Consider the following 70,467-nt stretch of genomic DNA (forward strand, 5'->3'; position numbering starts at 1 on the left):
CCCAGGCTGACTCCATGCAGGGGTTCAGCACCTCCGACAGGGAGCACACAGGCCTGCAAAAGCACAGGTCAGTAGCTAGGACGGCAGCAGCCTGGAGAGGGGCAGTGCAGTCCCACAGTCTCCCAACTATGACGCCCACCCTCGCCAGGCACCCAGCGCCCCTCAGAACCCCCCCCTCCTGCCCCAAGTGCTGAGCTCCCTTCTCAGCAGGGTCCTGATGCCCTGGCCTGGTGGGGCTCCCATGGAGATGCGCAGCCTCCTGCCACCCCTAAGAGGACGGGCACCAGGACAGCCTGGGACTCTAGGCTGAGAAGCTGAGAACTACAGAAAAGCTGGGGCTCTGCAGACACACACGTCCGCAGCTAGAGCAGGCTTTCTGTGACCTGTGTGCCCACTGAGGGGAGGGTGGGGGGGGGATTGACTAGGGCTAGTCCCACCTCCCCAGGCCATGAGACCCCGTTCCCAGGCCAACCTATGCATTCTACACTCTTCTATCTCATACATGGGCTCCTTTCACCTACAGCTGCCTAATGTGAAGTGATAAACGGACTCAAAAAGGAAAGTAAGGGCAGAAGACCACCATGTGATCCCATGTCCTCAGGTTGGCAGGACAGCCTCCACCAGCAGCGCCACCACCCGCCCTGCCCACGTCGTGGTGCCCACGTCGAGGTGCTGACCCTGCCCCCCTCCCCAGCCCGGGGCATCAGCCTCTCCTGGTTCAGACAGGAAGCCCAGTGGGGAGGTGGTGATGACCTCCAGGGCCCCACCCTCAGAAGCAGGTGAAGCAGGAGCCAGAGGGAGAGGGAGAGGGGCAGGCCCACCCTGGGCGGGGGGTGTAGAGCAACTCCGAGGGGAAGTGTGGGTGGGCACTGCGGGTCCCGAGCAGGCTCGTGTCACCGCAGGAACTGAGCAGGTGGAGGTCCGTGCCCGGCAGGCACCCAGGGTCTTCATTGGGCCTGGCTGGGCTGGGCCGTGCCGGGGCGGGGGGGGGGGGGAGTGCCGCGGGGGGGCCAATGGCGGGGCCCCGACTCCTCAACCTGTGCAGGGCACAGCCGGTCCTCAAAGCGCCCATGAGGCGGCTCCTGGAAAAGCACCTGGAGCGGAAACACGCCAATCACAGGTCACCACAGAGGCACGCGCGCCCCCTCACGCTCCCGGCGAAGAGCCAGCATCAGAGTCGGGTTCCCGAGTCTGGTGGAGTCGCCTGCCTTCCCGCGTCTGCAGAACCGTGTGGCCTCGACGTCGCGCCGGCTTCCCCCCCGCGGCCCACGGTACAGGCGCGGCTGGCAGCACGGGCTGCTCGGGGAGAGGGCACCGCGGGCCGAGCACAGGACTGGGGAGAGCAGCTTTCTGAAGCAGACACCGCGCCAGGGGGCCTCTGCCACCGCCTGGTGCAACCAGCCCTTGGGTTCTTGTAGCATTACATAAGATTCAACAAGGAAAAATACAACGCAGACTAGGGGGAAAATAGAGAACTTTATTTTTAACATAGTAATTAAACTCCACCAAAGAGTAAGGACATGAGATTCTTTGTTTCCATTTAATAAATACAAGTGAATAAAAATACTTTGTTTGCAAAGAGACTGCCTCTCTTCCTCCTCCAGATTTCATGGAAGCCCTGCGGACCCCGCACGCCACATCCCCCCACAAGCCACTCCTTCCCTCTGGGTGGAGAGGCCTGCAAATACTATGCGGGTACGACACCTCTCCTTTCCGGACGCCATTCCAAACACAAGTTCTTGTACTGAATGTCAACTTCAAAATGGTTCCCTTGAGAGAGAAAGAATCTGGTTTCCTAACAGAAGTCCAGCATGGATGGAGCCCCTTCCACCAACACTTGTCAACACCACGAAAGTACACGTCAGCTTTCAGCAAGACGGACTCCTGCGTCCGAAACAGGGAAAGGGCAGTGGAGAGTAGAGCCTCCTGTACGTCTTACAGACGGTCCCTCATTTCAAAAATAGAAAGTCCTACTTAAATTTAACCTGTCTGAAACAGGCCAGATACTAGATTCTGCGCGCAACAGATCTGTTATTGCTGACAACGGAGACCCTGGTGCTGTGCTGCCGAGCCACCCAGGCTGGCGAGCTTCGGGACTACGGCAAAACCACAGACTGCAACTAAGTGCCCTGCGTCCCCCGCTGCCTCGGTGGCCACGCAAGGTCAGGGATAAGGCACGCCTGTGCGCTCTGCACTCACGAGGGTGAACTCTGTCTCAGTGGTTCACGCTCCGGCTGCGGCCACACGCACAGCAGCTCAGAGCTCCCAGTGTTTAGCTGGATCCACGTGTTCCTGCCCTAGGGATGCGCAAGTCAACGAGGACACAAGTATAAATCTTGGCTAAATATGACCGGAAGAAAGTGTCAGTCTTTACAACCAGCAGTAAACCTCTCTTTCACACACCCCATTTCTCATTAATCCATATTTTTAAAAAGTATTTATTTCCTGAAAGTATCTCTAAGTATGATAGTCTGTAATACACAACAAAAAAGATGTAACGAGATATAAGGAAACACGTCTGAAGTACTACAAAGCACAGAAACAAAGTTATGTCCCTGTCCTGGGGCCCACAGAGCCGTCCCACCCAGCCTCTGCTCCTGCTGCGAGGCCCTGTTTCTTCAGAAGGAGCATGACTGGTTCTGGCCCCCGGGAGTGTGGCATACACACGCCCCCACCGACCGCGACAGAGGGAAGCCGCTGGCGGTGTGGTGTGTGGGCGCTCTGGCCGGGAGAGGTGGTGGGGACAGCTCTCACCATCTCCCTGAACCGCCCTGCCAGGAACACCATAAAACTGCATCCGGCTGTCATTATCCTACATACATCATAATTTCAGAAGAGAAGCCTGTTTGGAGCGGGAAAGATAGGGGAAAAAACAGATCTGTGGTTCTGCAAGCTTGCCTTTTTTGGTACCAGCACAGAGTGTCCCTGTCACTACGCCTTCAGCAGAGAAACCCCGGCCGCGACTGAGCGCCGTGTCCTCGTGCGTGCAAGGGCGGGCCTCAGAGCCCTAGGGACTTCTGCGCCAGCTGCCTGGCCACCCTGCAGAACTGCTCCCGGTCATCCCGCCACATTTTGGAAGCATCCACGTTAGCGCCACTCTCATCATTGGGCTCTGAAAGAGAAGGAGACGCACTCCCTGTGAAAGGGCCCCTGGAAAGCAAGGGCCTTGTGAGGTCTTCCATTGCACCTGAAACCCTCTTTCCGGAGCTGTGTCCCAGAAACAAACAGGAGACACTGGTGTCTGTGAAACGCTAGGGAAGGAAGTCAGCTCTCCGAGAGACAGACCGAGAGGCAGCGTCAAGTCAGGGACGTCACGCACATGTGGCACAAAGACCCATGCTCGTGATCCCTACCTGCCAAGTGTCTTGAAGACATTCTACCTCGCTCTGGAAACCATGGGCCCCCACTGGACAGTGAGCTACAGACAACCCACTGGCTCCCCCTATGGCCCCACTCCTCCCTCCAGCTGCCCACCCAGCTCCTGCCAGAGGACAAGGTGAGGTCAGTGTCTGGCTCCGGGGCACACCTGATACCAGCAGGTGCTCCAGACCAATCAGGATACACACACACACAGAGGCAGCTGGGGCCTGCGGGGCAGGGAGCCAGAACACCGGGAAGTGGTGGGTCAGAGCAGGACAGGCAGCCAAGAGGCCAGCACGGCCACAAGCAGGACCCTGGCCGTTCCCTCATGCCCCAGCCTCGCTTCCTCAAGGCCACCACGTACGTCTCTGCTCCTCCAACCAAAATGACTTCTGCCCTCCCATTTATTCAACAAACCCTTCCCTGGCAGGTCGGTGCGTGAGGCCTAGTGCAGGGCACTGGTGTGCAGAGGGCACACCATCTAGCGCGCCTACAGACCAGAAGCATCCACACGTGCATCCTTTCAAACTCAGTGCTACAAAGTGGGCAACCGCAGAGCAGGAGGCAGCGGACTGGGGGTCCTGCAGGCCTCAAGGAGGGTGTGTGCTCAGACCCCTGAGCAGGCCCGACTGCAGGGAGCACACGAGCACGGACAGAGCCAGTCCTGCTCCCTACCCAGCACCTGTGACAGCAGAAACCCCCAGGCCCAGACGGCTCACAGAGGACTAAGGGCTGCAGCCTCTTAAAGCAGGCCAGGATGGAGGGTGCCGAGCAGGGAGGCTGGCTGCAGCTGAGCTTGGGGGGCGGGGGGGGGGGGGGGAGACAGAGCTGGAAAAACAGAGGGCACGTACTTTGAGAGCAGTTTGTAAGGAACACATTAAAACCTTCTTCTTCTTTTTTTTTTTTTTAAAGCAAACTCCACACCCAGAGTGGAGCCCAATCCCGGCTCGAACTCACAACCCTGAGATCAAGACCCGAGATGACAGGGCGCCTGGGTAGCGCAGTCGTTAAGTGTCTGCCTTCGGCTCAGGGCGTGATCCTGGCGTTCCGGGATCGGGATCGAGTCCCACATCGGGCTCCTCCGCTGGGAGCCTGCTTCTTCCTCTCCCACTCCCCCTGCTGTGTTCCCTCTCTCGCTGGCTGTCTCTCTGTCACATAAATAAATAAAATCTTTAAAAAAAAAAAAAGACCTGAGATGAGATTAGGAGTCGGATGCTCAACCGACTGAGCCACCCAGGCACCCCTACATTAAAACCTTTTAAGAGTCAACTTGGGACTCTCTCTCCCTCTGCCTCTCCTCACTCTCTAAAATAAATAAATCTTTAAAGATAAATAAATAAATAAAACCCTTTAAGAAAACAATTTATAGCAAAACTGTTTGTCATGGTACAATTTACAGCTGACATCTGAAGACAGCCAACCCACCACCTCTCGAACCTGATGCGTTCCCCAAGCATGTGACGAAGAGGTGAGCGCCTCTGCCCTCAGGCACACGCACGCACGGACATCCTTGCCTTCTCGGTACCCGAGGGCCCAGTAGGCCTCCCCTTCCGGGCCTCCCACAGCACTTTCCACCCTCCTCCAACTCTCCTCCATTTCTTTCCTTCCTGGTCGTCTAGATCATTCCTCCCTACGTTCCCTTGAGGACCCCTCTCCTTCCTCGTGCCCTTTCTCATCCCCTTTGTCCTGCCCCTCACCCACCGTCTTATCCGGACATGAGCTCACAGCCTCACTTCCACACCTGGCCTCGGCTGAGAAGCCACCAAGGATAGACACTCCTGCACCAGACTCTTCTCCCAACCTGGCCCCTCTGGATTCCTGCCCCCAGAGACAGCAGCCCTCTACCCCAGCACCGAGGTCAGAAACACAGGAGTCACCGTGCACATCAGCGAGCCGCAGTCTCCCAAATGCACCCGTCCTCGTGGCCCCGAAGCCATCCCTGGCCTGCTGGACGTCCTTTTCTCCCAGGCCACCATGACACCTGCCCAACAGGCACGCTGCCGCCAAGGACGGTCCTGCTAAGGCACGGCTGCATGGCCTAACATCCCCAGGAGGCTCGGGCTCCCCTGCCCCCAGCTCGAGCCATAACTAGTGCTGGCAGTGCCCCCAGGAGAGCCAGAGGCCTCAGCCCAAACACCTCTGCCGCCCCCTTACCTCGCTACCTCCTACACATTCTAAACTCATCGCAACAGCCCGGTGGGTCTCTCCATCAGGACGTACCAGTGACTGGCAACCACAGGTGGATCTGGAAAGTCCCCACAGAAAGCGGGCCTTAAAGTTGGGGTCTAGGACACACTAAGCTTGACACCCCAGGACCAGCATCTGCAACACAGCAGGTGCCCCAATAAACACACACTCCATGGACGCAATGCCTGAGGACTAGAGTATGGCTCATTCTGGTCAACATACAATATACACAACCCAGAGTCATCTTTAAAACACATAATTATGAAAAGTCTGCTTACACGTGGAAAATCGTATACAAATAATTCAATGAAAAAGCAGAAAACAGCATATGCAAATCAACCACAAACAGAAATGACTTATAAAGGAAAGACCGTATGAGGATAGAGAAGCAGCCCCGTGCGGTCTGGCTCCCTCCACCAGGGCCAGGGCGGCCACGGGCCATTACCTGCCAGCATGCTCACCACCGAGAGCAGGATCTTCTCCACGCTCTGCACAGGGCTCCACCTCTCGGCGCTGCTCTCATAGCCCATGGGGTCGTCGCCCGGAGCGTGAAGGATGGAAATGCAGACTCGGCCATCAGGGTAGACTGCAGGGGTCAGAACACGGCAGGTAAGCCGAGAGAATGGGTCCAGGGGACACCACACTGAGCCGGGCCCCACCGCGGGAAGGGGGTAAGCGGTACACAGAAAGCCAGCTGTTTGCACGGCTGGAGCAGAGCCCGAGGTGCCAAGCGCCAGGCTCAGGTCCACATGGCCAGGTGGGCCCCTCACTCACTGACTGGGCTCTAGGCCCGTCTGTCCGGTCCCACGGTCCCAGGCACCCGGATGGCTCCACCTTCACAGGGATTTTTTTTTTTTTTTTTTTTTTTTTTTTTTACTGCTATATCTAAAAGCACTAAATAAATGAAAGATTGGTTACCTGGCAGTGAAATATTTCAGCAAAGTAGCTCTTGTAACCAGGATTACTCACAATAATTTTCAGAGCTGATTTCTGAGATTTTCTTAATTCCACCATGAAATCCTGGAACTGGACTATGAAAATCTATATCCACAGCGCCAGGATGAAGGCCACTGGGATTACTGAGACATCAAGAAGGAAGATGGTGCCCTGACTTCCCTGGGGACTCACTCGAACAGAGACCAATGGTCATCTGTGCCTCTGGAGGTCAGGTGTGTCCATCCTAAGCCACCCCCGCCACGCAGACTCAGGAACCAGATGCCTGCGATCTGGGTAAAGAAAGATGCATTTCTATTCATAGTGTGTGACCAGTCCTATCGAGGACACTGCAGGCGTCTGTCACTTCTCTCTTTTACACGTGGGAGATTCTCAGGGGGTTCAGTGTATACTCAGGATAGACTCGACTACAAAACTGTAAGGCCAGTAAGTTATAATAATAGAAACCAGACAATTCAGAATAAATTTAGGTAATTCCCCTTCGCTCGTGAGCTCAGAACCCCCTGACCACTGAGAATCCTGAGTGGCTCTAAGGGCCTCCCTCTGGTACCTCGTTCCTTGTTCCCCTGACCACCCCCACCCCAGGGTCTCTGCTCTCTGGCCACCCAGAATCTGTGCAACTTCTCGCAGAAGGAAAGCATGTGCGAATCTGTCACGGACGTCAGTATGCCCATCTGTAGCACCCTACATGGGACCTGGACACCCACAGCTCTGGACAATCCGTCTGCCATGAGGTTTCCGACTCTGGTGGCACCCCCACATGGTGACAGGGCATACCCCGAAACACAGAGAAGCAGCTGTGACCCCGCCCCCTCCTCTCTCATGGGGTGCCTCAGTTTCCCGCCCCAAGCCTCCCTCTAATCCCTCCCAGCCCCCATCCCTCCCTTGTCTTGGTTCCACGGTGCTGGCCTCTCTTTCCCCCAGCCTCCACGCTGATGTCCCAGCCCTGCAATCTGTCCTCTACCCTTCAAAGACCACGTTGCACAAACATCAAAATCCTTCTTACTGACCGACCCGAACTGGTCTGGCCCCTCCACCCCCCACACAGGGCCTCAGCATATGCTAGTGCCTCCCGGCCTCTCACAGATCCCCGGATACCCCTACTGCTCTTGCGGCAGACGGCGGGCTCGGCCACCGCCTCCACAGGGCACCCTCCCGGGCCTCCCGGTGTGACTTTACATTTATCCGTATTCTTCCATCCATGTCTACCCCTGCCCTCAGAAGGGGAGCTCTTGATGGTCAGGGCCCTGCCTTTTACTATCTGTTCACCCCTGTATGCCAGCAAGTCTCAGCAAATGTGCTGAGTTATTCTTTTAAAGTATTTATGAGCTGACCGATTTTTATGATACTGGTAAACCTACTAAGTAGTTCTCAAAAGTAGTTTTTACAAAATAAAAATCACACACATCCACACACTAAGGACAAACTTAAAAGCTACTTGTATTGATTATCCGGACATCAGACGATTCTGGTCCATGATCGAGTCATCAGTTTGCGGCCACATCACTCTCTGACACGACGTCACAGGAGCTCTTCTGAGGAATGTGTTCATCTCCGACACAACCTCATTATTTCGTAATTGCCCACAATCCTCTTTGTAGCTGCATATTACAGCCAATCGATCTGAAATTGTTGACTTCTTCAATCAACTCTATCCACCATAACATTTTCAAACTCGGCATGACAAAATCCTAAACCCATGCCAAAGTCGACAGCGATATGATGGGCACCCATCCAAGTCCAACAGGAGCAATCCTGAGACCCTTCTCGGTGGGAGTGGGGGCGGGGGCGGGGGGCTCTGGGCAAGCCTCCCCCACGTGGCGGTACTCAGGCAGGTGCAAGCGAGGGGAGAACTGCGAGGTGGCTTCATCTGTAAGCCAAGGGGTGTCAAAGGCTCAGAAAGTTCTGTAAATGCTCTCATGGATTAAATTAGCCTCGAGCTATTTTATATGCAGAAAAGCGGAGGAAAAGAATCCAATTCGAATAAGAAAATATTTCATTTCTACAGAACAGTGTAACTTACTTGCTTTCCTTCTCCACAACTATTAAGATCATGATTTTAGTAGCAATCATCATTTATAAAAAGGAACATTCCTAGGGGCGCCTGGGTGGCTCAGTCGGTTGGGTATCTGCCTTCAGCTCAGGTCATGATCCCAGGGTCCTGGGATCGAGTTCCGCATTGGGCTACCTGCTCAACGGGGAACATGCTTCTCCCTCTCCCTCTGCTCCTCCCCCCAACTCATGCTCCCTCTCCCTCTGCTCCCCCTGTTTGTTCTCTCTATCTGCCAAATAATTAAGTAAAATCTTTTCAAAAATTTTTTAAAAAGGAACATTATCCTAAATATGATTAAAGATATAACATATTTTCTTACTAATTCTCATATCTATAATCCCCTCTTGTAAAAGGAAGAAATAAAAACCACAGCCATTCAGGAATTCCAATTCCTACTACTAGACACTTTTCCAACTTACGTCCAGTAAATTTATTCGATGATATAATTTCCCCCTCTTTAAAATACATGTTTATTTTAGAAAAAAAGATTTACAAAAGAAAAAAAGATCCTATTACTGAAAGAGAATCACTTCCAACATTTCTGTGCTGCATTTCCAGTTATATACATTTACATGTGAATTTTTTTTCAAAAAAATTATAACAAGCGTGTTTAAACATAACCTGCTCTTCTCATTCAACACAGGACTATCTTTCTATATTACTAAATATTACTCTAGATCACCTAAAATACCTATATAGTACCCTAACATATGGTCTAGTGCAGCTTAGCGATCAGCTCTCTGTTGTTGAAACCCAGACTGCTCTGACTGGTCCCCACTGTCGGAAACCACAACGGGCCGGGGCTGGCGTCACCCTCTGCACACACCCGCGCTCGTGCTTCTGTGCGACCCGCCCGAAGAAGGAGCAGACAGGTCAGACGGCGTGCGGCGTCAGGTCCGCCTTTTCCCTCGTCGACGTTACGCTCTCTTTCAACTGATGTCAACATAACCATGACTAAGTGCTGCAGTTCAACACTCAGGTAACACCTTCCATGCGCCGCATCACCGACAGCAGCTGACCCGCGCACAACCCCCGCCTCCCGCTCGAAACCACGCCCACAGCACTTACTGTTGGGATGGAACATCTCGCAGGTAAATCTCATCTTGGGGGGACTTAATGGGTAATCCAGCGGGAAGCTCAGGATGGCAGGAAAGACACCAAACTCAAAGCAGGTGTCTTCTGGGCCCCTAGGAGACAGACAGTAGAGAAGTTCAAGGGGGTTCTTCAATGTCCACCACACTGTAGCAAGGAGCTAGGAAATTTCTACTGCTTTATAAACACACATGAAAAGATTATATAAATAATAAGGATGAACTGGTACTTCTTTCTGAATGAGAAAGTAATGTCTCACCGTCCCACTGCAACCTGGTTTAAGACTCAGGGACAAGCACAAACACCGCATTACAGGCACGGCGTTCACATTAACAAAGGTGAGCGTGGGGCGGCAGAGCCTCCCTAGAATATGGGATCAGGGGAAAGAACTACTAGCAACATTGTAAGGCCCACGGGATCTTGTCTTCTGTATGCATGCTGTACGTTCACTTGAAAATAAAGATACACATATGGACACGTTACAGCACTACTGTATTAAATGAGGGTTAAGAGTGGTTATTTCAAAGGCTATTTTAAATTTTTAATGTGCCTAAGAAATGATTTTGTAACCTTCAAGACACATGAAGAGCACCCGTGTGACCACGGACTTAGGCTCCCGCGGAAGGCCAGGCACGTGCACGAGCATCAGAGCCGTGCCAGCACGTTCCTGGAGCACGCCGTCACCAGGCACCCGCGTGCCTGTCTGCCTGGGCTGCCGTCCCCATCACATGGAGAGTGGCAGAAACACACCAAACCACTTCTACGTCCTGTCAAACATGAACACTACACCTGTAAATTAACACTATCCCGACCCACGTGCGAGACACAACGGCAGCAGAGGAAGAGCCCCCAGCTCAAGAGAGAAAGACTCCTCGCCAACCAATGTGCATTAGAGTCTCTGCCTACGTACGTCTTCGGGAAACGACAGACACCCAGACAGCAGCAGCTACGACCGTCTGTGCGTGAGCGGAGCCACCCCTTTGGAAGGGCCTGTCTCTCGAAGCCATGACGTGCACTAGGAGCTCGAACACCTGCAGCAGGAGACCGAGACCCAGGCCACTGCAGAAGCAGCTCAGCAGTGGAGACAGGCCGCCTTTCAAAATGAAAACCAGATACGGCACAGGAAAAAAACAGCTGACAAAGATTTATTCCAAGACAACCTTCATTTTTAAAAAATCATTTTTTCAAAGTATAAATTTGTTTCAAATCAATAAAATTACTTTGATTCAACAAAATAATATAAACTTGCAAACAGTATAAACAATGTTTATCTCCACAATTAAAGGAGAAAGACAAAAATTTCAAAAGGAAACTGAACAGAGAGCTTTCCTACAACTTGGTGAAGCCGATCAGGGCTTTCAATGGCACCCACAGTGGATGCCAGGACTGCGTCCCTGGAGAAAGGGGGCTGGGCTGCAGTAAAACAGTCAAAATGAGAACAAGACGAGAAGTGTTTTGGGGAGCCAATTTTTTTTTTCCTATTTAAGAGACCGACCTTCATTTTGAAAACTGCACCCTTGCTACTTTGGGGGGAAACCATAGTGAATAGCTACTTTGTGCTGGAGAGGTAAGCATCCCAACAGCACCCAGAGCCTTGGCAGAAAACCAGGATAGGGAAAACCACATGAAGAGGGACAAGTGTGGGGCCCGGGCGTCCGTGCCAGAGAAGGGGCTGCAGGCGGCACAGGGAGCCAGTGCCACCACCACCAGCTGGCTGCCGGACGAGGTGGTCTGAGGCCTGCTCTGCACTTCCTGAACGGCCATCCTGGACACCTCTTCCTCTGCACGCAGACCCAGCACAGACCGAGAATGAGAGACTTATAATCATCCCATGCCTCTTCCAGTAGAAGAGCTCCTGGCAGATGACAAATGCCACCCATCAGTCATCCACAGGCCCCCTGATGAAAGGTGTCTGCAAGTACCACTTTCCCGCCACTGTTAGCAAAGCTGGGAAGGCCAACGATTACAGGGCGCAGCCGAGGTCCTGAGCGGTCTGGTGCAGGAGTGAGGGGTACAGCACGGTTCAAACTTCTCGCTCAGAAGGCTGGGCAAACAAAGTCACTCTCTCTGAAAGCAACACTGTCGTAGGTCAGGAATGCTTGCCAATAATGCCTCAGTATTTCTGGCACGTTGGAGTCAGAAGAGAAAAAAAAAGTTTGTGCAGTGTTTTGGAATGAGCCAAATGGTATTTGCTCAACACTCTGATAACAGTTCTTTGTTTCTCATAATAGGGCTTTCTTTAACATTAAAAAAAAAATCCACTGGGTCAACCGTAGCCTCAGAAGCATGATCAAACATTTCCTAAAGTGCTCCCACATCTTAACTATCAAAGCTGTTTTCGAATGCCCTAGTTTGCTACTGGTCTGAAATGAGGGTTTCCTTCTCCTCCAGGACGCCCTGCTGCCCGGGACAAGCACGCAGGGGGCCCATGCATGCAGCGGCGTGCCTGCTGACTCTGGAAAATGCTATCATGTCAACTCCTGAACCGAGACTGAGAGATATAATCAGTGTTATTTTTGGACGAACTTTGGTGCCACACTCTAGACAGCCTCACTTCTCTCTCACTAAAGGCCGCATCTCAAAAATCTTCAGGTAAAATAAAGTACAAGAAGAAGAAAGGAAAATTTATCTAAATCAAATATAAATTCTTCAAAGCCAGCAAATTAATGGTCTACAAAATTTCAGGGCTCTGAGGTATGTACCCTCACTCTCTGAGACGAGTATCCACGGGAACAGTAACAACCGTGCTCTACTCTGTAAAGGCAACCACGTTTCAAGCCGCTCCTCCGACTGGCTGACTGCTGGCGAATGACAGGCCGAGCAGACACCGAGAGGACAACACCCACGGTCTAAAGCTGGCCACTGATGAGCCGTGCTCTCCCTTCGAGAAGGTCCACTGCCTAGCTCACCCTGTGCCCAGAGTTGCAGGACGCCTGCAATCACACGCCACCAAAACCACTTGCTCACTTGCAGAGTCCCTGAAACCTGGAGAAACACTGGAACTAAATTCAAGTGAGAAACCGTTCTTCCTCACTTCTCCCTTCTAAAGCTGCGTCTACGTAACAGAAGAAGCCTCCAGGCCTGCATACCTGAGGCCTCAAGGAGGCCACAGCACTTACTGTGCACCCTGGGTGTGTCTGCGTGTGAGCAAGCCATCTGCCCGCCAGGCATGTTCCCGGCCCACAGCCCGCACGTCATTCCAGCTGCAGCAGCGCAGAAGCTGGCTGTCCCCCTTCCGAGTCTGTCACAGCACATGCACAAAATGTCTCAGACACACATACGACAAGGTTTTAAGACATGGAGGCTGTAAACCATTCATTAGTACTTCAACTCGAACTGGATTACTAAGGGGGAATGAACTCTCCAAAGTCATAAAAGAGAAAGGAACACTGCTCAGAGAGCGCCTCCACTTGCAGGGAATGGGTCCCCGTGACCCTGGCACTGCTGAGTCCACAGAGCACCCAGCAGGCGGGCCAGGAGAGGGGCCTGGTGTCAGCACGGGCATCACCGGCCTCCTGCGATCACCGCTCCACAGCGGAGCGCCCCAGCTCACCACGCAGGTGGTGGCCCACACAAGCCCCCGTGCTGCGCTGCTCGGGAAGGCTGAGCACGCCAGCTCTGCCATGAGCTCCTGGCCTGTAATCCCTCCAGCCCCTGGGCTTCAACCCACGCCAGGACGGACGGAGCGCCAGCTGCTCGAGGGCCCCAGGCGCTCCCTGGGCAGCAGGAACCCACAGCCTGGCAGGAGAGACAGCACAGGGCCCGGGGGACGGGGACTGAGGGGAGCGCCCAGGGAGAGGAGCAGGCGGGCTCGGCCAGGACAGAGCCAGCCCCACGGCAGGGTCTCTGGGGAGCTGTTCTGTTGCACTTTTCTTCTTTTGTTGTGCTCTGTGCACCCTGACCGTCCTCATATACAGAACCAAGGCTGCGAACCGTGGGCAGAGGAGGACAGCACAGGCGTCCTCCGCTTCGGGGGAGCACGGCAGCAGCAGACACAGGTTTTCTTCCATATAATTTCCTCAGATTGAATCTGTCCAAAAGGAGGCTGCAGGCATACTCTAATTTTGGGTTTTCTGTGATACAGGCATCTCTGAAAACTTTAAATCAAACATATTTGACCTGTATTTAACGCGTACTAAATAAGTCCGTCATTCCAAGAACTCCACAGTCCGTTCTGACAGACAACTTTTACAACACAAACTTGAACTAGGAAAATATGTGTTGCGAAATACTCAAATACATGCGGTACATAAAAGAAAACCGAAGTGCTCCCCTCTCTGCCCCCTGCGGAATCGCCTCCCCAAGGCAGACACAGGGAAGCACTGTCGCTCTCCAAGCTAGTCTCTATGCTCATAAACTCACACACCTTCATCCACAAAACTGGATTTCTTCAAATTAAAAATCTATCGTGGCACTGCTGACAGGAATTTGAAAAGACCTAACGACGTGGAGAGAGAAGCCGCGCGAGGCGGCAGCAGTCCTCAAACCGACCCGAGGCTCCGCACCATCCCGCGGAAATGCCCGCCGGCTTCTCTGCAGACACTGACGCGCCGATCCTAAAACTCAGACGGAAATGCAAGGGACCAGGGAGAGGCAAAATAATCTTGAGAAAGGAGAACAAGATGAGAGGGCTCACACTTTCCAATTCCAAACTGCCTATAAAGCCACGGGAACCAAGACTGTGTGGTGGTGGGGGAAGGACAGGCCCAAATCGATGGGACATAACTCAGAGCCAGACAGAAACCCCTACATGTGTGGTCAGTTGATTTCTGACAAAGGTGCCAATGAATGAAGCTGGACCCCTACCGCATGCATACCCAAAATGAATCCGAAATGGATCAAAAATGTAAAAAGTAAATGTAAGAGCTACAAATATAAAACATAAAAGAAAACTTTTGTAACCTTGGGTTGTATGACACCAAAAGCATGATCCATAAAAGAAAAAAACTGCTCAACTGCACTTCATCAAAATTAAAAAACTTTGAGCTTCAAAAGACTCCATTAAGGAAGCGAAAAAGGAAAGCCACAGCCTGCAAGAAAGCATCTGAAAATCACATGTCTGATAAAGGACTTGTATCCAAAATATATGAAGAACTCTTGTGACTCAATAAGACGATGACAATCCAATTAAAAAATGGGCAAAAATTCTGAAGTTCACCAGAGATACATGGATGGCTAACAAGCCCATAAAAAGACACTCAACACCATTAGTCATCAGGAAAACCCAAATCAGGTCCACGAAGAGATGCCACCGCACACCCACAGGGCAGCTGTGATCACACCTCAGGCACGGGGGAGGGAGTGGAGAAAGAGAACTTGCATGCGTGCTGGTGGGAAGGTAAAACGGTGAGCTACGTGGGAAAGCAGTGTGGCAGCTTCTTAAGACATTAAACATGAATTTACTCCGTGTAAGAGCATCTCCAGTGCTGTGCATCTGGCGGTACGCAGAAACGCGATGAAGACAGAAGTCCACACAGCTGCGCGCAGGGGGGTGGCAGCGGCCCCCGTCACAACAGCCCGGGGCCCCTCGTGCAGTGAGCGGATGAAGCAGGTGGAGCCCATCCCCCAGGGGACCGGGTTCGGTGGGAAAAAGGAAGAAACAACGACACGCACACGCAGCAAGGGAAGGAATCATGAACACTGAAGAGCGCTGAAGAGTGAAAGAAGCCAGACACACAAGATGGGCAATTTCATAACTTCATTTGCAGGAAAAGTCCAGAAAAGGCAAATCTATAGAGTCGGAAAGTAGAAGACAGGCTGCCTCCAGCTGAGGGTGGGAATGCGGGCTGACGAGGGGCACAGACCTTTTTGGAAATGCTGTAAAAGTGCTATGGGATGGCTTCAAAACTATAAATTTACTAAGAGCTCTGACTTACACACTTAGACACACAGAAACCTGGGCCCAACAGGCCTGGGGCTGCTGTCAGGGGCTGTCCAGGCAGTGAGGCGTTCGGCAGCCTCCCACCAGATGCTGGGAGTGGAGCACCCCAACTCCCCAGTTGTAACGACAAGAAATGTCTCCAGATACCACCCAGTGTCGGGAAGGGGGCGGGCAACAGAATCATCCCGGTGACAACACGGGTCCAGGCCCACGGTTCCCTGGCTGGCTTCCTGCACTCAGCGACACACTGGATAGCTTTCCACAGCAGCAGGCAGAGTCCGCCTGGACCATTCTGGGGCCACATGGCGTTCCAGCGCTGGACGACACATGTGTTCCCCGCAGCATGTCGGACAATGATGTCCCCACTCTAACTGCAGGGAGCGCTGCAGGAACCCTCCTCACCGAGGGCTGCTGACCGAGTCCCAGGCCGCGACTCCCGGGCCAGAGAGCCCACAGCACAGATGAGGACGGCTATCTCAGTGCCACAGGCCTGTCAGGAGGCGAGGCATGGACAAGCGACATGCCGGGACGGTCTTCCGCACACGAACGGGCCTAACGTAGAGGGTGGCAGCCGCGACCCTGACCTCTGTGCATAGGCCCCCAGGCTGAGCACAGACAGCGGAGGAGCACCACCTGGGGAACCTCACACCCGCGGCTGTGACATGTCGGGGAGCTGGCGAAGGGTCGGAGGGAAGGAGGTCCTTCTCATTTTACCGGAGCTTCTGGGCTGGAGGGGAGTTAGGTGGGGAAGGACAGAACAGGGCAGCAAGATCCCAAAGGCCTTCACACCTTTTCTAGCCAATGAGGACAAACAGCCGGCCTGCACCAGGGCTCCTCCTGTCCTCACTGAAGCCCCCACATCCACCCTTGCGGTCAAGGACCTCGGATAAGCCCAGGGCGACAAGGCCACACAGGGCAGAGACTCTGGACCTGGAAGAGGCAGAACGTGATGCCACCTAAGAGGACGATGAGCCTCTTTGTTCTGACCCACATGAGACAAGAGTGGCTGGCCTGAGAGCACGAAGCCATGCCAGCCACACAGCCCTCGGGTCCCACATCTCCCCATCTGACGGGAAGCCCCGGCCCTCTTCCTGGCCGTAAGCTCAAACCCCACCAAGTGTTCAGCCGAGAGCCGTCCAAGTTACCTTCCACCTTTTTTTTTAAACTATTTTTTTTGAGGTTTTATTTAAGTCATCTCTACACCCACGTGGGGCTCGAACTCACGACCCCAGCATGAACGGTCCGCACACTCTTCTGACGGAGCCGGCCGGGTAACCCAGAGCTGCCTTCTACTTTTCATCAGAGAAGAGGCTGTGGCAATTTGACTCTTTCGTTCTCCTCCTGTTCCTTAATTTGCTGCATTGCCATCGTACGCCCTCCACCTCGTTCTCTCGGGGGGACATCTGGGGTCACCTGTGCTACACCTGCGGCCGAGCGCCTGGGAAGCTGTTTTCCTCACAGCACAGCCGAGGACAGACGGCGGCCCCACGGGGGGCAGGGCTACCGACCCGGCAGCACCCTGCCCCCCCAGAAAATGGGGCAAGCGTGGTTTCAGAGACAACGGGACGTGGCAGAAACTCTGGGGACAAAGAATGAAAAGAGAGAAAAGCAAAGCTACTACGGAGTGAAACTCAGCCAGCTGTCTGCCAAACAGCAGCGTGAGGCCAATCAATGGGAGGACAGCTAATTCCTTAATAGATGCTTCAAGTACATCTGTAAACGCCTCTTGTTTGTAAAAGGGTCTGGAACAGGACCAAGACCCACAGGCTCCCCAAGTCCTGAAGCAGGGGAATTCCAAACTAATGCAAGAGCCTTCCTCACATAGAAAGGCGCTGAACACACCTGAAAAAGCTCTCATGACTTTTAAGTGGAGGCATAACTGACACGCGACACTGTTTCAGGAGCACGGCATAAGGACTCACCATCGGCAGACACCACAACACCAGCACCACTGTCAATCTAGTGAACAGCCAGCACCGTACAGTTACAACCTTTCGCTTCTTGTGAGGAGCACCTGCAGATTTCCTGTCTTGAGGACTTTCAAATACCTACTGCAATGTCACCGACCCTGGTCGCCATGCTGTCCCCCTTTCACTCCCGACACACATTCACTTTATAACTGCAAGTTTGTACCTTTCGTCCTCTGTCGCCCATTTCACCCCCAGCACCTCTGGCACCTATGTGCTCTCTGCACGAGTCTGGGGGGTCATGGGATTTTAGGTTCCACCTGTAAGTGACATCGTATGGCATTTATCTTTCTCGGACTTATTTCACTTAGCATAATAGCCTCAAGGTCCATCACCTTTTCACAAACGGCAAGACTTCATTCTTTTCTGTGGGCATTATCCACGCGTGTGTGTGCATGTGTATACACACCCACCGTGTTTATCCTCTCATCCATCGCTGGAGAGCAACTCAGGCTGCTTCCTTGTCTTGGCTGTTGTAAATGACGCTGCAGTGAACAGGGAGTGCAGACAGCTTTCCGGATTGGTGTTTTCATTTTCTTTGGGTAAATACCCAGAAGAGCGATTGCTGGGCCGTAGGGTAGCTCTATTTTTAACTTTTTGAGGACCCTCCATACTGTTTTCCAGAGTGGCTGCACCGCTTGCGTTCCCACCAGCAGTGTAAGGGGCTCCCCTCCTCCGCATCCTCGCCAACACCTGTCGTTTCCTGTCTGTCTGTGTAACGTCCGTTCTGACTGGTGTCAGGTGCGTGATGAGTGATGGTGAGCACGTTTCCATGCACCTGCTGGCCATCTGGAGGTCTTCTTTAGAAAAACGTCTGTTCAGATCCTCTGCCCATTGTTTAATCAGATTACTTATTTGTTTGCTGTTGAGTTGTGCATATATATTTTGGAGGTATCGGAGATGTGGAATCGCAAATATTTTCTCCCATTTTGTCGGTGGGCTTCTCGTTCTGTCCACGGTTTCCTGTGCTAAGTGGAAGCTTTTCAGTTTGACATTGTCCTACTTGTTGATTTCTCCTTTTGTTGCCCTGGCATCTATTACTGTGTGTTTTCAAAATACTCATTTAATTTTATAGTGTTTATCTAAAATTAGTAATAGTTACCCTAACAGGTTTAGTTACCCCAACACTTTTTTAGAAACCATATTGGAGGGCTCACATGTCCCTTAAAGGGCTTCTAAGTAAGTCTGCTGATGGGCACAAGCCAATATCTTGCAAGCTGGGAGACCTGCCAGGGGCCCGCTAACCTCTGCACTCAAGCCTTCCAGTACCCTGTGTCCCCTACCACCAGGCTTGCTGCCCAGGTGGCACACACAGGTGCCTGCATTAACACAGAGACAATGCACAGGATACAGTATATGGAAAAAGGGCGTTACAAATCAAGTTCATATGATATAATCTCCTGTGTCCTTAAAAATGACAGGAACTATGGCTGACCCAGTGGCCAATGCCATGTGCCATTAGACGTAGGACACTGCTGAGCAGAGACTCCCCACCCCACTGTGATTGCTCTAGGGGACAAAAGACACAACAGCAGATGAGACAGAAATACAGACTGTAAAGATATCCTCATGCCAGAAACATTTAAACACAGGAAAAACAATGGGCATCACAGGCCCAAGCAATGAGAGTATTACAAATTATCAGAGGTCGTGCCTGGTCTGTTTTCTCTGGATAGCGTCTACTGATGATTTTTTTAAATATTTTGCTTATCAAAAACCCCGTCATTTTCGCATCAATTTCCACGTATTAATCTAACCTCCACAGACAACAATGATCAGCAATCTGTTTCTAAAGCACGTAAAGCATGAAGAACTAATGTGATGTGGGCACTGGGCAGACTCAGAAGGTGTGATGATGTCTGAAGTGCACACCTGCCCCTACCCCTCCCACGGAGCACTTCTCCACCTGACGCAATCCAACCCCAACACTTGCCGACCGACTGAAGCATCTCATTTTACTAATGAGAAAACAGAGACACTGAAATCAATCTCAACCTCACACATTGTACTTAACCACATTTTGTTGAAAATACAGTAAGTCTACGAATGGCCAAAAACTATACATGTAAAGTAGGAGTGGGCTGGGTCATAGGGCTATAGAACACTCTAGAATTGGGGGTCCATTTGTGACCCCTTAAAGTAACATCACTAAGTGAAACAGGAAATCCACTCATGGTTTTTCTACAACAGGGCTAGGAACCACACTGCTGGCCTCAAAACTAAGCCACGTCCTGGGCTCAGGGACAATGGAAGGCCAGATGAAGTGCATGGAGAAAGAAGCCGTGGCAGAGAATGGGCTCCATGGGGAGGAGAGGAAAAGGGAAGTGTGGGCGCACAGGGGGGCAGGGCCAGAGGCTCGCCTGCACCCCAAGGGGCCTTCCGCCCCCAAAGCTGCGGGATCTTAGGGACTTCCTGAAGCCAAAAGCACCGGCGCTGCCTGAGGCTAACCCAGCACAGCCGCACACCATTCAATTATTGTGGGGCGCCTGGGGGCTCAGGCTGTGAGGCGTCTGCCTTTGGCTCAGGTCATGATCCCAGGGTCCTGGGATCCAGCCCATCGTGGGGCTCTCTGCTCAGCGGGAAGCCTGCTTCCCACTCTCCCTCTGCTGCTCCCCCTGCTTATTCTCTTGCTCTGTCAAATAAATAAATAGGATCTTAAATAAAAAAAAAACTTATTGTAAAACTCTAGAAATATAAAATCAATTAAACTTTTACTGGCTCTAAGGAAATATTTTCATTTCTCAGGATACACACCTGTACACGTTTCTGCTCTCAGACTAGCAGACTAGAAAAGAGCTAAATTCAAGAGATGCGCAAAGCCTTTTTTCCAAATGGACATTTCTAAGCACAGCCCCAGTGCTAAACGGATTCAAAGGTCTAATGTCAAGGAAAGTCTTGAAAACTACAAACACATATAACTAACTTACATGATCAGTGCCTCCCACTCAAAAAAGTTCTCTTCATTCATGGGGCCTGCAGGGAAAAAAAATTTCCATAATTAACTTGGAGGGCAATGTTGGCAATTAGAAGTAGATTATAAAGAGGGTAACGTCAGTACCTTACCTGCCACAATTCCTTCTGGAGGATTCAGTGTTAATTCTACAAAATGAAAAAGTAAAACATTATGAAATAGAATGCATATTAGGTTGGCATTTTAACAGAACAACGTTTAAAAGTATGTAAGACTAAAACTTGTAGAGTATATGTATTAACTGATTAAAATTCTGTTTGCCCAAAGTGGATGCCTGTTCGTTCCATTTCTGACAAAGACTACGTAAGAACGTTGTATAGCAGCAAAAAGCAGAATTTTAGAGCGATAAACCCTTTCATTTTACAAATGAAAAGACAAAAGGGGTTAATTATCTTTCAAAAATACTCCTGCTATTTTGATTAAATTTCATAAATCAAACATAGTATATTATTTTCCAATGGAATGGTATTTCCTGTCACTTTGAGAGGTGGCACAAGCTAGAGACTGAGCCGGCGCGTGTGAAGCAGGACAGGCGGCACAGACAGGCTCGCTGTTGGCTCCCCGCCACCCCGCCCCGTGCCCCTCTACCAAATCCATGAGCCCCCACGTGAGGCTCCACCGTGTCAGAACCGAGCGCTCAGTGAAAGCAAGTAGGCGGCAGCGGTCCGCAGCAATTTCCAAGGGTCAGTAGCTGTTGAAAGATGAGGCCCAGCCCTGCCACTAAGAAATGCCATTTCACGGGGCGCCTGGGTGGCTCAGTCGGTGAAGCAACTGCCTTCAGCTCAGGTCATGATCCTGGAGTCCTGGGATCGAGCCCCACGTCGGGCTCCCTGCTCAGCGACGAGTCTGCTTTTCCTTCTCACCCTCCGCCCCCATGCTCTCTCTCTCTCTCTCAAATAAATTCTTAAAAAAAAAAGAGAGAGATGCCATTTTAAGTCCTGGCCTCCTCATCTTTTATATGGAAAGCTCCAAAATGAAACCAAAGTTGCATACAAATGTGGAAAGGTAAAGAGCACAAGGTGAAAACAGTCATGGGCAGGAAGGGGGGCCACCGAGAGTAAGGACTCAGGCCACAAACGCACCCCCTGCTGGACCCAGGTGCCGAAGACATCACTGGTCTAGGAAGAACCACACAAACAGAAGATAAACTGAACCAAAAACCGGATCATAAAATTAACAAATCCCTGGGGCGCCTGGGTGGTGCAATCGTTAAGCGTCTGCCTTCAGCTCAGGGCGTGATCCCGGCATTCTGGGATCGAGCCCCAAGTCGGGCTCCTCCACTGGGAGCCTGCTTCTTCCTCTCCCACTCCCCCTGCTTGTGTTCCCTCTCTCGCTGGCTGTCTCTCTCTGTCAAATAAATAAATAAAATCTTTTAAAAAATAAATAAAATAAAATAAACAAATCCTTGCCAAATAAAAGGCTCGGAAAAGAGGAAGTCAAACGGTCATCACTTACAGGTGCTATGCGTACATACGTACAAGTCCAAAAAAAATCAAGATGTGTTATTAGAAAGAATGAGTTTGCCAGCATTGCTGACTATGAGGTCCGTACATACAACCAAACTGCGTTTCTATGCATGAGCAAGCTAGAAGAATCTTACAAAGATAGCAATTATAATGGGAAACGCACAGAAGTACGTTTTTAGAAGATGTGAAGATCTGAAACGTGCCAGAACCGTCACAGCATTAAAGACCTTGATAAATAGAGATCAGAGCAAGTTCTCAAGTCGAACCGTCAGCATCCGGAAGTTCTCAATCCTCCTCAAACTCAGTCTACGGATTCCATGCAACCGCAGCCAACACCCCAACGGGCCTTCTTCTCTGAACGCAACGAGACAATTCTAAAAGATACATGAAAATGCAAACAACCAAGTACAGGAATTCTCAAAACACCTTACAAATAAATAAAAATATATAAACAACCGAGAAGAAAATGAAGCACACGACGTGAACAGACACGTCACCAAAAAAAAGACAGCGAAGTGGCCAGCAGGACACACGACAAGATGTCCACCTCATGAACAGTGGGGGGACTTCAACTACCGTGGGACAGCACTAACCTCCCACGGGAACCACCCAGGAGCCCGAGGTGAGCAAAGTGGGAGAAGCTTCGGCCCAGCCGGGGGGCCGCACATGTGCCCCGCGGGGAGGAGGGTCAACTGGTACAACCACTTTGGAGACGAGGCTGCCGTCAGCTACTGCCCTGAGCCAGCACTTCCTCTCAAGAGTGAAACCACACAGAAAAGTGCGCACACGTGTGCACCAAGAGACACGGCCACGAATGTTTTTAGCCATTCTGGGGAGCAAGCAACATGCTGCTAACACCCGCCTCGGGACCCACCTGTGGCAGAATAAGGAAGCGTGAAATGTCCCTGTATGTGATTCAGCAGCTTGATACTGTAACACCTCACACTCTCCCTGAAGACACAGAGAAAGCAGACTTACACCAGGGATAACAGCTTGAAGCAAGACTGAGAATTCATCAAGGTCACTGCTGAAGGGCCACAACAAATCTAAACCTTATAAACACGGGACAATTTAAATATTTCACTACTATCAGGAAAATATTGTTCCAGCTATTGGTTTGAAAGCTTGTCATGTGTCTCTATTTTGCTACCTAATTTTATGTACTGAAAAGTACATAGTTAAAATTCTAATTGCGAAACCATTCAAATGCAGATGTCATTTTTTATCCTTACATTTGCTTCTTGGTCCCCTTTGAAGCTTTGAGGAGCAATCCAAAGCCACGGCACAGTGGTCTGAGCAGCCCCGCTTGGCCAATGTGACCAGAAGGGCCAACCACTAATCATCAATTATACCCCTCTCTGCCAAGCACTATCTAGCCAGTGGACACGCCGTGGCAAAGGACAGACAAGGCCCCTGCCTTCCGTGAGCTTAGGTACTAACGAAGGAAGACAGGCAGCAAAGACACATCTGTGAAAACAGAGCACAGAGCACGGTGAAAAACACGATGAAGTGATAGACACAGCCCGTGGTCGCAAGAAAGCCTTGCTGTGAGGGTGACACTGGAGAGGGTTCCTTGTTCCTTTCTTTTAAATGGAGATAAAATTGACTTATCACATTCTATTAGCTTCAGGTGTGCGACGCAGGGAGCCGCTATTCGTACGTGTTCTGAAACGAGCACGGTAAGTCTAGTTAGCTAACACGCACCGACACGCAGTCACAAACTGTTTTTTCTCAGGATGAGAACTTTTCAGATCTATTCTCTTGGCAACTTTCAAATGTACAATACGGCCTTATTAACTACAGTCGCCCTGCTGTACATTACATCCCCAGGACTTGTTTTATAACTGGAAGTCTCTACCTTCTGACCACTTTCACCCATTCTGTCCACCCGCTAATCCCCCGTGGCTACCACCAACCTGGACTTGTATCTGTGAGTTGTTTTTTTAAGACTGCACATGGGAGAGAGATCATCTGATATTTGTCTTTCTCTTACACCACTTAGTGTGATGCTCTCCAGGTCCGTCCACGTGGCTGCCAGCGGCAAGGCCTCATTCCTCGTTACCGCGGAGTGCTACCCTCTGCGCACACGCTTTGTGAAGCAGCACTACCCGTAACAGCCGGGGAAAATGACAACACCCAAATACTATCAACAGTAGCAGCGATCAGGAGACTGTGGTACAGTCATACAATGGAACAAAACCGAAAATAAATGATGCATACAGTGCTGTGAGGAAGCCAGGTCTACACATGTCCGCGCAATATACGTCACACCACACAGGCACACACAACACAGAACACACCACACAAAACTACATTCATCTACAGACTATATTCATTAAACCAGGCAAGCTAAACGACAATGTTTAAGAACGCATGCTTTGGTGGAAAAACAAAGCAAGGTGATTATCCTGTGAAGAAAGAGCTGCTTTGGGGGTGGGGGTCCCACACTCTGGGGTTCTGGTGAGCTGGCAGACTTCTTGCTTACCCTGGGTACTGATGCTCTGAGAGCTCACCGAGGGGAACATGTCTTTCCCTGCACCTGTCCTTATGCCAGCTGTATTTCAAACTAATAAACTTTTTTAAAAGATTTTATTTATTTATTTAAGAGAAGAGAGCATTGGGAGGGAAAGAGGGAGAGGGACAAGCGGACCCCTCCCTGAGTAGGAAACCCGACGTGCCTGCACTGGGCTCAGTCCCAGGCCCTGAGATCATGACCTGAGCCAAAGGCAGACACTTAACTGACTGAGCCATCTGGTGCCCCTCAAATTAATAAACAATTTTAAGAGTTGCTACTGTGACAGTCTGAGCAGGGAAGCTGATGGCTTGAGTCAGAGTGAAATAAATCTTTAAAAAAGAAGAAAAAGTAGAGAGGACACGCAGGTGGTTGGAGAAACAAGTGTGAACTCCAGGGAGAGACGACACTAGCAGTATAAATTTGGGAGCTGCGTGCACAGGGAACAGACGGAGCCACCAGGGCAGTTCTCCCAGGGAACACTTGGAAATTCAGGGGCCACTGTCAGGTCTCCACAATGACAAGGGAATGCTACCGCCATGTAGGGAGAAAGAACCAGGAAGACTCTGCCATAGTCGGGCCCTACACAAGCAAAATGATCTGATTCAAAGTGCCCGTAACAGCTGCTAAGACAGCCTGACCCAGTGACAAGTGCGGGCACAGCGGAGAGCCACCTCTGTCACAAGGGCGTGCCAGTCTGGGAGGCTGCAGGAAGGGAAGGAGCAGTGGGGGCGCCAAGAGGAGGCCAGGGAAGCAGGACAAACGTCAAGGGCAGCAGACACTCCAAGGAGGGAGGATCACGTGCGAATGAGGAGGAGAACCTGGAAGGCTGAGCCCCTCGGGTGTGGCACACATGCTCTGTCTCAGTCCCTCTCTGCCTCCCTGCGTGAGAACAGACCAGGGGAAGGGGCCCCAGGGACCCCAGAACCCAGCTCACCAGGCTCTACACACCCAATCATCTGAAATCCAGTCTAGTTTTCATGTCTAAAGTCAAATCACGTTATTGTAAGGGAAAAAACCCAACAAATTAAAGCAGATGAGTTATAAAGTGCTGGCGGGGGGGGGGGGGGGGCCTGAGAGGACGACAGAGGAAGGACGACACCTGTGCACCTGGAACCTTGAAGGGCAGCTTCCCCCAGAAAGAGCCGTCTTGGTTCCTCATCTGTGGCCCGCTGGAACCTCCCTCTGCGACAGCCCCCTGCTAGGCAGACGTGGAGGATGGTCTACAGGGCCCAGCGCTGCAGAGACCTCCACCCAGCGGCGGGCCCACCTGCATCCTGATTCAACAGTGGCACCTACTGGTCAGAGAAGAACTACAGCGCCCGAGCTCCCCGGAGGCGATGTTTCCTGACCACTCTCCTTTCTTGGTTTTGTTTCCAAAACACACATACACACACACACACACACACACACACACACACACACACACACACAGCTTCGTGTTTATTGATGAAAGCAACTTTAGAAAGAAAAACTCTTAACAGTATCAGAGAAATCTGCATAAACCATGCCACTGAATCCCTGAGAATGTTAATTTGTTAATAACATTTTTTTAATAGTGGCTTAAGAAACAGCCACCACACAAAATGCAATATAAACTCAACCTTTGACCCAGAAATCCCACATCTCAGAATCTTCCCTAGAGACAGATACACCGGTAAAAAGAGGAAAATATGCGTGCATTAGGCTATTCATTTCAGGATTATTTGTAATAGCAAAACACTGGAAATTTGACCCAAGTATCTATAAATAGGGGACCAGTCAGTCAAATTATGATCCATCTACCAACGGAGTATTTTGCAGCTAGGAAAAGGAGAGATACGTACCTCCATGTACTAGTGTGCAATGAACTCCAGTACGTACTAAGTGCAAAACCAAAATGGAGAAAAGCTTGTAACTAGGGCCTGTAAAGAGGTGATTAAATAAAAATGAGGTTGCTAAGGGCCCCGATCCAACATGACCGGTGCTCTTAGAAGATCAGGATGCAGGCATACACAGAGGGTCGACCATGTGAGGACCGGGGGAAGATGGCGTCCACACGCCCGGGAGAGAGGCCTCCGGAGGAGCCAGGCCTGCCCACAGTTTGATGTCAGACCGTCAGAAAATATTCCTGTTGTTGCAGCCCCTAGTCTCAGGTATTTTGTTACAGCAGCCCTAGAAAACGAACACGGTCCTTGAATAGCTGGATGGCCATTTGTAAGTAATCTGCAAATGAACCCTGACCTTTACCTCATGGTGCCAACAAAGCTTCACCTGGATATGGATCACAGATTTAAACATAAGCTGAAACTACACATCGTCGAGCAGGACACATGGTGTCCATCATACGAGGAAACGGCAGCGATCTCATGGTAGGCCAGGATTTCTTAAACATAAAACACACGAAACATTTCAGAAGTAAACACACTGGACTTCAGTGAAGTGAAAACACCCTCTGCTCTTTAAAAGGCAGCGTTATGGGAATTAAGAGGCAAGCCTCAGAGGTGCTGTTCAAGGGGTGCACAAAACCAAGGAGTTCTAAAGCTCTGCTACACGACAATATGCATGTTATTAACAATACCATAATATACACTTAAGAATTGGTAAAAAAATAAAATTACGTGTTTTTTTACCACAACTTGAAAAAAGGCAAGCCTCAGTTTAAGGGAAAATATTTACAAAATATCCAACGAAAGACTAGTAGCTACATTATATAAAGAACTGTTACAACTTACTAAGAAAACAATATATAGGATTAAGAATCAGAAGACACAAGACACTTATGATGGCATGGAAACATACAAAACAATGCTCAGCGCCATCGGTCATTGGGAAAGCGAGTATCAGGGGCACCCAGGTGGCTCAGTCGGTGAAGCGTCTGCCTTCGGCTCAGGTCATGATCCCAGGGTCCTGGGATCCAGTCCTCCACCGGGCTCCCTGCTCAGCGGGGAGTCTGCTTCTCCCTCTGCCTCTCCTGCTCCCCCCCCCCACTCATGTGCTCTCTTTCTAATAAAATAAATAAAATCTTAAAAAAAAAAAAAAAAAAGGAAAGCACACATCCAAAGCCAGGAGAGGGGCGCCTGGGTGGCTCAGTCGTTAAGCGTCTGCCTTCAGCTCAGGGCATGATCCCAGGGTCCTAGCATCCAGCCCCGCATCAGGCTCCCTGCTCCACTGGGAGCCTGCTTCTTCCTCTCCCACTCCCCCTGCTTGTGCTCCCTCTCTCACTGGCCGTCTCTCTGTCAAATAAATAAATAAAATCTTTAAAAATAAAATAAAATAAAGTCAGGAGAAGATGGCACCTTAGGAACGCCCTGAGGGCCCCTCCTTCCATGGACACAAGAGTCTACAGCTACAGAGAACAATATCCTCTTAAAAACACACTGAAAGGCCGGGGGTGCCAGGGTGACTCAGTTGGCTAAGCCTCCAACTTTCGGTTTCAGCTCAGGTCATGTTCTCAGGGTCATGGAATCAAGCCCCACACTGGGCTCCGCACTCAGTGGGGAGTCTGCTTGAGATTCTCTCTCCCTCTGCCCTCCCCCAATTTGCATGTGCACACGCTCTCTCTGAAATAAATACAATAAAAATCTTAAAAAAAAAAAAAAAGACACTAAAGCCTGGCTGGGTCATAAGTGCACATCAAGCGAATGAGAAGAAAACCACACTGAAGCAGCTAAGAGAGGCTGGGACACAATCATGGCCCTCCTTGCAGTATCTCATAACCAGGAAAAAACTCAAAACCCAGAGCTTCTCCCTGAGGCGCAAAAGGCTCAAACCCCACAGCAGCACCCCAACTGTTAAGACGTACGCTTGGATAGACAAGCCCCCAAAACACTTAGCTTTGAAACCCCATGGGACTCGCATCCCGAGACCCACAAGACAGGAGCAATCTGTGAAGCCTCCCTTAAAAGGCTTGCATGCTGGGACTCCCCCGCCCCAGGGCCCAGCTCGGAGGGAGCCGGTGGACTGTGCCCAGACTTAAGTGAAGGAGGCTCACCTGCTTGTATCAGAGCACCAGCCTGAGGGCAGGCATCTGATTTCACACACACACATCAAGAACCTGCTGGAACACTCTTCTCTGTGCACAGACACTAGGGCGCCCCCTTTGCCCTCTCCCTTTGCCATGCTCCAGGGCACCAGCATCTCCCGGAAGGGAGCTTTTACACGTACCCAGTGCCCTGATTTCTGTGGCTGTCACCTACGGGACACCTCTTGAGCACCTGGCTCTGGAGGCCAGGGACACTTGAGTTCCTGGTCCCATGAAACTGTAATAATCAGTTATCACACAGGAATGAGCTCATACTCATCTGATGCCCCAAATTTCATGACTGCTGCCGGGACTTCTCTATCACCTGACTCTGGTGACCAATGAAGAAAGAGTTCTCAAACAGCTACCACCCCTGGGAGAGCAAGGAGTCACAGAGTCAGGAGCCTGTCTTTCTGTGCAGGAGGGCCCCATGCTGGGCATGGAGTCTGCTTGAGATTTTCTCTTTCCCTCTGCCTCCCCGCCCAACTCTCTCTCCCTCTCTAAAAAAGAAAAAGAAAAAGAAAAAGAAAAAAGAAGTCGCCGAGTGAAGAATACAACAGCCGACTGAAGTACAGCCTAGACGAAGCAGAAGAAAGGATCAGGCAGCTCGAAGTCAAGGCAGTGGGACTCAATCAGAGCAGCAAAAAGAAAAAAGAAGGAAAAAAGTGAAGATAGTTTAGGGGCTTATAGGACAACAGCAAACAGACTAATATTTGGATCATGGGGTTTCCAGAAGGAGAAGAGAGAGAGAGAAAAGGTCGGAAATCTCCTTGAAGAAGTAATGGCTGAAAACTTCCCTTATCTGGGAAGGAAACAGGCATCCAGAAGCTTCTCAAGAAGCCCAGAGAGTTTCGAATAAGAGGAGCCCGGAGAGACCCACAGCAAGATGCACTATAATTACATGTCAAAAATTAAAGACCAGGAGAGAATCTTAAAAGCAGCAAGAGATGGGGGTGGGGTGGGGGGAAGGAGGTTTAAAAAAATAACAATAGCAAGAGAAAAACAGCTTATTACATATAAGGAAACCCCCCTAAGTCTATCAGCAGGTTTTTCAGCAGAAACTTTGCAGGCCAGAGAGGGTGGTGCGATATATTCAAAGTGCTGAAAGGAAAATCTCTAACCAAGATACTCTATGTGGCAAAGCGATCATTCAGAAGTGAGGGAGAGATAAAGTGTTTTCTGGAGAAACAAAAGCTGAAGGAGTTCATCACCACTAACGCGGCCTTTTAAGGAATGTTATGGGGACTTCTTTAAGCTGAAAAGAAAGGGTGTTCACGAGAACACATGTAAAAGAATAAATCTCACTGGAAAGGTAAATATATAATAAAAGTAATGGGTTAAGCACTTCTAAAGCTAGGTTGAAAGCTAAAAGACATAGGTAGTAAAAATATTGTTGCAATAATTAATTAAGGAATACACAGATAAAAAGATGTAAAGTGTGATATCAAAAAGCATCAAATGTGGGGGCGAGAGAGAGTAAAAATGTTGAACTTTAGAAACTTAAGTTATTATCAACTTAAAATAAACTGTTATAAACATAAGTTGTTATATGTAAGCCTCGTGGTATCCACAAAGCAAAAACCCACAGCAAACATACAAAAGATAAAGAAATATAAGCATACCACCAAGGAAAGTCATCGAACCACAAAGAAGAGAGGAACTACAAAAACTGTCAGAAGGGAACACCTGGGTGGCTCAGTCGGTTAAGCATCTGCCTTCAGCTCTGGTCATGATCCCGAGGTCCTGGGATTGAGCCCACGTCAGGCTCCCTGCTCAGCGGGGCGTCTGCTTCTCCCTCTCCCTCTCCCCTTGCTTGTGTTCCCTCTCTCGCTGTCTCTCTTTCTCTGTCAAATAAATAGGTAAAATCTTTAAAAAAAAAAAAAAACTGTCAGAAAACAATTAACAAAAATGGCAACAAGCACATGCCTATCAATAATTACTTTAAATGTAAGTGGACTAAATTCTCCAATCAAAAGACAGGGAGTGGTTGAATGGGTAAAAAAAAATCAAGACCCATCTATATACTGCTTACAAGAGACTCACTTCAGACATAAGACACACACACGCTGAAAGCGAAGGGATAAAAAAAGATGTTCCGCGCAAATGGAAACCAAAAGAAATCTAGAGCATCTATACTCGTACCAGACAAAACAGACTTTAAAACAAAGACTATATTAAGAGACAAAGAAAGGCATTACGTAACGATAAAGGAGTCAATCCAACAAGAAGACATAACATTTGTAAATACTTAAGCACCCAACACAGGAGCACCTAAACATATAAAGAAAATTTTAAGAGACCTAAAGAGAGAAATTCATAGTAATATGATAATAGGAGGAGATTTTAATACTCCACTTATATACAGAAAATCAGTAAGAAAACACTGGCCTTAAATGACACATTAGACCAGATGGGCTTAACAGATACTTACAGAGCATTCCATTCAAAAGCGGCAGAATACACATTCTTCTCAAGTGCAAGTAGAACGTTCTCCAGGACAAATCACACGTTAGGCCACAAAATAAGTCTTAACAAATTTAAGAGGACCAAAATCATATAAAGCATCTTTTCTAATCACACTAATGTGAAACTAGAAATTAATTACATGAAGAAAACTGGAATATTCACAAATATATGGAGATTAAACAACATGCTACTGAATAACCAAGGAGTCAAAAAAGAAATAAAAAAAATTTAAAAAATACCTTGAGACATAAAATTAAAACATAGGAAATGTAATATACTAAAATTTATGAGATGCAGTAAAAGCAGTTCCAAAAGAAGTTCATAGTGATAAATGCCTATGTCAAGAAACAGAAAATCTCAAATAAATGACTTTACTCTATGACTCAAGAGACTAGAAAAAGAACACATGAAGCCCAAAGTTAGTAGAAGGAAGGAAGTAAACAGAACAGAAATAAATTAAATAGACTAAAAAGACAATAGAAATGATGAAACTAAAAGCTGCTTCTTTGAAAAGATAAAATTGATGAAACTTTAGCTAGACTTACCAAGTTAAATGGAGAGAAGACTCAAAACATAAAATTAGAAATGAAAGAGATGTTACAACTGACACCACAGCAATACAAGGGATCCCAAGAGACTACTATGGACGACTGTATGCCAACAAATTGAACCACCTAGAAGAAATGGATAAATTCCTGACACACAACCTATCAAGAGTGAATCATGATGGGGCGCCTGAATCATGATGGTGGCACAGCGGTTAAGCATCTGCCTTTGGCTCAGGGCGTGATCCTGGCGTTCCGGGATCGAGCCCCACATCAGGCTCCTCCGCTATGAGCCTGCTTCTTCCTCTCCCACTCCCCCTGCTTGTGTTCCCTCTCTCGCTGGCTGTCTCTATCTCTGTCGAATAAATAAATAAAATCTTTAAAAAAAAAAAAAAGAGTGAATCATGATGAAATAAAAAATCTGAACAGACTGATTACTGGTTAGGAGACTGAATCAGTAATGAGAAATCTCCCAACAAACAAAAGTCCAGGGCCATATGGCTTCACTGGTGAATTCTACCCAACATGCAAAGAATTAATTAATACCAGTTCTTCTCAAACTCTTCCAAACAAAACAAAACAAAACAACAACAACAAAAAAACCCAAAAACCAGATGCAGAGGGAACACTTTACAAAGCCAGTTTCACCGTAATACCAAAACCAGACAAGAATGCCACAAGAAAATTACAAGCCAATATCCCTGGTGAACACAGATGCAAAAATCCACAACAAAATATTAGCAAACTGAATTCAACACTATATTAAAAGGATCATACAGCATGATCAACTGAAATTTATTCCAGGAATGCAAGAATGGTTCAACATCTGCAAATCAGTCAATATGACAGACCACATTAACAAAATGAAGGATAAAAATCATATGATCATCCCAACATATGCAGAAAAGCATTTGATAAAATTCAATATCCACATATAACTCTCAACAAAGCGAGCAGAGATGGAACATACCTCAACATAATAAAAGCCATATTTGCAAATCCCACAGCCAACACCAGACTCAATGGTGAAAAGCTGGAATGGATTCCTCTAAGATCAGGAACAAGACAAGGATACCTCTTCTTACCACTCGCATTCAACAGAGTATTCAAAATCCTTGCCTCTCCATTTAGTAAAGAAAAAGAAATAAAAGGCACCCAAATTGGAAAGGAAGAATTCAAACTGTCACTATCTGTGGCTGACATGATATTATACATAAAATACCCTAAAGACTCCATCAAAAAACTGTTAGAATAAACAAATTCAGTCAAGTTGCAGGATACAAATAAAAGCAACACGCAAAAATCTGCTGCGTTCCTATACATTAGCAGTGAACTATCAGAAAAAGAAATTAAGAAAAGAATCCCATTTATAATTGCATAAAAATGAAAAAAATACCTAGTAATAAACTTAACCAAGGAGATAAAAGACTGTATATTGAAAATTACAACACAATGGGGCACCTGGGTGTCTCAGCTTGGGTCATGATCCCAGGGTCCTGGGATCGAGTCCCACATCGGGCTCCCTGCTCCGTGGTGAGCTTGCTTCTCCCTCTGCCTCTGAGGGTCCCCCTGCTTGAGCTTGCTTGCGCTCACTCTCTGTCTCCCCCTCTCTCAAATAAATAAATAAATAAACCATAAAAAAACAAGCACAGAAAATGGTAGAATAAATTAAGATGTCTTAAAAATTAAAAAAATTAAAAACTACAATGAGATACCACTACACACCCAAGAGAATGGCTAAAAATACCAAGTGTGGACAAGGCAGTGGAGCCACTGGAACTCTCTAATACACTGATGGCAGAAATGCAAAATGGTACAACCACTTGGGAAAGCAGTCTGGCTGTTTCTTTAAAAATTAAACATAAACTTCACAGGTGACCTTCTCTTGCATTTACCCAAGAGATATGAATGTGTATTTCCACAGAAAGACATGCACACCAATGCTTGCTGAAGGTTTCTTTGTATTAACCAAGAACTAGAAACCACCCAAAGGTCCACCAACAGGTGAATGCACGAACATGCTCTGGTCTGCGCGTACAGTACAGTGTTACTCTGCAGCAGAAAGGCAACAACTCGGAGGACAGATGGCGACACAATCACACTGGATCAGAGTCCTGACCGAAGAAAAGACTGAACAATCTACGGTGACTCAGAGCAGATCAGCGGGTCGTTGCCCAGGATCTGGGGGCACAGGAAGGCAGAGGACGGCTGCATTCCAGCATCAGGAGGAGACTTCAGTGGGCAGTGGTTATGCCCCTCATCCTGACTGTGGCAACGGCTTCACAGGGGTGTTCATCCACCAAATTCCATCACACTGTACACTTTAAGTATATTAACTTATTATATATAAGTTAAACCTTCACAAAACTGCTTTAAAAAAAAAAAAAAAGATGGCTGGGAAAAAAAGACACCGCAAAGGGTGAAAAGACAAAGAACAAACAGATAAAACACTTACAACATATATAACCAACAGTGGATTAGGGATATATAAAGGAAGAGAGAATATGCAAAGAACACCTACAGATCAGTAAAAAAAGGACAAACCACCCTATGGAAATTTGGTAAAAGACACAAACAGACATTTCACAAGGGAAAACACATAAGCCACCTACAAACGTGACAGAATGCTCAACTTTAATCACAACACACAATTAAAACCACAAGGAACCACGTCTCACCATCAGGTTGGTGAACATAGCCTGTGCCCAACACCAAGGCATCAGTGAACATTCAAGGCAATGCGCACGGGGACAAGCACACAGGGAGGCAGTCTGGCGGGAGGCAGCCCGACACAAGCCAGGAACGTGGATTACGGGAGTGCTCCATGACTGTATTACACCCCAGATACAGGCCTTGCACAAATGCACCAGCAATGTCCACAGCAGCATCAGATGTATAATAATCAAAAACGAAACAACTTAAATGCCCATCCATGCTGTACTGGATAAATTTTGGCTTATTCATAAACTAGAATACTACTCGGCAGTGAAAATGAACCACAGCTGTATGCTATGATAGGCATAAATCTCAGAATCAGTGCTCAGCAAAAGTTCTCAGAACACACACTGTGTGATTCCATCTAAATTATTAAGTACAACAGGCAGAAATAAACTATATGGTGTTTGTGAGTACATTAAGCTGTAAAACTACAAAGAAAAGGAAAGGAATCAGACTTCAGCGGCAGTAAGGGGCAGGGGTAGAGGGAAGGGGCACAAAGATTTCCAGTTACTGCTAATGTTCCATTTCTTGGGTTGGGTGCCATGTGTACAGATGTTCATTTTACTTTTCATGTGAATAGACACATTTCCCTTTACATATACAATACACTTCACAATACAGAAGTGTTTTGAAAAGCTTAAGAAGGATATTGCCAGGGCAAGAGGACGGTGACCAGAGGGACAGACAAAGTCCAGGGGTCCAGGGAAGGCTTCTGCAGGGAAACAGGGCACCAGCAATGAGGGTATCCAGGGGAAGGGAGTGCTGACACCCGGGGGAGAAGTGTGCCTATGACGCAGCCAGTGGGGCTGAGGGCGCAAGGGTCAGAAGAAGTTAGAGAGGCAGGGGTCAGTGCAAGGACTTTGGTTCTTATGGCAACAGAGGGTCCCAGGCAGAGTGACGTGAACTGACGAGCTTTAAGGGGATTCTCTTTTAACTGTGCTGAGAACACAACAAAGCAAGGCAAGAGCAGACCTGTCAGGACTGTCCTGGCGGTAATCCAGGCCACCAGTGAGTGGCTTGGACCAGCGTGGGACTCCAGATAATGTCTGAAGGTAGGACAACAGGTTCCACATAAACAGAAAACAAAGGGAGTCATCAAGGGCGAATCTAAGGTTCTGAACCCAAAAACATGGAAGAAGGTGGCTGTCAGCCATGGACACATGGGGACTTGGGGGCAGCTCTGGTGTAGGAAGAGCAGGCGCTCAATCCTCAACATTCAAGCTTCCGGTTCTTATACTGTGCTAGGCTGAGTATGTCCCCCAGACTCTGTGAACGAAACCTTGTCTGCTGATGTAATCCTGTTAAGAGTGGGGTCACACTGGATTACAGTGGGTCCTAGACCAATGACTGGCATCTCCCTAAGGGGGAAGACGGCCAAGCAAAGATGAGCAGAGACGTGAGTTATGCTGCCACAAGCCAAGGAACAGCAAGAATTCCTGGCAACCGGCAGAAGCTGCAAGAGGCAAGGACTCTTCCCTGAAGCCTACAGAGTGTGGCCCTGCCAACATCCTGATTTGGGCCTTCGGGTCTCCAGAACAGTGATAGAACAAATTTCTGTTTTGTGAAGCCACTCAGCCTGTGCTACTTTATTAAGACAACTCCCAAAACCCAATACCTAAGTCTCTGTTTGACACTTCTTAGAAAGGCTGGATGTGCGGCAATAAAACATCAAAAAGATACCCATTTAAAACGTATGGGTTCTGGGTGCCTGGGTGGCTCAGTCGGTTAAGTCTTGATCTCAGCTCAAGTCTTGATCATGCTGGGTGTGGAACCTACTTTAAAAAAATAAATAAAATAAATTTTAAAAGTATTTCAAAAAATACAATATCTGGGTTCTTCTTCTGACTCTCCTTTCTCCTGGCTGTAAGAACCTAGGCAAATCATTTTGCCTCTGTTATTCAATTTCCTGCAAAATGTGAAAAACCAGGGGCTGAACAGAAGCGTATCCAAGGTTCCACCACCTCTAGATTTCTGCAGTTCTGGGACTATTCCCAAATATGCAAAAGTATGCCTGAACCCCACCCCAATAACCTACTGAAACCCCATTTCACAGAGAAGTTGTTTCCATAAAGTCCACCTTTACAATGGATGTGCCACCTTAAAATGTGGTAAGACAAACTGGATGCTAACTCACAGAAGATAAGGGTCACTAACTGGAATTTTATGATGTTTCTAAGATACAGCAACAACTGAACTCCCCTTGGTGACATACTGTATTCATTTTCTACCGCTGTCACCACAAACTCAAAGGCTTAAAACAACACTTGGGGCAGCCGGTAGCTCAGTATGTAAACATCTATTCTAGGGAGCCCACGTCTGCACCGCTCCTGGACTCTCCCTGAGGGCCAGCTGGTTAGGAGACTGAGCTCTGTGCATATTTACCAATTACTCTGGTTTATTTCCAACCTCCTTCTGAAAGTATCCTCTATGTCATCATAACAATAACAGCCTAGAGAATCGAGCGCTACCTAACAGGTGTCCTGAAAAGCGTGACTCTTCCCAGAGGAGCAAAGAGTCAAGGCCATGGTGGTCAAGGCCAAGGTGGGCAGAGAGCTTCTAAGAAGCAGCAGCTGAACCCTGACTGGCCGTGGAGGCCCTGCTCTCTGCCACAAGCAGACTACCACTGTGTCCACCAGCCGCTCAGAACGGTTCAACGGTTCAACACTGAGCCTGAGTGGCTCAGTCGTTAAGCATCTGCCTTTGGCTCAGGGCGTGATCCCAGGGTCCTGGGATCAAGCCCCATATCGGGCTCCTCCTCTGGGAGCCTGCTTCTTCCTCTCCTGCTCCCCCTGCTTGCGTTCCCCCTCTCTGGCTGACTGTCTCTCTCTCTGTCAAATAAATAAAATCTTAAAAAAAAAAAAAAAAACCCACACCCACTTCAGCCATGCCTCCTCCTGGCAACTCTTCCGAAGGAGCATTCTGCTCGGAAAAGGCAGGGCATGGAATGTTCCTAGGTTTTTGCTTCTCACTTTGCTCTCCCCAAATATTACAACATTTTCCTGGCTCGGAAAGCACTGAGGTTTTCTTTTTTTTTTTAAAGATTTTTTATTTATTTATTAGACAGAGATAGAGACAGCCAGTGAGAGAGGGAACACAAGCAGGGGGAGTGGGAGAGGAAGAAGCAGGCTCATAGCGGAGGAGCCTGACGTGGGGCTGGATCCCATAACGCTGGGATCACGCCCTGAGCCAAAGGCAGACGCTTAACCGCTGTGCCACCCAGGCGCCCCAGCACTGAGGTTTTCTGAACACCACCCTAGGAAGAATGACAGGGGGAACGACTCAAAACCTGTTCCCTTAGTAAAGAGAAGCCAAAATCTGACCTTTCACCTCAAACGCATCACAAGGCGCTTTCTCTGGCTTCAGTTTTGGTTTGAACTTCTCAGCGGGCCAATTGGGTTTTCCCCGCTCCCCCACACCTGTGTGCAAGGCTCCGAATTACAGGAGCCAGAGACACACACAGGCGCGCTCCTGAACGTCCTCTTTTCCAAGAGCGCTCGGTACAAGCTTGTTCACACACGCAGAAGCAGGTGGCCGGCCGGCAGAGGACCGCACCAGAGACTCGGGACGACCCACGATTTACCAGAAGCTCCCTGCTCTAGTCGCCAACAGGCGGGCACGTGGTTTAGGAGTCCACAACTTCCACATCTCCACCAACTCAGGCCGCGCCCAGCCTGCGGGGCCACGGTCACGGACTAGGGCTGTAGGAGAGGGCGCGGGGCCGGGGGTTAGGGCGGGAGGAGGGGGTGCGGGGTCGGGAGGCGCAGGATCAGGGGTTAGGGTTGGAAGAGAGGGCGCGGGGTCTGGGGTTAAGGAGGTAGGAGGGGGTGCGAGGGTCGGGAGATGCAGGGTCAGGGATTAGGGCGGGAGGAAGGGGTCGGGGGTGCGAGGTCAGGGGTTAGGGAGGGAGGAGGGGGCGCGGCGTCAGGGGTGAGGGCAGAAGAAGGGGGCGTGGGGTCGGCGGGCGCGGAGTCAGGGCGGGAGGACGGGGTCGGGGCGCGGGGTCAGGGGTTAGGGTTGGAGGAGGGGGCTCGGGGTCAGGGGTTAGGGAGGGAGGAGGGGGTGCGGGGGCTGGGAGATGCAGGGTCAGGGGTTAGGGCGGGAGGAGAGGGCGCGGGGTCAGGGGTGAGGGCAGGAGAAGGGGGCGCGGGGCCAGGGGGCGCCGAGTTAGGGCGGGAGGACGGGGTCGGGGCGCGGGGTCAGGGATTAGGGTTGGAGGAGGGGGCTCAGAGTCAGGTGTAGGGAGGGAGGAGGGGATGCGGGGGCCGACAGATGCAGGGTGAGGGGTTAGGGCGGGAGGAGGGGGCGGGGGGTCGGGTGAGGGCGGGAGGAAGGGCCCGGGGGACGCGGGGGTGCGGGACACAGGGTCCACCGACGAGGGGCGCGGGGGCGGGGACCACATTGGGAGGAGGGGCGCGGGCCCGCACTCACGTTTGTACTCGGCCATCAGCCTCTTGAGCGCCGTCCCGGCCATCGTCCGGGCAACAGCTGTGCGGTACGACCTCCCCTCCTAAGCGCAGATCCCTCCCGCCCGCCGCAGGGGTGCTTCCGGGTCGCCGCCGGGACACGGAAACCCTTCCGGGGCGCGGGGCGCGCCTGCGCAGTGGGGCGGTTGCCGGGGGCGGGGAGCAGCGCAGCTGTGGCGGCCGGAGCGTCCTGGCCGCAGGTTCCCCAAGTCCCTAACCTCCGCCAGGGCCTGTCAGCCACTTTGTGGGTTAATGCCGCTTAAGACAATCCTAATTCCTGTAGGGCCCGGGTCTTCCAGAAAATCCCGGAGCCGCGGGCGCCCGGAGAGGAGTATGTATTCACCGCCTGTTACATCATACTGGCCGTGCTTCAGGAGGGTCCGATTAAAGGACCGGGCGGGGGACGGGACTCGGGCGAGGGCGGAGAGGAGGATGGCGGCCTGGGGGACCGGACGGGGCCGGGATCGGGATGGAAGATGGGGACAGAGGGTGGTCCCGGGGCGGGGACTGTGGCAGGGCAGGCAGACTGCTGGCTGAGCAGACTTCACTAAGGGTGTGTGTTTTTAAATGTACCCTCCCATGAGACAGTGAATAAAAACTGAAGATCCCACCTGTAGGTTCAAATACACACGTGGCACAGGGCCGTTTCAGGGTCTTTCAGGCCCAACTGCAGTTAAAGCAAGGAGATCCATGAAGAAGGCATTTGTGTGCTTCTGACCACCTTCAGACAGTCTTTAGGTCTGAAAAAGATTGGTGATTGAGGTGGTTTTCCTCTGCATCAGCGTGGCCCCACAGGAACTCGGGTTTCATAAGACCTCAGCGTCCATGAAGGGCAGAGCTCCAGGGAGGCCTGTGGGAGCCAAGGAGGAAGACCCAGCCGTCTGCCCACCTGCACCCACCGACCCGCTCCAGCCTGAGGCCGTGGCCTCACTCAGATTGGTGCACCTGGCCGCTGCTTCAGGAGGGACTGCCATCATCCTCCAGGCACCCTCTCAGGCTCCTTGCTTCCCTGGCTTCTCCACAATTGTGTAATGTGTATCGGGATAAATAGTCCTTTTTTCATATTATTATGGTGGTTCTATTCCCATTTGACCCACTGTGATTTGGTGATCTATTTATGCTTCTCATAACCCCATTCTTACGGACTTCAAAGAAAGTAAATACATTTAGTACTTTGTGGCTCTGCCATGGGAAGACTTATACACCTTTAAAAAGTTTGGGGGCACCTGGGTGGCTCAGGTCATGATTCCGGAGTCCTGGGATCCCTGCTCAGCGGGGAGCCTGCTTCTCCCTCTCCCTCTGCTGCTCCCCCTGCCTGTGCTTCCCCCGCCCCCCGCAAGTAAATAAATAAAATCTTAAAAAAAAAAAGTTTTTACCTACACAACATTACATCCTACCTACACCCTACCTCTTGTACAGAATTTACTATATGACGTTCTGTATAATCTAGCATAACATAATTGGCTTGTTACTATCTGCCTCCTACAACCAGAAAACACATCCACGAGGCAAGGAGTTTTCGTCTCATTTGTTCATGGATGCAGCTCAAGTGCCTGAGCGTGGCAATCAGCGTGTGCTGAACTGAATGAAATTTCACAATGGAAGCGAGCCTCCCAAGTACGCACACAAAAGGGTAGAGGCATACAAAAATGGAGTCCAACACTATGTTTTCAGATAAGTGAGTAGGCCATCCACTGCACAAAGGAAAATAGTCTTATCTTCAAACACCAAAAACCTAGAGAAGCCCAGACTAATGTCCACGTTCGTCGGCCTCCAAAATCTAACATCCCTTTACAGATGACACCCAGGAGAGGAGAGGTGTCATGATGTCGGTTCAGCCGAAGGCTGGGAGAGCTCATGAGGAGCAGACAGAAAAGCCCGGACTGGCATGTGTCACCTGCCAGGGTGCAGAGGGCAGCCAGCAGGTGAACACTCACTTTCCCCGGCTAGCCTTAAAATGTCAGTGGCTTCACTGAACAGTCTGTACGGATACGGTACTGTGACAGTGTGGCCCCACGGCCAAATGCAGTATTTAATACAAGCCCAGAGACAGAATACCAAACTATATTTACTGTTTACAGTAGCAAAGGACAACAAATAATGTACAAATTGGTGAATAAACAGAACAGAGCCAGCAGACATCCCACCCACGCCCAAACAGCAAGACATAAAGGAAATGCAAACACCTTCAGCAAGATTTCAGGCAAGCAGGAGATGACAGTCACGGTCACGCTCTGTGACTAGAACAAGGCAGCAGTGGGTCCGTACACAAAGACAGGAGGAAAGCTATCAGTTTAATTGGAACAGATCCCAAAACATCTCACAGAACCGAAATCACATACTAAAGCGTAAGCCCCTTACCTATTTGGAAAGCAGCACAGCCCAAGTCCGTGAGGGCGACATGGAGTCACCTTTCCCTGGGCTCTGTGGGTAACACTTTGAAGCAGGTCTTTCACACAAAAACAAGTGCAAATTCAGCAATACTGAATCTTGCTTTTTTATAGAGAGACCATAATTACTCAGAGGAGCAGAAATCTGAGGCCACGGCACTATGACCAAGTGAGACACATGGGGATTGCCTTCTCTGTTAAGGGGAAAGGCCTGTTTCTGCGGCCCCACACTTTGCCTGTGCCGCGGCCCCAGGCGCCAGGCAGTGGGTGCTGATGTCCAGGGCCATGTTACTGAAGGACCTGTTTATTTTCCTTTTCACCTTTAAAAAGCATTCCAGTATTTTCCCTTCAACTTTACCATATCCTGAAATGCAGTATTTAGCATTTTAAAAACCTGTGCCTATATAAAATAGTGAAAGTTGGTCTCCCATCCCCCAACCGCCCCCAAAATGTGTCCAACAGAAGCACCCCCACTGTGGTGCTGTGAGCTCTCAACTGGAATAAGTAGTGGGGTGGGGGTGTCAACCCCTGGGGTCAGATCCCTATCTAGACTAAAAGTGGACATTCAGACCACAAGTTTGGGGGCAAAGTCAGAGGGGAGAAAAAACAAAATTGAAAGCAAAAACAACCCCAAAAACCCTCACAACTCATTTCACCCCAACAAAGACAAGTGTGACTGGCCCAATTCCAGCTGTGGGCTCCCCCCTGCAGAGTTCTGAGTCCCCCTTGCAAAACGTCAGAGAGGGAAGTAATTTTGGTGACTGTCCTCGGGTTTCCGCAGACGCCTTCGCGATGGGCACGGTCACTTGTTCACTATTCAACAGCAGATGCAAGGACGACGACACGGTGGGGACGGTCCCTGTAGAGGTGGAGCCCTTAGAGACAGCCGCTCTCCCGCGAGCCTCCCGTCTGCTGCTGGAACACGTCGATGGTGTCTTCGTCCTCCATCTCCAGCTGACGGGGTCATCGGGGCCGCGCGGTGAGAGAGGGGAAAGTGGTTAGTTTCCCATCACCATCCCAGGCATGCAAAATGCCCACCGGCACGAACACGCAGGGTCGACACACTGTCTCCCTGCCCTTGGAGGACACCATCCCAACCACAGCTGTGCGTGTGTGCCGCGCGCGGACAGATGCCCGGCTGTGCATTTCCAATCAGCCCTGTTCACCCATCAAGCTTCCTCACAGAACTCACAGAAGGATATTCAAAGCTAAGGACTTTGATAGAAAAACTACGGCTCTGGGGGTGCCTGCCTGGCTCAGTCAGTAGAGAATGGGGCTCCTGGTCTCAGGGTTGTAAGTTCAAGCCCCACACTGCATGTACGGATTGCTTAAAAAATAATAAAATCTTCACAAAGAAAAGTCTCATCAAAAAATAAGTGTCTAAAATTTTTACTGAACATGAAACAAAATCCCATTCCACTTAGGAGCTTCTAGTGAGCAGTGTGGATTCCCTGGACCAGCAGGACCACAGGCGCCACAGTAAGTGCTGCGGGTCATGCCCGTGGACTGCAAAGCAAGCCGTGTCACCAAGGAGGATCTGCTGAAGCGAGGGAGCGCTGCTGGCTTTGCCACTCCGCTCCCTCCCTCTCCTCCAAGCCCAGCGTGGGGACGGTGCAAACATTTCCTGCCTCCGGCTTTTCTTTCCTGGCACGGGGGTGTGCAAACATCACCCTGATCTCTGCCCACTCAGGGACAACCGAGGCTGGAAGCAGTAACGCTTCCCAGGGACACTCTCCGAAGGCTGGCAGAGCGGGGCTGGGACACCACCTGAGCGGCAGCCAGAATGACGGGCAGGCCGCAGAGCCAGGGCGCTCCGGCCGCCTCCCAGCCCCCAGAGCCCCCGCAGCCCAGCGGCCCGTGTGAGCGGTGTGAGCGTTCCTACAGCGGGCACACGCGGCCTCTCGCTGTGCGGTCCTGTCACGTGAGCCGACACGACTGATTCTCGCCACGCTGTGCAGGACAGACAACAGGCATCCTCTCCACTCTCCAGAGAAGACGGAGACTCCGAGAGGGTCGGTGGCTCTCGCTCACAAGGTCACCCAGCTGACGAAAGGCAGCAGCACGCTGAACTGCGCCTCCTCTCTCCAGGCCCGAAGCCCCTCCGCGGCAGTGTGACGTGCGGTACGCGGACGGCTGTGCGGTGGGCGACGGCGAGCAAGCCCCACGTGACTGACGCCGGTGTGTGTGCCTGTGGCTCCCGCCCACACCCACTCTGCATAAATACCGAAAGGGCACAAGAATCAGGCCAGCAACTTAGCAGCAAATCCAGTGTCGAGACACGAGGGGCGGGCGCTGGGAGAGGTGGCAGGAGCGGGGGTCCTGGCCCGGGACCCTGGACCCGCTGCCCACCCCCAGCACAGAGGGTGAAGTCTGACCAAGCGCATGTGTCTCCTTTGAAAAGCTGAACTCCAAATTTAAGAATTAAATAACCTAATAATTAAAACCATTAGGGAATGTCGAGGACTCTACGTGAGCGCCCCTCAGGAGCTTTCAGGGGCGAGCACCCCACGTGGCAGGTGGCAGGCGCGGATCGCAGCAGCCCCTCCGCGCACGCGCCGGGCTTTCCTACCTGTGCAGGGGTGTCTGTTTCGTTAATCGGCTGCCCATCAAACCTGAATCTAATCTGTCTCATTGACAAGCCCTGAAAAGAAAAACCAATTAGCATTAGGTATTTCCAGACAACACATTAATTCCAAAAAATAAAACATTTATCTCAAAATATCAGAATTCTGAACATAGAGACTTATGATTATAAAAACAGGCCAGCGGGCCTACAATGCATTTCATGTGAAGCCCAGCACGGATACTTCCTGAAGCCACTGCTCTCACACCCTCCAGCCCCCGGGGTCCTGCCCCACCCCCCACTTCCCTGCGGAAGGCAGAAGAACTTCACACTGTTGGCACCACCACCCCTGAGAACTCCCCAGAGAGAAGCCGCCAGGTGACAGCGTGGCCTGGGTCCTGGGACTGCGTGCGAGTGGGAAGCAGCGCCGTCCAGGGGGCCTGCGGGAGGCTGCGGCCGAGCGTCCTCCGGCCAGGAAGGAGCGCGTGCAGACTTCCTGCGTCCCGAGGGCAGGGCGAACATGGTCAGGGAGACAAACATCCCCTCTTAAAAAGCAGTTCTGATTTCATTTAAACGGAACTGGCAGGATTAAAACATGTGTCTCTGTGCCCTCCTAAAAAGATACCAAAAAACTAAGGCACAAACCACAGGGACGAAGAGAACAGGAGAGGAGAAGGACCAGCAGACGCGGACACCGCTGCCGGCTGGGAGCTGCAGGGCCGTGGATACTAGACCCCAAGGTCAGGGTGGGGGTGGGGGTAACAAGACCTGGAGCCCCAGAGGCCGAGGGGCTGCACATAGACGGTTTTGGATGGCTGCTCAAAAGTTGACATAAGAAAGGTCCTATCAGACCCCCAACTCAGGGTCCATCCCCCAGCCCCAAGTGGCCAGGCACTATCCCTCCCACGGGGAAAAGGTCTGCTTTCTGGAGAGGTGGACTCTGAGCCCTGGGCTCAGGACACCAGGGATAAGGGACGGCAGCCAGCTTGGAAGCCAGCCCCCGGCCGGGCCACATCTCCCCATCCGCCCAGGGCACAGATAGGAGCCTGGGAGGTCCACTTTCGGGAAATTTAATGACTCACAGGTTGCAACACCTATGACCCCCCCATCCAAACCACCAATCCTGGCAGGCCACTCCACCGTGGTTTGCGGGCTCTACGCATGCGGCTTTTCGTCAGCTTTTTGGGCTTCATTCTTCGATATGAACAGTTAACCAAGGACTTGGGGACGTGGAAAGAAAGCCTCCAATGTGCGAGCCATCCAACCAACGAGGAAGGAAGGAACAGCAGGCACGGGAAGGGAGGGGCCAGGGGACACACAGACCCCGCAAATCCTCAGGAAGGCAGAAAACAAGGACAGCTCCTACTGGGAAAAAGGACAAGAAGGAATGAAGAATGTGTGGAAATGAGAAATCACGACAGAAGCAGGACTATCCACATAAGGGGGAAACAAACAGTTGAAAAAATCTCGCAGAAAGAAAACCAACAGCAACAACCACCAAGCCCGATGCCAGGTGGGCAGAAGTGACCCCGAGTGACAGGTCCAGAACAGGGACTCCAAGGCACAGGGGTGTTCCGAACACAGGGGACGGGACAAGAGCGGGCACGGTCATCAACCAACATAAGCTGGGTTTCCTCCACTAAAAAGTTTCTATGTGGAAAGTGCCGGAGAGGCGTCCGGCTGGCTCCGTTAGTGGAGCCCGCAACTCTGGATCTCAGGGTGGTGAGTTCGAACCCCACGACAGGCACAGAGATTACTAAGTAAGTAAAGTAAGTAAGAAAGGGAAAAAAACGAACCAGAAAAGTGAATGGTACAATCACGCCCCTCAAAGCACGTGAGAGCGATGTTTCAGGACACAGAATAAGGTCCCAAAATCTCTCAGAGAAGAGCTGGTTACATCAAAGGACAGAGCATCAGAACGTCACTGAACTTGCCACACCAACACTGGAAGATGACGATGATGCGAGAAGTCCAAGAAAAGAAACTGAATTTCGACGTAGAAATACACACGCAGCCAATGGTCAAGTGTGAAAGTTTATGCAAAGTAAATCACTTTCAGGCATGCATGTCTCGAAGATGCTGCAGTTTATAAACCCTTGCAGAGCAGGATGCTGGAAGACACATCCCGCTGAAACGGGACGATTAATCCAGAGAACACAGGGGACGGAGGCAAAAGAAGTCTCCAGAAGGATTCTGAGGTGGCTTTCTGAGGACAGTCATGCCACCAGTACAGCGGGGCAGGGAGGGAGGGGGCGGCAGGGGTGTGCCCCCCGGGCGGCGGGTGGAGAAGACGGGTGATGAATTCGCAGTGAACACCCAGAAAACCACACACGACCGCCACCGGCCAACAGACCCCGACGCAGACGGAGCCCGACGGGAGGCAGTCCGCTGTGCGCCTCCTCGGCCGCGGCAGAAGCCCGCACATTCCAGAGCGATCCGTCTCCTGGAAACACGAGGGCAGGAACGTGCACGGAGGGCAGCGTCACACAGCTCCATGTCCACCGTTCTTAGGGAAAATCATCTCTAAAGCCCGAAACATGAAGAAACAGAAACATACGAACCAAGAAAGAGTAAGAGGAACAGTTGAAGGGGCTGCCGGTCGGGAGGGACGTGAGAAGCCTCGCTGCTTTCCCAGTGTTCCTGTAACAACGAAACCCCCAAGGCCGGCGTCGTCAGAGCCAAGAACCAAACGAGCCAACCACCAGGATTTCCAAAGCATTCAGACAAAGGCTGCCTCCCGCTACGAGGAACGGGGCGCCCTGGAGCAGAGCGGGGCAGGACGTGGCCCAGGAGCCCACACCCCCCCACCCCTGCGCCCCCGCACCCCACGGCGATGCAGAGACAAGCCACTGCGTGGAAGGACACGGAGGGACTCGGGACCTGGCGTGTGAATGAGAACTAAGGACAGCGAGGTCCAAAGCACCGACGTGTGTAAGACACTGATGACAGTGACGGGTTCGTCAGCCACCGCGGGAGGACGCTGGTGACCCGGGCCACGGCTGCAGCACCGAGAAGCGACGGGAAGAATCAAGCATTCTCTGCAAACTGAACTGTGAGGAGGGCTGTGTCTCCACGGACGTGTTCCAGCCTCTGCAAGAAGGAACGTGTCCACTACTCTGCAACCCACACACCCGGAGGACACGGCCACACACACCCGAGTCCAGCAGAAGACCAGGTGGTGTGACGCAGCTGTGGACACAAGAGCCGATGCGCCATCATCTGGTGGAAGGAAACGGCCACCGAGGGGCGTGCAGACACACGCACACACGCTCACGCACGCACGCTCACGCACACGCATGCACGCACGCTTCCAGGACGGCGGAGCCCGGGGCAGCTGGGCGTGGCTGCTGTCGCCGAGCCACCGCGCATCTCAGAGGCACAGGTGCCGGCAGCGGGTGGACGCACCTGCCTCTCGCAGTAGGCCTTCATCAGCTTGCTCAGCGGCGTGTGTCTCTTGATCTTGAACTGCACCACGGAGCCGTCCTGCCCCGCCACCTTCAGGTTGATGTGGTCGTTCTCGGTCTTCACGCCCTCCTGCAAGCACAGGCAAGATGGGGTCTCAGCACCGGCCCCACACGGCCACCGTCCTCGTGGGCCGTCTATGGGCACCTGCGGGATGTGAGGCTTTGAAGCCGACCAACTCCTACACCCCTCCGCAGCCCTCACACAGCTGCGTCGTCCTCACACAGACGGCGCTTCCAGCTTGCACCTGTCAGGCACGCGGGGGGGGGGGGGCACAACACAGATCTGCATGTTTCGGATCATGAATTCAAAGGAAAAAATCTGCTTAATGACGATAGAAAAACACCAAAACCCATCTTTGCTCTAAGATGACCCTTCAAACACACCCTCCCAGCTGCACACACGTACACGGACGGGAAGACAAATGGGACAAGCCGCGTTCACGACCACCAGCGCCGCGGCCGGGGCCCTCTCAGGCCCTCCCACCCAAGCAGCAAGTTTTACACACTATGTGACCTTCCCAGAGCTCCTGGGCAATCAGAATTGGGGCTTCTCAGCGCCTGCAAGCGCATCTGGAACTGAAGCAAGAGGCTGATGTCCGGGAGCAGCGGGCCGCGTGGTGCTCCTCGGCCCGAGCCGGTTTCTGGGAGGCGTGGGAGGCGAGCCCACGGCGGGTCCTGTGGGCACAGGGCCGTCTCATTTATCTGGCACTGTCTGGGAAGACAGGACTCCTTTACTTGAACAAAATGAGAAAACTGGCCCGAGTCCTTTTGAAAATCGAGTCTGATGTAGACCGTGTTTGCACACACGCTGGTCTTGCTCCCGCAGGGCCTGCAGGGTGGGGACCCGCGTGGGCGGACCTCTGCGCAGGGCCCATCTGTACCGCCCCCATGGCTGCTTCCCCTTCCCTCCTGCTGGGCCGTGCACCTGGGCTCCTGGGGACACGGAGGGCGCGGCAAGAAGCGGCCCCAGAGGCAGGACCCCAGCAAGGCAGAAGGCAGAACAGCTGGGGTGCGCTGTGGCCGTGGCTGGCATGCAGACACCGGATGGTGCCCCCCCCCGGAACGTGGACTCCGCTGTGGGCAATTGGGCCTTGCACGTGGGGTGCTCAGTGACCCGAGGCCAGGGTGGAGCTGGGGCGTTCATTCCCCAGAGATGAAGGATGCATTTGTTAGGTTTTTTTTTTTTTCAAATAAAGGTTTTATTTTGGAATACCTGTACATTTACAGAAAAGGAGCAGGCAGAACAGAGCTGGAGCTGTGCACGCCCTCGCCAGGCTTCGCTCATGTGAAGCTCCCCGCGCCACACTCCACACATGCACCCGAGGGCCCGCACTGCTGCTGCGCCAGCCACGGGACACCAAGCTTTTCTACGCTTCACCCATTTCCCCACTAACGTCCTTTTTCTCTTCCAGGATCCAATCCAGGCAACCACACCTATATCCATTTAGAGATACGAATTTTTTTCAATTTTTTTGTGTTAAAAGACACATAACGGGGGCGCCTGGGCGGCTCAGACAGGGAAGCATCTGCCTTCAGCACGGGTCATGATCCTGGGGTGCTGGGAATAAGTCCCCACTGGGCTCCTCATTCAGCAGGGAGCCTGCTTCTCCCTCTCCCTCTGCTCCTTCCCCTGCTTATGCGCGCGCTCTCTCAAATTTGTAAAATCTTTTTAAAAATACACATATAAAATCAACCATCTAACCCACTTTCGGTTGGTATGAAATACGTACCTAATGTCCCACAACCTTCACCACATCCAGCTCGAGAACGCTGTTCGTTGAGCGGGACTGAAACCGTGCCCGTTGAACCCTAACTCCCCTCTGCCCAGCCCCCAGTTCTTCGTCTCTATGATTTTGACTCCCAGGCACCTCATAAAATCTCATAAAAGTGGATCACAGTGTTTGTCCTTCTGGGGCCTGCTTGTTTCACTCGCCACGATGTCCTCGAGGGTCCCACACGGTGTAGCAGCTATCCTGGTAACTCCCTCCTGCTGTGCGGGTGGGTCCCGTTCTGTACGTCCGCTCCTCTGCATTAATCTGTCCACGGACACGTGGGTTATTTCCACACAGCAGCTGTAATGAGTAGCTGCAGTGAGCTCGGGGGAACAAGCATCTGGTGGAGACCCTGCTTTCATTCCCTGGGGCAAACACCCAGAAGGAGGAGTGCAGCTCCATATGGTGATTCTATCTTTAACTTTTGTCGGAACACCCATACTCATTCTCCAGGGGCTGCACCGTTCTGCGCTCCGGCCGACAGTGCGCAGGCCCACCGGTGTGCGCTTCTGGTCTCGGAGAGCAGCCCTCCCCACCACCGTGGCTCTGATCTGCACTTCTCTGTTAGTGATGCGGAGCAGATCCCACGGGCTTGGTGCCACTGGTGGACCCGCTCTGGAGAAAGCCTTGCCCGTTGCTGAATAAAGTTCTTTTTTGTTCTTTTTTTTTTAATTTATTTAACAGAGAGACAGCCAGTGAGAGAGGGAACACAAGCAGGGGGAGTGGAAGAGGAAGAAGCAGGCTCCCAGCAGAGGAGCCCGATGTGGGGCTCGATCCCAGGACTCTGGGATCACGCCCTGAGCTGAAGGCAGATGCTTAACGACTGAGCCACCCAGGCGCCCCCTTTTTTGTTCTTGACTTTGAGGAGTGCCCTACGTATTCTGGATATTAATCCATGATCAGACCCATGATTTGCAAACACCTTCTCCCGTCTGTGAGTGGCTTCTGTGGACGGTGTCTCTTGATGCACAAAATGTTTCATTCTTCAGTAGTCCAGCTGCTGTTCTCTCTCATTGCCCGTGCCTCTGGTGTCCCACCCAGGAGACCACTGCAAGTCCAACGTCCTACCCTCTCTCCTAAGAGTTTTACTGTTTTAGGTCTTACATTTCGGTCCCTGATCCATCTGAGTTGGTTTTTGTATTTGGTCCAACTTCATCCTTTTGCATGTAGATAGACAATGCATTTGCTTTCTTAACGAAAAGATATGAATGTGTCAAGACAAACACATACAAGGACTAGAACGCAGAGCAAACACACACACAGGGCAGTGGCCTCAGGCCGGCCACAAAAGCAGCGGGAGAACTTCAGGGAGGTCGCTGGGGGCTGGCATGGACAGGGAACATCACAAGCCCCTCTCCCTAGGGAAGGACACCAAGAACAAATGGCCTGTCCCGGACCCCTGGTGAATAAGGAGTAAAAGAAAACAAAGAAACAATGACCACAAATTGCTAAGGTCACCCCCTGCATCAGCTATCCAAAGGAGGCAGACACTGTTTTCCCAACTGACCCCCAAGATTTTCTTCCCACCGGCACGATGGCCCGCGAGTGCACCCCCTACCCTCTGTCCAGGCTCGGGAGGCACAGCCTTTCCTCAGTTCAGAAGTAGTGCAAACAAGCTTGTTCAACTGACCTGGCACGTGGAAACTGACCACGTAACATTTAACTCTGAGGACACTGAAGACAGGAGCGCTGCTCCTATTTTACTGTATCGAAACTTCGGGAAAAAGAAGCCACGGAGAAAACCCTAGAAGCATTTATATCTGCCCGAGTATGAACAATTGACCTGAGATGGTGAATTGGTGCAAGAGGCCGGGCTGGTGAGAAGCAAAGGCAGCTCCAATTCCACCGTGAGCAGTCTGCGCTGCAGCATGGCCTTTTCTGAAATCACAGCAGGCAGAGCACAAGCTTCCGCAAAGGCCTCACAGGGGCTGTGCCCTGGGCTCCCTAGGGTCCCACCCCACTCTGCCTCCTGTGTGCACAGGCACACCCGGAGGGCACATCGGGCTCCAGTCTCAGTGCAGAGGGGTACAATGTCTAGTATCAGAAGACGCCTACGTGTGAAGCCTCCTACTCAACTGATTTTCCACTTAGGCATAACAAAATAGACCCCAACAGTGCGGACCAAAAGCTTCAAAAACCTGTCTTTAAAGAGCAGTGAACATAACCTCAGACCTTGCTAAGAACTGACTGCCATGCACCTAAGTGAGAAGCCCACACCAGAGAGCCCAAAAAGGCTGGATGCGCACAAATCCAGGGGACAGACATGGGGGGCGAGGGGAAGGGGGGGCGCAATGGGGGGGTGCGCACGCACTGGAGGATGTGATGGGGAGCTGGGCGCACACGCAGAAGAGAGCAATGGGGATGCAATCAATGGGGAGGGGTGCGCACACTGGAGGACGTGGTGGAGAGCTACGCACACACCCCGGGGGCGCTGCAGGACCCGGCTTGGGGCGGGCTCCCGCAGGTCCCCAGCGTGCACCCTCTCCGCGCCTTGCGAGGAGGACCGAGGGGGGCTCGTGCGGACGCAGCCAGGCGGATGCGCGGACCGCCGGTGGCGGGAAGGGCAGCAGCAGGGGAAGGTCTCAGCGAGAACTGTCTGGGAGACGCGCGGCCCGGGAAAGAAAGGGGCAGTGAGGTCAAGGGCTAGGCTAGGGAGAGGTCCCGGAACACGGTCGCGGTGGGGGAAGGCGGAGGGTGACTCTGGAGGTAGCCGGGGGTCCCGGAGACAGCGGGTCCCGGCAGGAAGAGCCTCGGCGGGGAGGGTGCGGCCAGGGGCTGCCCTGCCCACTCCCTCCAAGTGCCCCGTCCCTCACACCCGCGCGCCCCCCACAGCTGCGTCCTAGGTCCGTCCCAGCGGGGCTCCCGGGAGCGGCAGGGCGGGGCCTAGCCTAGGGGCGGGACCCGGGCCGTCAGGGCGGAGCCTGGATAGGGCGAGGCGCGCCGCGGGGGGCGGGCCCTGTATGGGGCCGGGGCGGGGCCTGGGATAGGGCGGAGCCGGGGCGGGGCGCGCCGCGGGGCGGAGCCGGGCAGGAGGGGGAGGGGAGCGGCGTGCGGGGGGAGGGGCGGGAGGCCAAGAGCGCGGGGAAGCCCCGCAAACACCGCCTATCCCTCCGCATCCCGAGGCGGCGGAGGGCGCGGACCGGGCCGGGGCGGGGCGGTGGGGGTGGGGACGGGGGAGCGGCGGAGACGGCGCGGGGCCGACCCAGGGGCCCCGGCCCGCGCCCGCCGGCCCTTACCTTGGGCTTTTCCTCGGACATGGCTGCGCGCGGCGGCGGGAAGCGGCGGCGGGGAAGCAGGCAGCGCCGGAGCGGGCGAGTCACGCTCTCGGCCCGCCGCTCTCCCGCCGCAACTGCTCGCGGGGCCGCGCTTTGCCCCCCAAATCCCTGTGCGCCGGTTGGCTGCCGTGAGGTCACGTGATGGCGCGCGTGCACGATGCGCGCGCCCCGAGGTGTCGGGCGCGCGCTCGACCGGGCCGAGGTTCCTGGTGGTTGGAAATGCGTCACGGGGCGGGCCCGCGCCGTCCGGCGGGCGCGACAGCGGGGGCGCTCAGGGCCCAGAGGGCCCCGCGGGTGCACACGGAGCGGGGGGCGCTCAGGGCACCGAGGGACCCTGGGGGCGCTCAGGACACCCAAGGGCCCGGGGGCGGGGTCGGCAAATACAGTAGCAGGGGGCGCTCAAGGCACCGAGGTGCCCAATGGTGCACAGGGGAGCGGGGGCCGCTCAGGGCACCGAGGGGTTCGCGGGTGCACACGGGAGCGGGGTGGGGGGCGCTCAGGGCACCAATGGACCCCGGGGGCTCTCAAGACACTGAAGGGCCCAGGGGTGGGGAGACAAATATACCAGGGGGAGCTCAGGGCACGGAGGGTTCCCCGAGGTGCACATGGGAGCTTGGTATGCTCAGGGCACCAAGGGACCCCGGGGGGGGGGGGGCATGCTTAAGACACCAAAGGGCCGGGAGGTGGGGGGCAGCAAATACAGGCCCGGGGGTGCTCAGGACAACATGGGGGTAGGGGGACTACAGGGTCAGAGGTGCTCAGGACACCAAAGGGCCTAGGGGATGCAAGTAGGACCAGGGGCAGCTCAGGGACCCAGAGGCACCCAGGGGAGGGGAGGTGGGGGACAGCTAGGGCCATTCAGGACACTGAGGGGCCCAGGGGCACACAAGGAAGAGGGGGTGCTCAGGACATTGAGGGGCCCTGGGGGCCGCTCATAGGTGGGGGTCAGTGACAAGGATGGGCACGTTATCTTAGGGTCTGAGAAGGGCCTGTCCACCTTCTCAATACCCTAGTCCATAGACCTGGTCCCTCCCCTGCTACTGCTCAGCCAGCCAAGCTCGGGCACTGCTGCCCATCTCTGGTGGAGTGTGCTTTTCAGAGGAAAAGAAAACTGGAGGCCAGTGTGGTGAACCATCTCTGGTGGTCACAGGGGACCTGGTGTGTGAGCGTCACCTCAGAAGGCAACCCCACTCCTGGAGAAGGCTCTGTGGGCCCTCACGAGGAGCCTCACGTCCAGGCAGGAGGAAGTACAGGTGAAAGAAGGTGGTCTGAGCTGACCGGCCTGTCCGCTCTGTGCGCCAATGACAGCTTGCACGTGGTCACTGAGCAAGCCCACGGGAACTCCAAAGCCTGCGCCCTGCACCAGAGCACCCCATGGACAGAGCCCTGCGGCAGGCCTTCTCTGTCTGGCCACTTGTCTCTGGGTGGAGCCAGGCTGCCCTTTCAGCCGCCTCCCCTTCCCCCCTTGCCAGTCCTGCTCACGGCCTCCTGAGCCTGGTGGGGGCGCTGGGGGGATGGGGGCAGGAGGCCGTGGTGTGACTGCCTTCCTGGTGTTTCTGGAACGCACACTCCCATCAGAAACTAAGCACATAGAGAATCTGAGTAACACTATTAATTACGTATCAGTTCTCTCGGAGAAGATCATTAAGTTGTAAGAAATCATACAGGGGGAGGGTTCTGCCTGGGACGCAAAAAGCTGGAACAGTAATTATCCCAGTCTGAAAACAAGAGAAGCTTGGAAAACCTATAAAACCATAGCTTTTCTTAAACCATCAGAGAGCTGGGATTGCAGTTTTGCCGTCTTTAATTTTGGGCCCCCTAATCGGTTTGGGAAGATATTTGTCTGGGTCTAGGAATCTGAGCTTAAAGTCTTTTAAGTTGTCCCTTCACGGTCCTCACTCGGAATACATCCTGGGCCTGGCCCTGGCCCTCTGGAGGTCTATCCCTGGAGAGGAAACGGGGTCCCTGTAAAAGTCCCCCCAGATCCAAGGACACAAGGCCTGCCTCAAGGTGGGGCTGGAGCAGGGCAACAGAGAGGCCCCCTGTCCCCCAGCACACACACGCACACACGCACACCCTGTGCTGGGACAGCCAGCACCCACGAATGGGCTGGGGTTCCGTGCTCTGACTCAGGGAGAGACCCTCCCCCTCCCCGAGGTGGGGGTGCACCGGGGAGGCCTGGAGTCGAAGGCGGGGCAGGAACATTGAGAAACTGCCTCCACCGTCCGCACAAGTGATACCAGAGGAATTGGGTCAGTGGACAGTCGCCTCCCAGCCTCCCGACCCGAGCCCCCCCCCCCCCCCGGCGTCCGTTTCTGGATAGAAATCCTAGTGATCTCAGCCTCTGTGGTCCCACATACTACTTCTGTCTTTCGGTCAACGCTTACAAGACACACACACAAAGGAAGAGACCCACAGTCGAGACAGGAAAAGCAACAGAACCAGATTCAGACAGGACTTCGAAGCAAGGATTGTCTGGCAAGGCTTGTGCTCAGGCTGTGGCGGAAAAGGTCAGCAACGTGAAGGAAAAGGTGGGGCATCTCGGCACAGAGATGGAGACTGGGAATGGAAATGCTGGAAACACAGGACAGCGGCACGCAGACGGAGAATGCCTTCAACAGGCTCATGAACACAGTTACCGCAGGCGGGAAAGAATCCATGAACTTCTCGATGGGTCCAGAAATCACCCAAACGAAAACAAAGAGGGGAAACAGGTGGGAACCAGGAGAACGGAGCAAACAAAAGCCCTGGAATAAATCATTTCAAATGGTCTGACGTGCGTCACTGGAGTAACAGAAGAGAGAAGGCACAGAAGAAAGACTTGCGAAACTAATGGCTAAGGGTTTTCTAACAATAAAGATACCATGGCACAGATCCCAATTCAGAAAACCCAACCGGGATTTATACATATACAGGGCGCACCTGTGCCAGGGCAGACACAGAACATGAAGAAAACATCCTGAAGGCAGGCAGGGACCCACACGGCGCGCCTGCTGCAGAAACCGCGCCAGCCAGGAGACAGTGAGGACAATCTGCTCAAACTTGGGCGGCACCACGAGGACCAAGCCTCCAGCGCCGTGGCTCTTGGCGTTGGCAATGCATTAGAATCATGCAGAGCATTGGGGAAAAAATACTATGGACCCATGAAATCTGGAGGGGGGATCTCCCATTGGTGAGCTTAAAAATTCCTCTGGCCACCATGGAGATGCACTGTGTGGGTGTGAGGGAAAAGCCTGAGGCTCCCAGATTGCTGGAGCAGGTCTACACGGGCAGCCTGCCCACCTCCCCTCGGCCACGGTTACGACGCTCCATGCACCACGTGGCTGAGAAGTCGCAGATGAAGCCCTTGTTGCAATGGAACTGGGTCACCTGCTCTCAGTGGGGACAAGGTGGTCCTGCTGCGGTGGGTGCCAAATACCACAGTAAGTCCCCCAGGGGCAGAGGGAATCAGAATTCTTGGAGCCACAGGGGTCGTGAAGGCTCATTGGTCACAGGGACCCTCGGAAGGGAATCAATACACAGCTAAGCTACAAGAGGACAACCCTAGGTCTGTTCGGCAAAATCCCAACTTGAGCCACCATAACGGGGACTCCTGACGTCTGCAGTTGCTAGGGCTGTTAAGGATGGACCCTGTCATGTAGGCACACGTATAGACCGTGAGGTGACTCCTAAGCCTTCCCCAAAGGGACCTGTGGCCATTTTCAAGGGTCACAGTGTCCCGGGGCAAAGGGAGGTCCCTGAACTTCTGGGGTATTCTATCCTGACTCTGCAGAGACTCCATCAGCCACAGAGGTCCACGGGTCAGAGGACAAGGAGTCTTGCCCCGAATCCAGCTCACAGTGGGCCTAGTGGGAACCAGGGGCCCCAGAAAGTCCCCTCACTGGCTGCGGTTGTAGAAAGGGCAGATAGGAGGCACCTGGGTGGCTCAGTCGGTTAAAGCATCTGCCTTCGGCTCAGGTCATGATCCCAGGGTCCTGGGATCAAGTCCCGCATCGGGCTCCCTGCTCAGTGAGGAGTCTGCTTCTCCCCCTCCTTCCCACTCGTGCTCTCTCACTATCTCTCTCTCAAATAAATAAATAAAATATTTTTAAAAAATAAATAGAAGCGCAGATGGGCCCTAACCCAGTGTGACTGGGGTCCTCCAAGAAGAGACGTGGGCACAGAGGGGAGGTGGCCGTCTCCGGGTCAAGAGTGGCGGCAGGACGAACCACCTGCCCCCTCCTTCACGGGGAACTGCCAGTCCCCGGCACCGTGAGAAGCAAACGTCTGCCCCTTAAATCCCCCAGGCTGTGGGATTTTGTTGCAGCGGAAGCACACGGATACACCCCACAGCGCGGGCTGGCACCGGAGCCGAAGCCGGGTGGGCTGGGAGCACTGCTGTGGGCCGTCTGACACTCCCTGGGCAGTGAGGCCGACAGCAGCGAGGCTCTGCGGCCTGGGCCGACACAGGCTGCACCCGTCTCCCCTGCTCCTGCCGGCAAACACACCCCGAAGCCTTTGCCTCCCACGGCTGGGAGGCAGAATCCTCCGCTTTGACCTCAGGGTTTCCACGGTTACCGGGCAGAGGTGATGGTGACATCACCCTGAGCTCCTGCGGCCTGACGGGGACAGGAGACGGCTGGATGCTTAGTTGGCACCCATGTGCCCCGGGGCAGGGGCTGAACCCTTCCCCACTCAGGGGCGGGCACACGGGTGCCTCCTTAGGGATGTGGCTGCCTGGGACGGGTGGGAATGTCCCTCCAGGGAGGACGGTCACAGCGCGATGCGCCGAGCACCATGAAGGGTGGGCCGCCACACTCGGTGGGCCTCTTTGGACTTTGGAGGTGACCTGTCCACATGTGGCTGTGCTGCTCTGAGCCACACGTGGGAACCTCCTTCAGGCCGCCACTCCTGGGTGGGGCCTGGAGCCGCCTGCCCTGGGCCGGTAACCCAGCAGGCCCTGCGGTATGGGCTGCCGGTGCGCCTTCCGGCAGGTCCCAGGAGAAGAACCACACAGAGACCATCTCTTGTCCTTGTGAGGAAGCCTCCGCCCTCTGTTCACAGCCATTCTCCGCTGGAAAAGCAGCACCTCGCTTGCTAGTGGGCACTGGGGGGCTGGGGGGGTTCCCTTCCCAGACTGCTCATCGTGAGTACCTGACCCGTCCGTCAGCAGGTGCACAGTGCCTCGGGGTCATGAGGAACGGGAGGGCAGATCCCAAGCAAGCCCAGACCCAGCATCGCAGACACCCTTAGCCCTTGAGGCTCGCAGGTCCCGTTGGCCGGCTGTCCCGCCGCCAGGCCCAGGGACAGCAGCATCACCCCCCTCCCCAGGCAGGGGTCGTGTCCTTCCAGCTGCCAGATGCCCTGAAACGGAGCCCTAAACTTGGGGGCTCCCCGGGTCATTCTGCAGCCCACCCACGGGAAACATGGCCCTGGGTGGAGCGCAGGACCACGGACCCCGGAGAGGAGCCCCGCCACGTACCCACGGCTCCGAGATTTCATGGGGGAGCCGTTTCCTCTCCCAATCAGTGAGCCGCACCAAAGCAAATTCAGCAACTGGCTACGTGACGGGATGCTAACACACTGTGAGGAAGCCAACCCAGCCGGGCGACGTGGCCCACGGGGCAGCGAAGGGCAGGCCTGCTGCGCCTGGGGTGGGGCCCGCACCACCTGCCCGTCCGGCTCCCCCAGCTCATCCTCACAGGGCCAGCTGCTCAGAAGCTGTGTGGGGGAGAAAGGATGGGCAGGCGTGCAGGCCACAGCTCACACTCACAGAGCTCGCCGGAGAGACGGGACCAGAGGTTGCAAGCAGGTGGCCTGGGCGTGGACATCGAGTGCATCCAGCCAGTGCTCGTGTCATTCTAGAGAGCTGGGACTCAACAGCCCAACAGCCAGTCATGTGCCCACGGCCCAGTGTTCTCACTGGAGTGGCCAGTCCTCAAACCATCAGCTGGGCCGCAGAGCCCCAAGTGTCCACCCTTGGACGCTGCCAGTTGACATGCCCGTGCCAGCAGCGCCTCAGGACAGCCCCCCGCCTGGACGCCCACACCCAGGTCACCTGCTCGTGGCCTCTGACCCAGCCCCACTCCAGAGCCCCTTTCCTCTGGTGTGTCGTCCTTGAAATGGGCTGGGAGAGAGAGCAGCCGCCCACTGGTTCTCCGGGACACTTCACATGTGAATCTGGTCATGCCTAGAGGAGACACAAGGTGGCCATCCTGACAGGCCTCGTCTGACCTGGGAACCAACCTCATCCTCTTTCCCCCACCCATTCCCTCCCAGTACATCCCCACTTGCCTGGACACCTGCGATTCCCCAGCCAGATTCTTTCTTTGTCTCTGCTCCTGCGCAGGCCTGGAAGATCCTGGAGAACCTTCACTTGCAAGAAGTCCCCAGCACGAGCACCATCCCGCTGGCCCAGTTGCACTGGGGCCTTGAGACCAGCCCGAGCAGATCCCGTGGGGGTGACTTGGAAGTGAGCGTCCCAGGCAGAGCCGCCATCTCCTGCCGGGCTCCTGTGGGCGGATGGCAGCAGGCCGCACAACGGGGGGATGCTCACGTCCAGGCCTGTCCCCCACACCAGGCCACACATACACATCCCTCCCGCTTCTCCTAGGGTTCCGGGGACACGTCTGAAGGACGGATCCGCATCTCCAGAGGAAGCAAGTCCAAGAGAGGCTTCTTTCGGGACCATTCACGGAGTCACGCTGAGACTGGGGAGCCACCTGGAAAACATATGGTTGGATTCATATTTTACACCTGCACCAATAAAAACTCCGGAGAGATGAAAAACTCTGATGTGAAATAAAAATTAAAAAGGCACTAGGAGCACCTGGGTGGCTCCATTGGCTAAGTGTCCAACTCTCAGTCTCAGCTCAAGTCTTGATCTCAGGGTTGTGAGTTCAAGCCCCACACTAGGCTCCACGCTGGGCATGGAGGCTACTTAAAAAAAATTTTTTTTTTAAGGCACTAGAAAAAACATAGACAATGTACGCTCATAATTTTGGAATAAAGAAAGGCCAAATGGAACCACCAAAAAAGCCATAAAGGGAGACTGATGTTTGGCTACATAAAAATACAAAATTTCTTCATGATTAAAGCATGTGTGAAATGAATGGATAGATGGGTGCAGGTGGGTCAATGGATGCATGGGTGGGTGAATAGGTAAGTGAGTGGATGGGTGGATAGATAGATGGATAGGTGGGTGGGTGGATGGATGAGTAGATGGAGGGATGAGTGGATGGATGGGTGGACTGAATAGGTGGATGGATGGGTGGGTGGGTGGATGAGTAGATAAATAAATGAATGGGAGGTAGTCGGGGGTAGATGTGTAGATGGTAGTGGATAGATGGGTGGATGCAAGGATGGGCAGATGGGCAGATGGATGAGTGGATGGATGGACGTATGGTTGGATGGATAGGTGGGTGGATGGCTGGGTAGGTGGGCAAATGGATGAATGGGTGCATGGATGGATGGGTGGGTAGACTGGATGGGTGGATAGATGGATGGATGGATGATGGATGGATGGGTGGGTGGATGGGTGGGAGTGTAGATGGATGGATGGATGGATGGATGGATGGATGGATGGATGGATGCATGGATGAATGGGTGGGTATATGGATGGATGGATGGATGGATGGATGGATGGATGGATGGATGGATGGATGGATGATGGATGGATGATGGATGGATGGATGGATGATGGATGGATGGGTGGGTGGATGGGTGGGTGGGTGGGTGGGTAGACTGGATGGGTGGATGGATGGATGGATGGATGGATGGATGGATGGATGGATGGGAGTGTAGATGGATGGATGGATGCATGGATGCATGGATGAATGGGTGGGTATATGGATGGATGGATGGATGGATGGATGGATGGATGGATGGATGGATGATGGATGGATGGATGGATGATGGATGGATGGGTGGGTGGGTGGGTGGGTAGACTGGATGGGTGGATGGATGGATGGATGGATGGATGGATGGATGGGTAGACTCGATGGGTGGATGGATGGATGGATGGACTGATGAATAGATGGATGGACGGATGGATGATGGATGGATGGGCGGGTGGATGGGTGCGTGGGTGGATGGATGGATGGATGGATGGGTGGGTTGATGGGTGGGTAGATGGATGGATGGATGATGGATGGATGGGAAGGTGGGTGGATGGATGAGTGGATGGGTAGGTGAGTGAATGAGTGCATGCATGGATGGGTTGGATGGATGGATGAGTGGATGGATGGATGGATGGATGGATGGATGGATGGATGGATGATGGATGGGTAGGTGGATGGGTGGGTAGATGGATGGATGGATGGATGATGGATGGATGGGTGGGTGGGTGGATGGAGGAAGGGATGGATGGATGGATGGATGGATGGATGGATGGATGGATGAAGGGATGGATGGATGGATGGATGGATGGATGGATGGATGGGAGGATGGATGGGTGGATGGATGGATTAATGGGTGGGTGACTGAGCGGGAAGTAGTGGAGGTGGTAGATGGGTGGAAGATGATGAATGGATGGATGGGAGATGATGGGGGAGAGAATGGGTAGAGGATGAATGAGTGGGCAGATAGAAGGATGGACAGGGAGATGTCCTACTGGACCTACTTCTGTAGTCAAACCCTGCTATGTTTGGTGGCTAAAAGAACAGGACAGTAGATCTGAATCAGGGGACAGATTTTAGCATAGGTAGGTGGCCAGGGAATGTGCACACACCTGAATGGAGGGAGGGAATGGGGGTGAGAGCTGCCAGGAGGCCTGAGAATGTGCTTCTGGTGCTCCAGGGAGCAAAAAGAGCCGGGCTGAGGCCGAGCGGGGCTTGGCACGTTACAGGCACCAAGGGAGTCTGTGTGCTGAAGGAGGAATGGGGAGATGCAGGTGGAGGAGACGGCAGAGTCTTTCTAGGATGTCGAGAGCTCGAGCCTTGCTCTAAGTGTGGTGGGAGCTGTGCAAGGTTCAACTGGTTCCCCCGTGAGGCTTGCAGCCTAATGGGGTCCCTCAGGCCAGGGTGGGTAAGAGGATGCAGGGAGGGCAGAGACGTGCATGCAGAGGTCTGCACAGCACAGGGCTGAGTGACGGGGGCTGGTGTGGGCTGGCGGTGGCACTGGGCTGGCAGTGGCACTGGGCCGGTGGTGGCACTGGGCCGTGCGACACGGGGCCAGGCAGCAGTGAAACGGAGGAGGAATGCTGAGTCAGGGTCACTGTCCTGGAAGGAGGATGAGGACCCCGGCCCCCGGCCGCCCCCACCACGTTGCCTGGCCTGCCTGCTCTGACCTGAACCCCCAGCACCATGCCTTTGAAGCACAGATGGACCAAGCTCTCCTCGGGCCCTCTGAAGCAGCTTGTCCTGATTTTGGTGCCTGGACCCCCGGAAGTCAGAGCTGCCCCATCCCAGCCCCATGGCTGAGCACGCAGGCTTCTCGTGGGCTGGCCCAGGCTCCCCTGGCCGGTGTCCGGGAGGCCGTCACACAGGAAGGGAGCACCCTAGGAACCTTCTTGGAGAACAGGCCCAGGTCTCCTGAACAAGTCACCTGAGCTCACACTCCCACCCTGAAGTTTGGGTTCCTAAGAACCCACGATCATGGGGTAAGGTGCCCACTCCCCCAGCCGGTGCCCTGTACACCCCCCGCCCGTCAGGCACCAAGGGAGCAGCCCTCTATGGTGAGCAGATTAAATGTTCCTTATGCTTGGTTAACTATTCTTTATACCAAGTTAATCATTCTTTAGGCCTAGTTAACTCTTTTTTATGCCTGGTTAACTATTCTTTATTCTTAACAATTCTTCACACTGGTTTAACTATTCCTTTTTTATTTTTTTAAATTTTTAAAAAATATTTTATTTATTTGAGAGAGCGAGAGAGAGAGCACGAGCATGGGGCCAGGGAGGGGCAGCAGAGGGAGAGGGAGAAGCAGACTCCCCGCTGAGCAGGGAGCCCGATGCAGGACTCGATCCCAGGATCCTGGGATCATGACCTGAGCCGAAGGCAGGCGCTTCACCGACGGACCCACCCAGACACCCCAAGGTTTAACTGTTCTTTATACCAAGTTAATACGCCTTATGTCTAGTTAACATGCCGAGGTACCCCCTCTTCTGGGTAGGTTCTCTGGGTCCCTGTTGCCACCCCGACTGAGCCCCCAGCTGGCAGCACCCCTTCCCCACCCCTGCCCTATAAACAAGAGAGTCAAAGACCGTTGGAGTAGCTAGAGGTGGTCCTCATGACCCGGTCAAAATGCTGAAAACAAGAAAACTGGCGATGCTGTTATTAGGGGTACAGTCGGCAATCGGGAGGCGGGTGGAAAACCCCACAGCTCTGCCCTCAGTCCGAGCTACGCCCTGACTTCATTTCGCCAAATGTGGGTCAGCGAGAAGTGGATCGAGAGCTGCAGCTACTTATAAAACACAAGTCCCCGGAGAGGAGAGGGCGGAGACTGGAGACCCTGGAGAGGGCCCGACACTGCGACTCCCCGAGTGCCGTGCAGGCGGTCAGGCCCACCCCAGGGCGTGGCAGGGACGGGGCTCACTCCCCAGTCTCTGGCAGGCAAGGCGGCGGGTAAACAATGTCCTCTTGGAAAAATTCAATAAAGGGGACGCCTCCAGCCTGGCCAGCACCCCCACCTCACCCCACGTGACTGCAAAACCCCACTGCGACACCCGCTCTCCAAGAAAATTCTTTTATTTTGTGGACTCGTGGCCACCGCCCATGAGCTTCGGGAACCCAAACTTGTGCAATTACTTAAGAATGCTACGTTGGGGGCGCCGGGGTGTTTCTGTGGGTGAAGCGTCTGCCTTCGGCTCAGTCATGATCTCAGGGTCCTGGGATCGAGCCCCACGTCGGGCTCCCTGCTCAGCGGGGAGTCTGCTTCTCCCTCTGCCTCTGCCCCTCCCCCCACTGGTGTGCTCCCTCTTTCCCTCTCTCAAATAAATAAGTAAAATCTTTAAAAAAAACAAAGAGAAGTGATTTACCCATAGTGAGGAATTGTTCTTAGTGTTCAGGGTTCAAACAACGAGACAAGTGCTCTGAGACCAGATGAAACATGATTCTGTAGCTCTGCAGAGCAGAAAACCCACCGAATCAATCAAGTGCGGCCGAGCGGCACCCCTGGCGTTTCTCCGTGGGGTCAGCGTCTCCTCTGCGCGCGGGGCGGGAAACCCATCACAGCGTGCTCCGGCGCCTTGCCGGAGCGTGGCGGAGCCGTTGGGCTAGCAGATGGCCCCTGGTGAGGGACGGCTGCACTCCCAGGCCCGGTGGCCAGCTCCTGCCAGTGGCATCGCGAGAGGCCGGGCTGCCCTGTTCGCCTCCCCTCTGCTGGCAGGAACCACAGCCACAGGACCCTGGGGAGGAAAGTCCTTCCAGCTGGGAATCATCTCTGGGCTTCGGGCCTCAGGACTTGTGGCCACCTACACAGAGTAGCAGCCGGGGCAATAAGACGTCCACGCAGCTCAAGCCACGTCTATCCTCGGGCGGGGCCTTTGGACTCACAGGCCATTTTGGGGGACTGGAGCGGCTGGAGCAAGTGCGCCAGACGGGGCCGGTGGGTGGGAGGAGGGGGCAGGGAGCCTCAGACCACCCACAGCAACGGGACAGGGACCTGTCCCACCTCTGGAATGGTGACGGCCAGCACCTTGGAGGAACGCCAATGCCCTGGCCTCCCCGCCGCGCACCTGCTCTTCCCGCCTGCCTCTGCCACACCCCAGGCGGGCCTTACCCAGCACAGGTCTGTGCCGGCCGTGCAGCAGCACCACCGGGCCCTGCCCATCCCCGGACCACCTCGCGCCAGCACGCAGGCCTGCCGCCCCCCGCTGAGGCGGCCCAGGAGCCATCCGCTCAGAGTAACCTACTTCTAGGTGAGCTTTGGTGAAACCCCACGGGGCCGCTTACCTCCACCCCGCCGGGAAAGCGTCACAGATCGCGTCGAGCAAGGTGTCCTGTCTGGAGGGTGATTCGGCATCACGGACACTTTGATCCAGAATCTACTTCTGGACACGATCTCACTGCTCACACAAAGCTACACGGACAGACGTGAGTGGAAACAAGCAGCACCTCCCAACAGGATGGTGGGACGAGGCGCGCCAAGGCCCCTGGGGAGGCAGCGGCCACGTGCACAGATGGGTGCGCTCACAGAGCAGACCCGCAGCTGCGCGACGCAGCCTGGCTCTGGAAGGACACCAAGAACGAGTTGCTGGGACACGGCCTCTGATTACCCATCTGATCATGTGCTTTTTAAACCCCAACAAGGGGCTCTTTCTTCAAGAGCAGACATCATAGTGCTAGGACTTCATTCAACAACCCCCTCCTTTCAAAGCACTGGTCTTGCTATAATCAGACTTTGAACTTTCTCAATGAATCCGAGGCGAGTGTTTCCCACGTGGCCTGGATGCCCTAAGGACATGCTGGGCACAAGGATACCCCATGACTGCATCTGGACCTCACTCTCCCGTCCTCGACGTCCCAGAAGGAAGAGCCCGAGTTGCCCTATTCCTGCCCTGTAACCTCAAGTGCCTGAGTGTAGCTACTGCAAGCCCTGGGTCGGGCTAGGCGGGCTCACACTTCCCAGGGGACCACGGCACCGACGGACAGACTACCAGTGTGACATGGACTTCAGACAGTGCAGCACAGAGGAGTCCCAGAAATCCCGACTGAGCGATGGTCCCATCGGCTCAGCAGCAGCTCAGAAGAGGGACAGGCTCTCCCCACCAGCCGGGCACTGAAGACCCCCCCACGGGGGCCGGGGGCGGGGGAGTCTGCCAGCAGTTACAGCCGAGGACACGAGGCTAATGGCAGAACTCTTTCTCCCCGTTCTCTGCCTCCAGCTAAGCAGAAGGAAAACAGCGCTGGGGGTGGGGGTGGGGGGACAACAGAAAACTTGAGCCCGCAGCAGTCGCCCCCTCGGCCATGGTATGGAAGCCAGGCTGCTCACATCTGGGACGGGTCAGAGGTCTCCATGTGGAGGCAGCCTGGGTGGCGCAGTCAGTTGAGCGTCTCTTGGTTTCAGCTCAGGTCATGATCTCAGTGTTGTGGGATCGAGCTGCACATGGGGCTCCGCACCCCGTGTACGTGACTGGTTGGAATTCTCTTCCTCTGCACCCACCCCACCTGCTGCACTCTCGCTCTCTAGAATACATCTTAAAAATAAAAAGTCTCTATGTAGAAAGTCTACCTGCCGCTCTCCAGGTAATCACGCTAACACCATGGAGAAATGAGACACGCGGACACAAAGTGTATTCAACAAAGTGTGTATTAAACCAATTTTTGGAAACCGGTTAAAATTAAGGCACTCGAAGCTTCCTGGTTTCCTTGAGGTTACAATACATGGCTGCTTTAGGACTATTTCAGAAGGAAAGCGCAGCGGCTAAGACAGCCCTCCAGATGCCCCGTTGTGGGCTCAGGACCCCGTGATGGGATTACATACACGGTATGGAAGAATGGGGAGCTCAGCAACCCGGATTCCAGACACGGCGTGAGCTGAGAGTACTACGTGTTAATACAAAGGTTGCTGCAGTCTGTTACAAAGTTTCTTTTATGAATAAACAGCAAAAAACAAAATTCGCAGGCTGCTATAAAATACTTAGGAATGTTTCATAGTACTTTAAATTGCTATCAAATGCCCAAGAAGTCAGAAGGATAAAGTCGAGTTTGTGGAGGTTAGCTTCGCGGCTTGTGGAAACGCCAGGACGGCACAGGCCGAGGCGGCGGGCTAACGATCTGTCTGCGACGTCACCGGACGCCGCAGAGTGCGGTTTCTGACAGCGGCCCGCAAGCGCGAAAGCGGAGTACGTCATTTCCTGCCGTGCCTGCCCACCCACCTGCCCAAAGCGAAATGTCTCCCTAACCCAAAGCAGTGTGGCAACCGGGCCCACGTTCAGATTTAAGAAAGGCTGTTCACAGTTACGTCATGGTCTGCTGCGGTTCCTGACACGAAGCTCTCGGTCTCTCGAGTCCTAGATCTGGGTCCGAAAGACCCGGAGCCGCCGCAGACTGCGCCGCAGGTGTACCGGAGGCCACGCCGGGCCCCGAGAGGCCGCCCCCGCCGCAGTTCTCACCACACGCCCCAGGAGGCGTGCTTCCAGGCCAGGGCTCGTCTGATGAGCACGTGGAAGCCCCTCTCGCGAGCCGGACGCCCTGCCGCCCCGGTGCGGAGAGCCCCGCAGAGGGGCCCACGGTGCTTGGTCCCTCCCTCTTTGGGGACAGCCCAGGGTCCCTAAGTGACCGCAGACAGCCGGACAGTTGCGAGAGCCTCGAGTGCCCCGCATACAGGGCCCGACACCCGCCATCAACGGGCGGGAGGGCGAGAGCAGGTCGCGGTGGCCTCTGCAGGCCCCATGGCTCCGCGTGGCGCCACGGTCGCCCCAGAGGCGGCTTTCGAGCGCCAGTTGTTACTCAAGTGTTCACTGGGAAAAAATCTTGATGTTCTGGTCAAGATACAAATTAAAATTTAGAAACTGTCCAATAAGTGGTCTGAATTTTGACAGTAGAGTTTTCTGGTGAAATGTTTTAGGTGGAAGAATGAGATCCAAGCATTATTTAAATTGAAATGAAACACAGACCCAGGGTAAGCAGGACCCCCCCACCTTGGCGCTGTTCCGTGCGGCTGGGGTCGGGGAGCGCGTCCCGAGTCAGTGCGCCACACGGAGCGGCCGCTGGGCTCCCGGGGGAGTGGCCGAGTGACAGGTGCCGTTCCTGCCCCGCCGGGACGGAAGGCAGAGGGGGGCGGCGGGCGCTAGCGTCCCGGCCGCTCCGTCTGCAGGTGGCTTACCGACTGAGAAGAGCGGTGGAATGTTTGCCTTTCCTCCTCAAATTAACAACAAAACCAAAACCAGCCCCCGCCCCCCGAAAGGCTTAGTGTCTCGAGTGACTCAGTACAGATACAGAGAAAGGGACAGAAGCTCGCAGGTGTGCGGGCGGCCACGCGCGGTGCTCTCGGCATGCCCGCCTCGGCGGGGGCAGGAGAAGGACGACGGCGGCCGGGGCTCTGCTGACCGGTGCCGTGTCACGGGGCGGGGTGTGGTCTCAGTTGTTCTCAAACCTGGCATACGGGTTTTCTTCTTTAAACAAACCTGGAACAGAACAGCCCTGGTTATAAATACAGTCACAGGACGGCAAACGAGACCAAGAGAGCAGGACAGCCAGCTCTACGTGAGGACCCGTTGAGGCCCTAAGGGAACAGGTGTCTGAGCAGGTTCCAGCTCGACACTTCACCGTCCTGAGTGCCAAACCACAGGTGACTTACAAAACCACCTTGCTGTATGTGTCCTTACCATGCTGGCGGACTTAGAACGAGGTGACCTTCGGTCTCGCCGCAGAGCGTCCTGACGTGACTGATACGACGCACTTACTCATCAGTCTGGCGCTAAATACCAAAGACGAGGCGTTCCCTCTGCGTTGCAGAAACACACACCCGTCTCCCTCTCTTTAGAAACCTGTGTCACATCCGCGTCCCCGGGAGCCGCTGCAACCCAGCTACTCGTGCAGGAGGTTTTGGGGGTGCGGGGCTGCAGGTCTGAGGAGGAGGAAGCCCACAGTGGTTTTGGTAAAGGGCTTTCAGATGCCAAATGCCAAACACACACAGTCGTGTTTGGAAAAAGACAAAGCAGAACAGCTCCTAGCTCTATTTCTAGTTTAAGGGGGAGAAACTGTTTTGTGATCAGGAAATCAAGCGCCTTCCAAAAGCAAAGACGGTTTCATCCACGCTGGTATTGTGTGTGTGAACTGCAGTGTGTGTCTCTGCCCGGCCCCCACAGGGCCCCGGGGCTTCTTCCACCAGCTGAGTCTTTCCAAAGTCCAGTCCGTTCTATGGGCTTTGTATAAACAGGCATGAGTTGGCTTTATCAGCACAATAAAGGGCCACAGGAACCATCAGAACGGTAGGAAGGAAGTGCCCCGGGCACTGTTATGGAGCCCGCCCCCGAGCCCGGAGCCTGGCCTGGGACGCCGCCTGGCCTGCACACACGGCCCGGCCCGCACACACAGGGCAGAGGGGGAAGCAGAGGGGGAAGACCTGAAAGCTACTTGTGCTCCGCAATAAAACCACTTTTGTGTGAGTCGGTGTGTGAGCGCACAGGTGCACAAGTCTCTTGTCTTATATTTACATTAATTTTAATCAGACGCCAACAAGCTCCTTTCCACTCGTTTCAATGTTGTGGAAAACCAAGGTGCCCCAGCTGAGGGCAGCGGACGCCGGTGGGCACTGGGGAGGGAGGGCACTGCGCCAAGACTGCTGGATAGGGAATTTCACCCACACGGACTCTGTCACCACCTATGTGGGGAGTGAGCACCCGACCCCAGGGTGAGTGCCATGGGCAGCAAGAGGGACACGCCAGGCTGGCCGGGAGAAGAGCGGCACCAAGGGGGGGCTGAGGGGCGGGAGCTAACAAGAGAAGGCTCTCTGGCAGCCGACATCTCGCCTTAAATGGAGGAGACCCAGCAGCAGGAGGAGGGGCAGTCGGGGCAGCCTCGTGCCTCGGAGCCAACACCTGGAGGCTGGCAGGGTCAGCCTCAGGTGACCCAGCACAAGGGCGTGATTGTCAGAGGAGGCCTGTGTCATGGGGGTGGGGGCGTCCAGCCAGCGGCCCCTGCCAGAGGGAACTGAGCCTTGGAGACTCACTGTTTTAGTGCTCGGGATCTTAAAATGCCCCAAAAACAGTGTTCCTCTACACGGACAACTCCAAAATGGGTACGTTAGCTGGAAAAGATTTTGGAATTTTCCTGATCAGATTTAGCCTTCAGCCCAGCCACCCGGTTACCCTAACACAGAGCCTTTGATCCTCAGGTCCTGAGGTCAAGGGAAGCACCGTGGCCCAGGGCTAGAGGCCCCGTGGCGACCACCCATAAGGGCCCAGTGACACCACTTCTCCCAAACCCAACAGCCGACTCAACACAGGAGCAAATTTAATGCTCTCACACAGTAAAGAACGAGTCACCTCCCCAAAACCTCTGCAAACAAAAACCAAAACAAAATCAGACAAAACACCTGGGCAGCATGGAGAGCTGGACTCCTTAAAGAGGAGCGCAGCCGCATCACGAGGTGTGAGAGCGACGTGAACGCGAGGGTGGCGAGGCAGGGGAGGCCCGTGGACATCACGTGCACCCCGTCACGCAAACATGGTGACAGGCTAGGAGCCCTCGCGGCCCGGTCAAGCTCCACCCCTCGGGAACAGCAGTGCTCAGGAAGTCTGGCCGAGAGGAAAATATGCCAAGGCTTCCTCTTTCAAGACACCCGTGACTTAGTTCACTTCAGTCCACGCAGAGTAAACCCAGCCGCTCAAACGGGAGGGGTGGACGAGGGAAGCGGTCACATCTCACGTTGTGGCATCAGCTCCCGACCAAACAGAACAGACATGGACATTCCATCGACCTTACCGTATTTTTTCCTGATTTCATCATGTCTTGATTTCATCTCTGCTCTCCTAAAAAAACAAAGAAATCACATTTAGCATCAAAATATCACCTAACATTAAAAGATACCCTTTGCCTCCTTAAGCAGAGAGGCCGGGGACAGGCGCGGTGGCCCCTGGGTCGGGCAAGGTGACAACAGCGCCGTCTTCTGAGGCCGCTCCAGTGTTCTGTCATTTGATTCTGTTTCAATAAAGGCAATTCAAATGCCCAATTCTATGATTTTCATGTAAAGAAAACATACTGATGGATGAAAATCTGACACTAGGTTCTGAAGAAGGCTGGGAATGTATACATGTTAGTTTTTATTTAGGGGTGATGACTCTGCGGGGACAGTGCCCACCGGCGGCCGGCCTGACACGGCAGCAGCCCCCATCCGAGCCACAATCCCGCTCCCCGTCAGGCAGGGCCCGGTGACCCGCTGCACCTGCCGCCAGGGCCTGGCCCGTGGCCGCCCCACACACGCTCCCCGACGTGCTCCCTAAGCAGGAGAGAACGGCGGCGTCCCAGTGTGCTGGCCGCAGGAGGCCCGTCCCAGGCACAGGCAGACAGGCGCCACCGCCGATGCCCGGCCCACCCCCGCTGGGCCTCTGTCCCGCCCACAGCCGCGAGCGCCCGTTCTCAGCCACGGCAGCCCGGAGAGTAAGGGCCTGCGCCGTGCCCACGCCCTGTCCCACAACTGGGGCCCGCAACCCACGGTCTGTCCGCAGCTGGAGAGAAGTCGGCCCCGTGGGCGGCACTCCCCGCAGCCCAGCAGGCCCTATGCCCCGGGATGCCCCAGCGACCAGGCCCTCACCTCTCCTCCTGCCGGATCCTGCGCTCCTCGCGCTCCCGCGCCGCCTTCTCCTCTCCCTTGTCCGGCTTTCGGCTCCTCCTCCTCCCGCAGCAGCAGCAGGCGCAGCACACGGCCACGGCCAGGAGGATGGCTCCCCCCACCACCGATAGCGTGATGATCAGCGCCTCGAAGTTCACTGCAAGGTCCGC

The 70,467-nt window shown here is 53.3% G+C and overlaps 3 protein-coding genes across 4 annotated transcripts in view; all 3 read right to left on the reverse strand.

Annotated features, from left to right (window-relative positions):
- Positions 1–1,457: 1,457 nt before the first annotated feature.
- On the reverse strand, positions 1,458–38,738 carry UBE2G2 (ubiquitin conjugating enzyme E2 G2). 2 transcript variants are annotated; one of them, XM_087861851.1, is made up of 6 exons: positions 38,604–38,738; positions 20,558–20,593; positions 20,422–20,467; positions 9,623–9,741; positions 6,009–6,133; positions 1,458–3,112 (listed from the first exon to the last, which is right to left on the reverse strand). In XM_087861851.1, the coding sequence occupies exons 1-6, from the start codon at positions 38,644–38,646 to the stop codon at positions 3,008–3,010; spliced, it is 474 nt and encodes a 157-aa protein (XP_087717977.1). In that variant the 5' UTR covers positions 38,647–38,738; the 3' UTR covers positions 1,458–3,007. The 2 variants fall into 2 exon arrangements, with proteins under 2 accessions (XP_087717977.1, XP_087717976.1); XM_087861850.1 differs by having other exon boundaries at positions 5,993–6,133.
- A 1,948-nt stretch (positions 38,739–40,686) lies between these two features.
- SUMO3 (small ubiquitin like modifier 3) lies at positions 40,687–52,221 on the reverse strand. Its single transcript, XM_045776954.2, has 4 exons — positions 52,064–52,221; positions 46,997–47,125; positions 43,598–43,669; positions 40,687–41,982 (listed from the first exon to the last, which is right to left on the reverse strand). Exons 1-4 carry the CDS (start codon positions 52,082–52,084, stop codon positions 41,905–41,907), a joined length of 300 nt encoding a protein of 99 aa, XP_045632910.1. The 5' UTR covers positions 52,085–52,221; the 3' UTR covers positions 40,687–41,904.
- Positions 52,222–65,311: 13,090 nt separating this feature from the next.
- The window catches only part of PTTG1IP (PTTG1 interacting protein), a 17,793-nt gene continuing 12,637 nt past the window's right edge, over positions 65,312–70,467 (reverse strand). Inside the window, exons 4-6 of the mRNA XM_045776966.2 lie at positions 70,280–70,454; positions 69,451–69,497; positions 65,312–67,148 (exon numbers count right to left, since the gene is read on the reverse strand). Coding sequence (XP_045632922.2) covers positions 67,102–67,148; positions 69,451–69,497; positions 70,280–70,454 — 269 coding nt within the window. The 3' untranslated portion in view covers positions 65,312–67,101. The remainder of the gene's footprint in view (positions 67,149–69,450; positions 69,498–70,279; positions 70,455–70,467) is intronic.

The sequence above is a fragment of the Ursus americanus genome, chromosome 4, assembly GCF_024610735.1.
Source record: "Ursus americanus isolate L20-20 chromosome 4, mUrsAme1.1.p, whole genome shotgun sequence".
NCBI classification, from domain to species: Eukaryota; Metazoa; Chordata; class Mammalia; order Carnivora; family Ursidae; genus Ursus; species Ursus americanus.

Excerpts from the sequence above, each read along its gene's own strand:
- SUMO3 (XM_045776954.2), bottom strand. The coding sequence starts at position 52,084 with ATGTCCGAGGAAAAGCCCAAG. Across the intron at positions 47,126-52,063 it reads TGTCCGAGGAAAAGCCCAAG|GAGGGCGTGAAGACCGAGAA; the intron begins GTAAGGGCCGGC and ends CTGTGCTTGCAG. Across the intron at positions 43,670-46,996 it reads AGGCCTACTGCGAGAGGCAG|GGCTTGTCAATGAGACAGAT; the intron begins GTGCGTCCACCC and ends TTTTCTTTTCAG.
- UBE2G2 (XM_087861850.1), bottom strand. The coding sequence starts at position 38,646 with ATGGCCGGGACGGCGCTCAAGAGGCTGATGGCCGAGTACAAAC. Across the intron at positions 20,594-38,603 it reads GCTGATGGCCGAGTACAAAC|AATTAACACTGAATCCTCCA; the intron begins GTGAGTGCGGGC and ends TTCATTTTGTAG. Across the intron at positions 9,742-20,421 it reads GAGTGGGAGGCACTGATCAT|GGGCCCAGAAGACACCTGCT; the intron begins GTAAGTTAGTTA and ends TCTGTCTCCTAG.